The sequence below is a fragment of the Brassica napus genome, chromosome C1 (genome assembly GCF_020379485.1).
Source record: "Brassica napus cultivar Da-Ae chromosome C1, Da-Ae, whole genome shotgun sequence".
Lineage (NCBI taxonomy): Eukaryota > Viridiplantae > Streptophyta > Magnoliopsida > Brassicales > Brassicaceae > Brassica > Brassica napus.
In genome coordinates this window covers 17,186,921-17,258,645 of record NC_063444.1, presented here as the reverse complement: position 1 = coordinate 17,258,645, position 71,725 = coordinate 17,186,921, and the positions used below count along the sequence as shown (strand labels likewise).

Genomic DNA, 71,725 nt, shown 5'->3' with positions numbered 1-71,725 from the left:
TATTGGAATGTCGTCGAAAAGTCGTCGGAAAATTCTGACGAGCCATGTTTCATCGGAATTCCGTCGGAAATGGCCGACGGAATTCCGACGACTTCAATTTTTTGGTTTTCGTTTCAGAAATTGGTCGGAAATCCGTCACAAACGTCCGACGACATTGAAGTCCGTCGGAACCTCCGTCGGAATTCGGCGTGTTTTCTTGTAGTGAATGTGAAGTAATGTATTATGAATACTAGGAGCATAGCCCCCGCGCAAGCGCGGGGCCGGGTACCTTATTGATGCGTTGTATAATTTTGTGCACGATGAGACAACTTCTGAGTCACATATCATGATTACGTTGATATAAGAATGACCGGTGAATTCAAATATGTTGATATTTTCATATCTTATCTTCGTAATGAATTGATCGACCATTAGCGTTATTAGTGGTTTTATATTGAAAAGCTAAGATTTACGAAGTTGGTTAGTATTTACTTAAGTACTTGTTAGTATATATATAAAATTGTGTAATGAAAAAGATATAGAATTTGGATTTAAAATTTTAACAATTTATACGAACAATAAATTAATTTTTGTTCTTATATTACCCAAAATTAATTTCAAAAATATAGAATTGTAATAAACTCTTTTTAAAATAAATTTAGAAAATTATATAGTTGCAAAATTATTTATTTTTTTGAATTTTTATTCGACTTTAAAAAAAATTATTTGTGGTGGAAAAAAATTAAAATAGATGGATCAACAAATTGAATTTGGTATAGTTTTATAGCCCAATATAATAATTAAGTAAAAATTAGATTTTAAAATGTTTGGGCTTTAAAAGAACTGAGCCTTGAATATAAAGTTTTGTCTGATTCTGAGTAAATTGTTAGGTCGTCAACTCCTATTTTTTTCGTTGTCGGGAAAGTCGATACAATTTCTTCGCTTGCTGTCGGTATTTAACGTTTTAAGTTTGTGAGAATGAAAAATGAAAATAGTTTTTAAGCGTGATTGATGAGAGATTTGCTTACATCAACCTTCCACCCTCACAGACAATTCTGGTCCTTAGCTTTTATTTACTCTTATTACATAACAAACCCGGATTAGAAACTGGCATCGTGTATAGGCAAATGGATGGTTGGATTCTGGTGGTAGCATGATAGGATCCGTCTTGGTTGTAGTTGTAAGCAGTTAGGTTTTAATAACTACTTATTTTGTTCCATTATATTTTGATTTAACATTTGTTCTTAGTTTAAATGATTTTATTTTATGTATAGGATATTATTTTTTGTTAATTTTTACCAAGATTGCATTAGGTGTGAAAATAGTTTATTACAAAGTGATCAAATCATATAAATCTATTTCTCCTAGGATTAAAACAATAAGAAGAATCAAAGGGACTTACACATCCCAAGATAAAACACTTTATTACGGTATTTATGCATACCTCTGAATCTCTCTCTTTAGTCTAGCAATCAATCATCTAAGTAGTATGATCCTGCAAGCTTTTGCTCTCTGTCCTTGGTGGACTCTAACTTGTTGATCCTTGGCCTGAAGTTACCAGCATCCGGATGAATATTGTTTTCCCAGTACCGTTCTCCCCAAGCATAACAATAATCTGAGAGGCTGTCACTACAAGAAAACAACAAGGATACTGAGGAAAAAAATCGTCGGAATTTCGTCGGAATAAAGTTATTCCGACGACATACCGACGAAACAAGTCCTCGGAAATAATTCTTCGGAATTTTTTCTTTCCTCGGAAATCCCTCGGACTTTTCCGACGGAATTCCGAGGAAACAAATTTCCGAGGAAATTCCGAGGATCACTAGTTTGTCGGAGATCTCCTCGGAATATACCGAGGGAGAACTTCGTCGGGATATTTCCTCGGAAGTTCATCGATCGATGCGTTTTTGGACATATATTCATCGATCGATCCGTTTATAAAAAAACGTTCGGAATATACCGAGGGACATGTTCCTCTGAATATTCCGAGGAACATGTCGCTCGGTATATTCCGAGGAAAGGTGTCCCTCGGTATATTCCGAACGTTTTTTATAAACAGATCGATCGATGGATATATGTCAAAAAACGCATCGATCGATCGAGTAAAAAATATAATTAATTTCCTCGAAATGTAAAAAATATTAATTTTTTTTTAAAATAAAATTTTTGAAATTTAAATTCGAAAATATAAATTTAAAATTAAAATTTAAATCATATTAATTAATATTCAAAATTTCACAAATAAAAATAAAACATTCCTAGTTTTTGGAAAAAAAAAGTACGGGTCTGGCACGTCCGGGAACACCTCGTTCGGGTACATCCTCTGCATCATCTCCATCATTTGCTGGTTCAGCCTCCTCTGTGCCTCATAACCCGCCTGTTGAGCCGCCATTTGGGTCTCCAACAAAGATATGCGATCATCCTTGTCCTTCAACTGAGCAGTAAGTACTTCTGGATCAACAAAGGGCGGTGGTGCAGAAGAAGGAGGAACCGACCGGGTGCGACGACCCAAACCAACCAAACGTCCCAAATAATTTAATCACAAAAAAAGATTTATAGATATTAAAAATATTTAATAAATATATAAAAATAGTTCTAATAAACGAAAAATAGTTTTAATAAATAAAAAATAGTTTAATAATTACAAAAAATAGTTTTAATAATATATATATATATATATATTAAAAATATTTTTAAATCCCAAATAATAGTTTTTAATCATAAAAAAAGTTTTATAGATATTAAAAATGTTTTGTAAAATCCAAAAAATCGAATTTATATACAAAAAAGATTTTGTAAAATCCAAAAAATAGAATTTATATAGAAAAATCGTTTTGTAAAATACAAAAATCGATTTTATATACAAAAATCAATTTTATAAATGCAGAAAAAATAAAAAAATTCTAAATCAATTCAAATAAACAAATTATTCAACAAAATCACAATTCTAAACCTATTATATAACCAAATCACAATCCTAACCAATCACCCTAGCAAAAATCTATCAAAACTACACAAAAACCTAACAAATAGAACCTAAGAGAGTGGGATAGGGTCCTTACATGATTTGTGTAAGAGAAGAGGGAGATCGCCGGAGATATCGTCGGATTTCAGGGGGAAATCGCCGGAGAGAAGAGAGGAGTCGCGCAGAGGAAGAAGAGAGAAATGGGGAAGAAGAAGGGGCTCGTGGTTATAAAACCTAGGGTCCGACGGACATTATCTGTTGGAATTCCGTCGGAATTCTAATTTCAATTTTCGCGAAATATTTGCCCGGTAAAATAAAAATATTCCGAGAAAATTCCGACGGATAGTAAAATATCTGTCGGAATTTCCTCGGAATATTCTGAGGAAATACCGAGGAACTAGTGTTTGGGGTTTCAAAACATCAATTTTTTGCCGTATTTCATTTCTTATACAATTGTAATGCATACCATTGAGGATTCTTTGTATAGATGAGCATAAACCATGAAATAACAAATTTCAAAACTAATTTAAAGTATTCTCTTTACCGTTCATTAAAAGGTATAAGTGTTTCTCTTATGTTGTGGGATTTCGTTCATACAATCGGAAAAGTGTTAATTATACGGTAAGGAACAAATTTTTGACTTCATAATGAACGTAAGACACTTAATAAGGGTTATATAGGTGTTATTCAAACCGGAAAACGTTGTTTTCGGTTTAAAAACCCTATTTCCTCGGATTATTCCGAGGGAATTCCGAGGAAACCCTTTTCTTCCTCGGAATTCCGTCGGAATATTCCAAGGAAATTCCGAGGAACTAGTGTTTGGGGTTTCAATACGTCAATTTTTTTAAAACGGATCGATCGATGGATATATGTACCAAAACGAATCGATCGATAGAGTATATCAGGTGTTCCTCGGAATATTCCGAGGCTTTTCCGAGGAAACAGGGTTTGGGGTAACAATGTGATCGATCGAGAACAAAATCTCGTACGTTTTTTTATAAACGGATCGATTGATGTATATATATCCAAAAACGCATTGATCGATCACTAAGATGGACCAAAGCGTAACAATGTGATCGATCGATCGATTAGATTATCCCATTGATCGATCGAGAATCTCAAGCGTTCCTCGGAATGTCCTCGGAAAATCTTGTAAGTTTTTTTATAAACGGATCGATCGATGGATATATGTCCGAAAATGCATCGATCGATCACTAAGATGGACCAAAGCGTAACAATGTGATCGATCAATTAGATTATCCCATCGATGGATCGAACAAAATCTCGGGAGCCTTTTTTTAAACGTATCGATCGATCTGTAATTGTACAAAAACGCATCGATCGATGCGTGTGCGGGAAACAAAATTATAAGGCAAAACCCGAACTTTTTGGATCAAAACCTCAGAACTCTCATCCCCTCCGATTTCCCCTATAATTCGACCCTCCCCCTTTTTCTCTCTCTATAATCATCCGATTTGAACAATTTTGGGCTAGTTCGTCGGAATTTCCTCGGAATTTTGTAAAATCCCCCAACGGCATTCCAACGGCTATAATATTTCCTCGGAATTCATCGGTTTTTTCCGAGGAACACATTTTTCGTCGGAATTTCCTCGGAATATTCCGACGGATTGATATTTTCTCGGAATTCCGTCGGTATATTCCGAGGAAATTCTGAGGAAACCAAATTCCGAGGAAATTCCGAGGAAATTCTGAGGAAACCAAATTCCGAGGATTTCATTTTCCGTCGGAATGTCCGTCAGAATACCGTTGTTTTCTTGTAGTGTGTGAACTCTCCTTCCATTACATCCAGCGTGAAGTTTCCAAGTTTCTTACTCATGTTAGGGTACTTGTATCTTGCATAGGACTTGACTTTCCCTTCGCTCTCTTGTGGTTTATCTGTCAGAAATCTTTACAAAAAACAACACTAACCGTAAGTCACAAAATCTCTTGACAAGAACCCATTAGTAAAGCCTTACCTTAAAGTTCAGAGACTCGTCTCTGAAACGCAAGTTTTCAGTGGGGACAAAACCGGCTAAGAACACATTGATTCCTTCTCGAACAGAGAAGGGGAGAGTCACGACACCATAAGCTGTCGGCTTTCCGTACAGACATCAAACGATATCCGACAAGTAGTCAAGTACACTGAGGTCATGCTCCACCACAATCAAGTAGCCGCAAAGAACAACCTCATATTGTATTCAAGAACCAAAGAGATCATAGAACCAAACTTGTCATGTTTTAGGAGGGAACATATAACTTCAGCAGCTCTGAGCCTGTGCCTCACATCTAAGAAATTAAAAGGTTTATTAAACACATATATATCTGGCTTCTTGAGGCAAACTGCAGCAATCGAAAAACGTTGTAGCTCTCCACCAGATACTTGGGTTGCTTCACGGTCCAAGACGTGGTGGTTCAAATCCATAGCATCACAAATCTCTGACATCATTCCTCTTTCGTCTAGCTTCTCAAGAACCATCCCAAGCGTACCTTTAGCACTTTTTTCATAGCATCCACATGTTGTGGCTTCATAGCACTATAGCAATCTGCACATAAGGAGATGATCAAACTTGCTTAAAGGACTACTTCCTTAGAAACAAATATTATCTGAGATTTATGAGGCCTTAAATATTTTTAGTTTAATCTTACATAATATTTTGACAATTTGGAGTCTATGTGACTTATGTATAATAGCTATTTAAAAAAAATAGAGGTTAAAACAAATGTTATTTAAAACTTAGAGGTCAAGGCAAATATTTCATCTGACTGTGCCCAGAACCGGACCTAATTGGCTCTACTCTCTACCATACCTTTAGTTTCTCTTCTACAAGACGGATGAAATAACTTTGAAGTTCTGATCCACGGAAGCGAGCCAAATTTCATGCCAATCAGGAGGATTCTGCACAATATGTAGCAGAAAGTATAAGTTATATCATATAACTTATATGATATAAGAGACATGTTCTATGCCCAAGAAGAAATGTTTAATTTACATTGTATCTGCCAAGGTTTGGTTTGATTTTTCCTGCCCAAGATTTGGAGAGCTGTAGATTTCCCAATACAATTTGTTCCAATCAAACCTAGGACTTTTCCCGGTCTTGGCACTGGAACCCTACAAAATCAAGATATATATATATATATATATATATATATATATATATATATTTCAGAGCCTTAAAAAACAAACCGTCAAACAGATTCCATAAGGCATTAGCTAACCTATGTAGTTTAAAACCATTGGAATTATAGCAGTGGATTGTATCTTTCTCCAAGTCTTTTGGAAGGTTGATGATCTGAATAGCTTGAAATGGGGATTCTGTGATTTCACATCAGAAAATCTCACTTAGTTAGTGTAAGGGTGACACATGCATCGTAAGAATATATATAGACTACGTAGTACGTACCTTCAAGAGATAGCACATTCTATACAAAGCTCCTCAGACAAGAAAGCAGTGTTGGAAGCAGGAGTCACCTCAATACAAAGTTTCCCTAGCGAGATGCACACAACAGGTCATTTTATGCACAGTCAAGTTTCATACTGAAGTCAGGAACGACATGAAAGGAGCCTTTGCCCGATAATGAGACGAAGAAACGTAACAGTCTTGACGACAGAACAGCTCTTCCTGCACTCTTGGCGGCATTAATCTAATAGATTTTTTATCGAGCTACGTAAAAGTGTTACAAAACTTCCTTTTCGAGTTTGAGGGCCATGAAAGCTTCTTGAGGTACATCAACTCTACCTATGGCTTTCATTCTCTTCTTATCTGCCGCATGTTTTACACCATTCGCATCAAATTTTCATAGAAAAATAGAAGTAAAAAGCCATTTATCCCTTCGGCTTACTTTACAACACTGGTGACATTGTGATTAACACATTAGTTGCAGGCTTGCAGCGGAGAGATGCGGGAGATCTGTTTAGTTTTTTTGCTGCAGCGAGTGCAAGACATATAGTACCAGCCATTTTGGCTTTTTGGCTCAAGGACTCAACAATCCGAGCCTTGCAAATAAAATAAGCTTCATGTGTGTTCACCAAGAGAAAAGATGTACCATTTAATATTATAATTTAAAGGTGAAACAGATTTAAACTTTGTTGGAAGCCTATTAGGAACCTGGTCATTGAAGTTGGAGAGAAAGTTATTGAGATCTCCAATCGAGCTCCTTTCTTTTGCGTCCACGACCTCCTTTCTTCTCGAGCTCGGGTTTTTGGGTCTCACCTTCTATCCCATTCGAGCAAAGCACATTAACTCAATTAAGAAAAAATCACGTTCTTTAACCACCAACAAAAAAAAGGCAAAAAAGAGATTTATTTTGAGTAGAGTTAGGTCTGAGTCAAAAGCTCATCCAGTTTAGTAAACTGGGTATCATTCAGATCAGGAGCTTCACCGGATGCAGGCAGTGAAAAGTAATACCCATTTACATAGCAAAATAAATAGAAGAAAACGCCGTGAAACTCTTAACAATCTAGAACACGTGAAACCTGGAACAAACATCTTCATTGAGAACGGAAGTCAGATCGGCAGAAACATCTTCCTCAGTTTCCCCGTCGCTGTCCATTACAGAAGCCATAAGAATCGAAAATGAAAATCGAAAAGAACTCCAGTCCCGATGAAGGGTTCCAGTGTTTGACTTAAGGTATAAATCGAAAATGAACCATTAATGATGAACACATCAAAGATTGCAAGATGAAGAGGTAGAGGAAGATTCACTGCTCCATGGAAACTGAAAAAGTTACTTTCCAATTCTCAGAGAAGACTGAAGCTATTGAAATTCTAAAATTATATTGAAAAGATAAAAAAAACAGAAAAGACTTTAGTGATAGTTATTTCTTGTTAATTATTGGGCCACAGATATTCTACAAATGAAACAACATAAGAACTCATTTCACAAATCATACACACGACAACTAAATCATAAAACACAAACAAATTTTTTTTGTGGGACCCACAAATGCTGAGGTGGATAGCAGACTAAACTGTCTCGTTATAATATAGATTGTTTTTTATATATTGAAGCTAAACCGTAAGTGAGGATATCTAGAGTGGCGTAAAAAATTGTAGTAGTGAGATGAGCGAGAAAGTGCTCTCAAGTAACCCCTTGTGGGCTGTAGTCTAGTTTCATCGAGGAGTGTTTTTATGTTGACTTTTTCGATCAAGCAAGTGGGTTCTCACACGTTTTCTAAAAACAAAAGTTCAGTACTTCTTATTTTATTAGTATACTTTGCTTCTCAGCCTTAACTTCTCGTGTTTCTCACCTGCTTCCCAAGAACATTCAAGGCTAGTTGGTGAGCATTCAATTTGAATCTGAGATCTAGAAAGGTTTAAATCGAAATCAAAATGTCGGTTGCAATGGATAGAGCATTGATGGCTCTGTCGCTCGAAGATGAACAAGAAGAAGAGCCCCCTTTCACCATGCCGGAACTTCCAGGTTTCAGCTCGGCGGAAAAGAACTCTCTGAGCATCATGGGTAGACTTCTCAATCCCGAATGCCAAAAAATGTCGGGATTAATTCTCACTATGCCTAGGAAATGGCAAAAAGAGGGGAGAGTAAGAGGTGTAGCGCTCTCCCAAGAAAAATTCCAGTTCATCTTTCAACATGAACATGACCTCCAAGACGTCCTGGAGAAAGGTGTCCAGACATACAATGAATGGGCGCTGGTGATGGAAAGATGGGTTGAGAACCCACCTGAAGACTACCTCCAGTACATTCCTCTATGGGTTAGGATAAGCAAGATTCCGGTGAACTACTACACGACTCCGGCTCTCATGACGCTCGGTGAAATGATAGGAGAGGTCAAAGTACTCGCCTTCGATCCCATGAAACCCATAACTCAAGACTTCATACGGGTTCAGGTGAGATTCAACGTGGCTAAACCCCTAAAAATGGTGAGAGTCTTGGATATGGGAGGGGCGCAACTCACAAAATCCACTTCGACTATGAAAAACTCCAGAAACGTTGCTTCCACTGCAAGCGACTCAACCATGAGCAACAAGTCTGCCCTTTCCTGATCAAGAAGCGCCAAGATGCAGCCAAGATAAGAAGAGCAAACAGACTAGAGGTCATAAACTCAGCTTCCAAAACCCTAACCCAAGCTGACCCTCTTTTCGGAGTGCTAGAAGAAGAACAAGTCAGAACGGACCCTCTCACAGGAAGACCCAAAATTGCAAAAGAAGTTTTTGAGGAGATGCGAAGATTCCTGACCACAGAGACTGGTGAAGACCTTTCTATCAAGATTGACAAAGTCAAGAGAACTGTGAAGGAGGCAGAAAGTAGCCCGATCTCTCAGAAAACTATTCTGAGGCTGGAAGCGCCACCCATAATAACACAAGAACTCAACAAAGGCAAAGGTCCAGTTTTCGACTATGGAAACGTGGACCTTGACCGTACCCAATGGGATCTGAATGTAAATACAAACAAGTTGATGGCTGCCTCAATGAGAGCTCACTCTTTCTCAGTGCTGTCAAAGAAAACTCCACCCGCTGGTACCTTAGCTCCTTCATATGACTCAGAAGGAAGCTTCTATGCCTCTCAATCGGACTGTCCAACGGTGTTTCGGGCTGGTTCTTCGGAACCTTACCTTACCGGGACAGGAAGAAAGAAGGCTAGAGTACGAAGGAGACCTCCAAGAGCCCAAAGACAGACCAACCAGCTAGCCCTGACTCCTGCAAAGGAACTTGCTAGCAACCTGCACAGAGAAGGAAAGGAGGAAATAGGCTCAAGGAAAAGGAAGAAGACAGATCAAGGAGTAGAGGCATGCTCGCTGAACAAGCTACAATGCCTGCCGGTGATCCCAAATGAGGGATCGCCCACTCCTTAATGAGCATGGTGAGCTGGAATTGCCAAGGCTTGGGGCGGCCTCAAGGCTTGACAATTCAACGACTGCGGGAGATGCGTCAAAACCTTTTCCCGGAGATCCTTTTTTTAATGGAAACAAAAAATTGTCGGAATGCTTTAGTTGATTTGCAAGTTTGGTTGGGCTATGACAACGTTTTCACCGTTGATCTAGTTGGATTGAGTGGGGGTCTAGCTCTTTTTTGGAAAAAAAATGTTTCTATGGATGTAAAATTTTCGGATAAAAATGCTATAGACTGTCTGGTTAAGTATGGGGACTTCACCTTTTTTTGTCTTGTATTTACGGTGAACCTTCTGATCATGGTCGTGAGATAGTCTGGGAGAGACTAACCAGATGGGGCTGTACGAGAAAAGATCCCTGGTGCCTAATAGGGGATTTTAACGAAATCTTATCTAATGAAGAGAAGTCTGGTGGTCCCAAGAGGTCTGAAGATTCTTTCAAACCCTTTGCGGATATGCTGCTTTGTTGCGAGATGGAAGAATTTACCGGCAGAGGTGATAGATTTACATGGGGAGGATGGAGATGGAAAAAGTGGATTCAATGCTGCTTGGATAGGAGTTTCGGAAATAAAAATTGGTCTTCTCTGTTCCCGGGTTCTAACCAAACCTTCCTGGAAAAGAGAGGGTCAGACCATAGACCGGTTCTTCTCAGATTTTACGCCTCGCAGGAACCTTTTAAAGGCCAATTCCGTTTTGACAAGAGATTCCTTCAGCATCCTGAAGTGTTATAAGAGATTGAGAAAGCGTGGGAGGGAAGGAATCTCAACATTGGGAAAAAAATTGAAAAATGTCGAACTGTCTTGAGCCGCTGGAAGAGGAAAAAGATATTCAATGCGAAAGACAAAATCTCATTACTTCAACAGAGACTAGAATGGTTTCAGTCAAGAAGTTTCCCTTGTCGTTTCATGATAAATGTGGTCCAAAAAGATCTGCTCCTTGCGTACAAAGAAGAAGAATCCCACTGGAGACAGAAGAGGCGCGACAAATGGTTAGTTTTTGGAGACAAAAGCTCCAAGTTTTTTCACGGTTCAGTCAAAACCAGAAGATCCAAGAATTACATTTCAAAACTCAAGGATAAACACAATCAGGAGCAGCGATCTGAAGGAGCAAAGGCAGAAGTAGCAATAGAATATTTCTCGGAATTATTCAAAACCTCCAACCCGAGATCCTATGATCCAGCATTTGAAAGCTTTCCCCCCAAAGTCACAACTTCTATGAGTAGACTTTTAACCAAAAGTGTATCCAAAGAGGAAGTAAAGGAGGCCATCTTTTCCATCAAAGGAGACAGCGCTCCGGGACCGGACGGCATGACGGGGACTTTCTTTCAAAAGTATTGGGACATCATCGGAACTCAAATCACAAGAGAAATTCAGGAAGTTTTCGAGTCAGGTATCATGCCTAAAGACTGGAATTTCACATATCTCTGCTTGCTACCAAAGATTTCGAACCCGGAGAACATGTCAGACCTCAGACCGATCAGCCTTTGCTCAGTCCTTTACAAGACGGTGTCCAAGATTTTGGTTAAAAGAGTGCAACCTTTCCTCAAGTCCCAGGTCTCTATTAACCAATCAGCCTTTGTGAGTGAACGAAATATCTTCGACAACATCATCATAGCTCACGAGGCTGTACATGCCTTGAAAGTGCACCCCACCATATCCAACGACTCCATGGCTGTGAAGACCGATATGTCGAAGGCTTTCGATCGCGTCAAATGGAATTACCTTCAAAGCTTAATGAAAGCACTCGGGTTTGATCAGAAATGGATCAAGATGATCATGATGTGCGTCAATTCTGTCACCTTCGCGGTTCTCGTGAACGATCACCCCTTTGGCCTGATCAAACCACAAAGGGGTCTCAGACAGGGAGACCCCCTATCACCGTTCCTCTTTGTTATTTGTACGGAGGGTCTGACACACTTGCTAAACGTGGTGGAAAGGAATGATTTGTTTAAGGGGTTGCAATTTTCTCGACAAGGGCCTGCTATCCACCACCTGTTGTTCGCGGACGACAGCCTCTTCTTGTGCAAGGCTTCTCAGGAACAAGCATTGGCCCTTCAGAGAATTTTGAAGTTCTACGGTGATGCCACGGGACAGAACATAAACCTTCAAAAGTCTTCCATTTCCTTTGGAGATAATGTACCAGAAACAGAGAAATTGGTGATTCAAAACACCTTGGGGATCACCAAACAGGGCGGAGCAAGTAAGTATTTAGGATTGCCAGAGTGTTTCTCAGGCTCGAAAGTAGATCTTCTAACCTACATAAAAGAGCAAACACAAGGCAAACTAGAAGGATGGTATCTTCAACACCTCTCACAAGGAGGTAAGGAAGTCCTCTTGAAATCATCAGCAGGAGGAATCCCAGTCTTCCCAATGTCCTGTTTCCGTTTGCCAAAAACGATCATCATGAAGCTCAACAGTTTGATGGCTAACTTTTGGTGGGGAGCAGATTCGCACAAAACCAAGGTTCATTGGGTCTCATGGGAAAAATGTGTCTCCCCAAGCAGCTAGGCGGGATGGGATTCAAGGACTTAGAATGCTTCAATCAAGCATTACTAGCGAAGCAAGCATGAAAAATCTTACACAAACCGCAATGTCTACTAGCCCGTGTCCTTAAAAGCAGATACTTCAATGATGGAGAGTTCCTATCAGCGGCTCTGGGGGAGAGACCATCATACGCGTGGAGGAGCTTGCTGTTTGGAAGAGATCTGTTGCAAAAAGGACTGCTGCGCAGAGTGGGAAATGGAGAGAACACGCGAGTTTGGCTTCACAAATGGGTTGCTGATCCAGTGGAGGGAATGAGAGCTCCATGGATAAAAAACTTAACCGTCGACGTCAACTAAATGGCAAGCTCACTCATTGATCCGGTAACAAAAAGGTGGAATGTACTGCGTCTCTCGGAGATTTTCGTTCCGGGTGATGTACAGCTCTTGTTGCAGAATCAACCGGTAGCAGGTAGACCAGACTTCTTCTCCTGGAAATTCAATAAAAGCGGTCTATTTACGGTTAAGTCGGCATATTGGCTTGCTTCAAAAGAAAAAACAGAGACTAATTTACCCGAAATCAGCATGATGCCCTCACTTAATGTGTTGAAAGAAAGAACGTGGAAGCTACAAACGGTTCCAAAAATAAAAGTCTTCATCTGGAAATCGATTAGTGATGCTCTCCCCACAGCTGACTTGATCACCAAGAGAGGAATGAAGATTGACAAGAGATGTCAAACCTGTGGAGCAGAAGAGGAATCAATAAATCACTTGCTTTTTGATTGTAGCTTTGCAAGGCTGGTCTGGGCCAACTCAAATATTCCTCACCCGCGAGGAGGTTATGACCCAGACTCTGTATATGCAAACTTCAACTCCTTGCTCGCCTTGAACGATAACAGGAGGGTGGACGCTGATCGGAAAAGAAAGTGGCCCTGGATTTTATGGCACCTCTGGAAAAGGAGGAATGAAGTTAACTTCCGAGGTAGATGCCTCAGTGCGATTGACCTAGTCCAAAAAGCAACGCAAGACGCGGATGAGTGGTTTGCAGCTCAGACGGTGGAGGAAGAATGGCAAAGAAAAGAAAATCCAATCAAGATAACCACTAAAAAAAATTGGACTCCTCCAGAACAGGGTTGGAATAAGTGCAATATAGGAGTTGAGTATGATAGATCAAATGGTCTTGTCGGAGGAGGATGGGTTTTAAGAAACGTGAGAGGTGTAGTCTTATGCCATAGTAGAAGAGCATTTTCTGGTTGCAGGAACAAGGAAGAAGCAAAGTTGACTGTCGTCTTGTGGGCTATAGAAAGCATGAGAAGCCAAAGACAGACAAGAGTAACCTTTGCAGGAGATTTTAGTGAACTCTTTGGAGCAGCAATGCGACCTGAAGCTTGGCCTTCCTTCCTATTTCAAAGCGGGTGCATTGGAAGGGAATTAGAAGGGATAGAAGAATGGAAGTTGGAGGTGGTCACTAGAGAAGCCAATAGAGGTGCATATTTCATTGCTCAAATTGTTACCAAGCTTGGATTGGTAAATTCGTACGTAGCCAGAGGACATCCGGATTGGCTATTCGAACTCTTTGTTAATGAAAGCAGAAACCTCTAATTAGTTGTCTAGTTGCGTTGTCTCTCTTGATCCTTTTTGTTTATAGGATCTTTTGGAGTTTTTTTTTTTTTGAGATGGTGGCCTTCTTGACCTGTCTGGTGGTTTGTATGTCTGAATTATTATGGTTGTTCAACCATATATTATTAATGAATCTTCCTTGACGGAAAAAAAAAAAAAAAAAAACCGTAAGTGAGGTTGTTGAATTTTCGGAGCGTGTCAATGTGTCATACAGAGACATGCATGTTCAAAAACTCATCACATTCATGCTACACAACATGGTTCATTTAAAGCCCTTAATGGTGTTGGAGTGCTGATAGGATTTAGCTAGACATGGGCAACAACAATGGATAACGATCGCCACTATCGTATGAACAAAATCTTTAACGTCCCATTCTCATGATATTACAATAAAAATAAAAATTGTGTTAACCCTTCATCCTTTGACCATCTTCCAAGACGAAGTTTTCTTCTTACCTACGTTTATATCTGCATGAGAAAGAAAAAAACTCATCTTAATATTTACCTTAAAATTTCATGATTTTGAATATAAGAATTGGCTATTAAAAGTAACGTTTTACTTACCGGCCTTTGCTCTTGAAAGAGTTCTTCGACTTCCCCTTAGGTTTTGCTGCAGCCGCGGCGCCGCCTCTACCTTCTTTCTTCTCGCTCGTATCGCTCTTGAAAAGATCTTTCATCCCTTCATTTCGAGGCTGTGTTGTTCTTGGTTTACTCCGGTTTAGGTTTTGTTTCTTGTTTGGAGTTGGTCTCTCCATCTTATCGGAATCAATTGCTCTCTGTTTTGCCTTTACCGCCTTTGCTCGCCTGTAACCAAGATCCACTAGTGTCAGTCCTTTCTTATCCGGTTCTTGCTTCTTCTTCTTGTCTTTCCCCTGAAAACAAACACGTTTAAAAATCAACACAATGTTTCATCATATTACAGTGTCACTGAAATACTTACTCTCGATCTTCCTCGTTTTTGGTCTTCACCATCTTCTTCTTCGTCGTCCTCATCTCCTTCGTTATCCTCTAGCATCTCTCTGGCAGCTTCAAGCTTTCTACGTTTTTTCCTCGGGAGATTCTTCTGCACTTGCATCATCAAGAGACTTGTAAGTTCTCTAGTAAGAAGAAGACAATGAGAATACCAACACTAAACAAGAAATGATAAAGGGACCTCGCGTTCGCGTTTTCTCTTCTCCTTCATCTTGAGGTCCTCTGCTGTATCAGCACTAATTAGTTCGTTTCCAGAAGGGTTCCCCGCAGAATCCTGTTCAGACAGAGTGATTCCGACAACAATCACCTCAGAAAATATTCACTTTAACGTTTAGATGAAAGAGAACGCAGTAATAAAAAAAGGACACCTTCTCAGCTTTGGCCACGAGCTTCTTCTCCTTCTCAGTCATGAACCAAGTCCTTTTTGGCCGCGCATATATTTCATCTCTATGCTCAATCATGTTCTCTGCCTGCAGAAATAAAACCATAACCACCACCAATGAGAAATCAAGTCAATAAAAAGTTCAAGGACCCAAAGCTGCATGCATACCTTTGCAAATTCCAATTCAGCTTTCCTTAGAGCTCTCTCTTCCCTGCAACCGAGTAAAACACCTCAAAACCAGGACTAAACAGATCAATGAATAACGTAATACTTTGATGGATGTGAAATGAAACCTCTCTTCTCGAATAACAGTAGAGTATTGATCTTCCATTTCATCGATTATCTGAGACCACTTGACTACTGACTGCTCTGGAATGATTCGGCTTTTCAACTTTGAACCAACCTTCTTTGCCTTGTAACCCAAGAAACAAAAAATATCAGTTTAACTGACAAAACTAAAGCAATAATGACAATGTGCAATAGTAACATTCGCTTACAATGACTTTCAAAAGGGATCGGTCATTGTCAGTCACAAACGTTACAGCGTAACCTTCCCTTCCAGCCCTAGCTGTTCTACCAACTCTGTGAACATAACTGCAACATCAAAAGGAACAAAAATATTATCCTCACATCAGTTAAGAATATAAAGCTGATGACACCTTTAAATATTTTAATTTGATTATAAATTGTATTTTTTTTTTGTCAAACAATTATAAATTGTATTTTACCTGTCTATTTCCCGAGGACATGCATAGTTTATAACTGTTTGGACACCAATAATGTCAAGCCCCTGGATTGATCAAACAAAAGTGTTCAAGAAGTAAAAATAACAGAGCAATGTGGGATCATCTGGAAAGTATGGCATCTGTTTCTTATACTTACTCGAGCAGCCACATCTGTAGCAATGAGAAAATCAACTTCTTGCTTTCTGAAAAGTTCCAAAGACTGCAAAACGATACGATTTAAGTCTGCTCTTGCAAATAACGAAACAGAGGGATAAGCTGATGAGTCCAAGTTTCTTACATCAAGACGTTGTGCTTGTGTTAGGTTTCCATGAAGCTCAGCTGCTTTGAGGCCAGTGAGTCCAAATAGAATTTTCAGTCTATGTGCAGCCTGTTTTGTTCCACTGGCACAAGAAGAAAAAAAAAACAAATATCTAAGTGAAATGCAAAAAAAAAAAAAAAAAAAAGAGTAAATACTTAAACTATTAAAGGCATCACATTTCTAGTGAAGTCTCTAACCTAAAGATGATGACTTTTGATTTAAAAGTTCTTGTGCATAATGAAAGAAGAACAGCTTCCTGATTTGCCTCACGCGTCCTGCGTACTCTCACCACCCTACAGTTACCAGATAACGAGTTAGGCATAAAAGATATATACTCAAAATTATAATCTAACTATTAAGGAGGCTGGAAATGATAAAGTAGAAGCTGACATACTCTTCAGTCAGGCCTGGAGGCCTTCTAGCAGATGGATCGGCTGAGAGACGCAACGGTTTGTTCAAGGAGAGTTTGACAAGCTCTTTAACCTCTTCAGTCATAGTCGCTGAGAAGAGCATTGTTTGCCTTCTCTTGGGACATAAGCGAACCTGCAATGAAAAGCTTAACATAAACTTCTCCTGCCAAGTTTAATTATTTAATGCTCAATTCTGCGGACTAGAAACTAGCAACGGCGAGACGAATTCACTAGAGCTCAGTATCATTATATGTACACAGGAACCAAACATATCAACAAGCATCAGAATGTAATGAAAAAAGGATAGATACCAGCTCTTGTATTTCAGTGGCAAACCCAGTCTGTAGGAGGCGATCTGCCTCATCGAGAATTAAAACCGAAAGATGATCCAAATCCACAGACATAGAATTGCGCAAATGATCTATCATACGTCCAGGAGTCGCCACAACAATATCTGGCATTGACCTCAGAACCACCTCTTGCTCCTAACACAAGAAACACGAAAGATTTAGCAAAGCATGCTACCATTCCATTGTAAGAGACGTTTCTAAGAGAGGAATTAAACATTAGAGACAGATAAGATCCATACCCTCACAGAAAGCCCTCCTACAATCAATCCACATTTGATATCAGTATACTGCGCAAGCTTCTGAATCATACTGTGAATCCTGTTAACACATTCCAAAAATACAAAACAGCTTTTCAGGAAACAGGAATCAAAAGATGGTAAAGGTTTGCTATCGTTGCGGACTTACTGTACAGCCAACTCCCGGGTTGGAGTGAGAATAAGAACTCTAGTAGCAAAGACCCGTTTGGGACGGTGCAGCAACCTCTCAAGAGTAGGTAAAGCGAATGCAGCAGTCTACTATTATACAAAGAGAAATTAAAATCAGAATAACCAAAACACCACACTTCTTAACAGAACCCTGGAACTATTAGTGGCTCACCTTCCCTGATCCAGTGATGGCACTGGCACAAAGATCACGCCCCATCATTGCTAAAGGGATACACGCTGCCTGCAATTTGCAACACTAGCGGTTCAGATCAAAACTCGAGATAGTAACTGAGTGAAACTCAGTGGGTGGATAGAATCGAACCTGAATAGGTGTAGGTTTCTTGTATCCAAGAGTTTTACAAGCTTGAATCAACGGACGAGGGAGATTGAGCTTTATGAACGAATCAGCATGAAACGAAACTCCATCCACAGTTGAGAAAAACGGCTTGGTTGCAGCATCGTCTGCTTTGAGCTCAGCTGTGTCTTCCTCTTCCTTCACAAGTTAAAGTTCACACCTTTAGTTTCCAAGTTCGAAATTTGAGATTAAAAGTTAGAATCTTTACTTGTTTGCCGTGTTGAGCATCGGAGACATCTTCTTCCTCCTCCTCTGTGGAGATGGGAAGTGGACGATGCTTCATGGCTTTGGAGATCTTCTCATCGATAGAGGTTGTGTGACGGCGGGCGTCCCACGGAGACTCTGCGTCAGTGCTTCTTTTACCTCCTCTAGGCTTCTCACCTTCTTCGCCATCTTCGTCTTCTTCAGCTTCTGCTTGACCTTTACGTTCTTCTGCTTTGTCTTCCCCGCTACTGTTTTCTTCGTGGTTGAGGAACTCGAGCTCTTCGTCGCTGTCTGCGTCGTAGAAGAAGGCCCCGGACATTGCTAGGGTTTATGAGGTTTTCGAAGAGACGAGCGCCTGAATATAACGAAGACTTAAATAGGTTTGGGTAATAAACCGTTCGATTTTTAAATCTTAGAAACCGGTCTGGTTCGACTTTAAACCATCAAAAACAGGATAACTTCTTTTTCTTGTGTTCCATTTAAAATTTTGAGTAATTTATCTTCGTATGGGCTGATGATATTCCATAACTAGTATAACTTTTTTTTTAATTTAAAGATTTTGGATAGGTCGTTAAATTTATACAAACTTTTTATTATTATTATCATAATTTTTTTGGATCTTAAGTCCATAATCTTTCACAAAACTAATAATTTTTAACTTAAAATTAGGGATTAACCCGGACTACGCCCGGGATTTTTATTTTTTTCTAATTTAAGTTGTTAAATTATTTATATTTAGGTTATGATATATATTTATATAAATGTTAAAATGCATGTCATAATTAAAATTTATTTTCAAATTTTAACACGTTAAATTAACATAATTTTTACTATTTAAATATTTTTTTGTAATTTTGTTGGCTATCTAGTTATCATATTTAGCAAAACTATATGTTGAGTGTTGGAATAAATGTTTTAGATATTTAATTAAACTGCAGAGTATTTTCGGATCGACCACATGCTCAACAATCGATCGACCTGTAAAAAGATGGTCGATCTCCTTGGCCAGGTAAGTACAATTTTAGCAAAATATCTTTGATTTTCAAATATTAAGTATATAACTATTCTTTTGAATATTTTTTTTTTAATTGTATTTTTTTATTAAATTATTGTATTATAATGTTTATGTGAATATTTTTTGTGATGTTTGAATTTGTGATGTTAGTATACTTAACCTAGATGATATTGATGTTTAACAATTTATTTTTTTCTGGAAATAGAAAATAATGATATATCAAAACGTATCTAATACTTGTTAAATGATACTATAATGTAAATTACATCCATTATTTGAAAATAACCATTTGTTTTTTTTATTTTTTTTAAATCAGAAATTATTTTTATTTAAAAAAATTATTCATATATAATATAATAGTTTAAGTTTGGAAGATTAATCTATATATATAAATTATGTATATTTAAAAAAAATAATAATTTAAGATATTATATATTGAGTAACTGAATAAAAGCTGAATTTCTTATCTTGAAAATGAAATATAAATATTTTTGTCTTCATGTTATACTCACCAATCTAGCATTGATATTTATAACTCAGTATGTTTTAAAAAAACTTAGTTTTAAGTAATAAATGAATTTAATAAATTAAATTTTTCACCTATAATGTTCTGTAAACTATATTTGAAAACTCTCTAAAATTATATTTTAAGCATAATATTACTATTATTTAATTTAATTTATTTTATGCATAATATATGCTAAACCGACTTAAATTATATTTACAATAGGACCATCCTAAACCGGTTAATAAACCAAAAACAATACTAAACCAACATGAACCAATACCTGATTCGGCGAGGAAAGAAGTGTTTCGTGATAAACGCTTGAATGGTTATTAACTGTAATGGTTTGATCATGAAAGAGTTAGTATGAATATTAACGATAAAATTATGGATTAGATTAATTTAAATTTGTAAGAATACCTTTGAGTCTATGAAAAGCAATTCAATTCCCATGAATAAGTTTGGCTTTTGGAAGTTACGGGTTTCCCAAAAGTGAATCCACCTAACAAAAAGTTCGTTGTTATAAAAAATCTCCTTCAAGGTCATTAAAGGTTTTTGGGACGGCAAGAGTTGATGGTGAAACTATTTTTTTGCTCGAGTGCTTTGAAGTTTTCCTTGATAGTGTGAGGTTGATGTTGATGGAATAATGAATTTTATAGGGGCTTTCTTGATGTAAAACTATACATTTTTTTTTGTTTAATGTGGTATTTCCATTTTTATATAATTTACTACCATTTTAAGATAGATGTATATTTTAAGATAGATGTTTAAATCATAATGTACTTTTTCCATTTTTTAAAATGTTTATTTCCATTTCTTATATTTTTTATTTACGTAATATCTATATTTTATATTTTAAAATAGATATTTAAATCTTAATGTACTTTTTCCATTTTATTAAATTGTGTATTTACTTATATTATATATTTTACATTTTAAGATAGATGTTTAATGCTTATTGAACTTTTTCCATTTTTAAAAAAAAATTGTTTATTTAATTATTATTATATATATAATTCATATATTATATATTTATATTATTTACTTATTATTTATTTTCCTGTATATGTATTTCCCTTTCTTGTACTTTTTATTTACTTAATATCTCTATTTTATATTTTAAGATAGATGTTTAAATCTTAATGTACATTTTTGATTTTCTTTAAATTGTATATTTCCATTTGTTATACTTTCTATTTACGTAATATCTATATTTTAAATTTTAAGATATATTTATAAATCTTAATGTAATTTTCCATTTTTAAATTGAGTATTTACTTATATTATATATTTACTTATTACTTATTTTTCTTTATATTGTGTATTTCTATTTCTTATACTTTCTATTTACAAATAATTTTATATTTTAAGATAGATTTACATTTTAAGATAGATGTTTAAATACTAATGTACTTTTTCTATTTTTTTAAATTGTGTATTTCCTTTTCTTATACTTTCTATTTGCGTAGTATCTATATTTTACATTTTAAGATAGATGTTTAAATATTAATATACTTTTTCCATTGTTTTTAAGTTGTGTATTTCTTTTTTTTTTATACTTTCTATTTACTTAATATCTATATTTTACATTTTAAGATAGATGTTTAATATTTAATGTACTATTTCCATATTTTAAAAATTGTGCATTTACTTATTATTGTATATATAATTCATATATTTATATATTTATATATATTTATAATATTTACTTATTATTTATTTTTCTATATATTGAGTATTTCTCTTTCTTATACTTTATATTTAGTTAATATATATATTTTATATTTTAAGATAGATGTTTAAATCTTAATGTTTTTTTTATTTTTAATGTATAACGGCAATGTTTAATAGAAGAACTTGGATAAATAGTCAAATAGTTATATTTATGTTTTTTTTTTATAAAATGGTGATGTTACATTATGGAGATAAGCCTTTTTTTAGTGAAAAATGGTAATCTTACATATGTTAAATATAGTTTTTCCATTTTTTCTTATGTTGTATGTTTATATATTATTGTTATTTTTAAATGTAAAATGATAATCTTACATATGTTTAATGTAGTATTTCCTTTTTTTATGTTGTATGTTTGCATATTATTTATTATTTTCGAAATCATATATAATGTTTTTTTTTTACAAAATAGTAATGTTACATTATGGAAATAAGCCGTCTTTTTTTTAGTGAAAAATAGTAATCTTACATATGTTTAATGTAGTTTTTCCATTTTTTATGTTGTATGTTTACATATTATTTTTTAAAAATAAAAATGTAAAATGGTAATCTTACATATGTTTAATGTAGTGTTTCCATTTTTTATGATGTATGTTTACATATATTTATTATTTTTGAAATTATATATAATGTTTTTTGTTTTTTTTTATAAAACGGTAATGTTACATTATGGAGATAAGCCGTCTTTTCTTTAAGTGAAAAATGGTAATTTTTTTTTTTTGATGACTCTGGTGTCCGGATGACCCGTAGGACTCCGACTAGCGCCCAAAGACCGTCCGGTGAACCCCCGTAGGAGCCGCCGGAGCCCGCCGAGGGTCATCCAGAGGTGCTGGCCAGCCACATGTAATTGGACCAGTGGCTGCGCTCGTGTGAAGTGTCCGTATTGGGCCCGAAGGCCCTCAAGAGCAACATCTCCCAATGGTAATTTTACATATGTTTAACATAGTTTTTCCATTTTTTATGCTGTATGTTTACATATTATTTAGGGAGAATTGCCAAGTGTGACTCAAAACTTGGAGTCAAACCCAAAAGAATACCCCAACTTGGGTCAAAGGCAAAAGTAACCTAAAAGGCTATTGAAATTACAACTATCCCCTTGTGACCAAACAAGAAAACGGAATTTTTTTTACGTTTCTACCCCTCGCAAGTCGTCTGTTTAGACGACTTGAAAATAAGTCGTCCAGACGACTTAACTGAAAGTCGTCTGGACAGTTAGTCTTAAACATAATTTAAAAATTTTGTAAAAAATATTTTGATAAGTGAAAAATGGAAATTATGTAATTAACATATGTCTTAGGAGGTATAAATTAAGATATAACAAATTTCAATTGTTTTCAGCATAGATGAGTGAAAGTAGTGAGTCATGATATTCTTAAGTTTATGTTTCATCAACATATGTTGTAGTATTGTATGTGTTCTTAGGGTTAGATTTTGGAAAGCATTAAAACCGTTTTTGAAAATTTTTAAAATTACTTATGCGTGTTCATTTCTGTGTATAGTAAACACTATTTAAGTATAATTTGATTTTATAACGTGGTTAGTTAGTTAATCTAGTCATTTTAGTTTAGGGGTTCATTTTAGGGTCTAGGACGACTTAATATTTTGTCGTCTGAAAACAGACGACTAAATATTAAGTCGTCTGTTGTACATTATCAGCCAGAATAAGTCGTCTAAACCGGACCAAACCTTAAAGTTTACCAATGTACTTTTAAAGCTAACCGGATTATTTACCCAATATATAAGGTGATTTTTTTTTTTTTGTTTCATTTTTCGCGAAATTCAGAAACCCTAACAGTTCTCTCTCAAAGGCGATTTCGAATTCCCACGATTTCCGAACAAACCATCGTTCTCAACGTCGGCTATCTATCTCACCGTTGTCGCCGCAGCTTCTTCTAACCCTAGCGCCGCCGATTCCTCTAAACCCTAGCGCCGCCGATTCCTCTAAACCCTAGCGCCGCCGCTTCCACTATTTCCGAACAAACCGTCGCCCTCGCCACCGTGGTCACCAACGTTCTCACCGCCGCTTCCTCTAAACACTAGCGCCGCCGCTTCTTCTAAACCCTAGCGCCGCCGCTTCTTCTCTGTAAACCTTAGCGCCGTTTCTCTGTAAACCCTAACGCCGCTAAGTCATCAATCTCGAGGAAAAGATGAACATAAAACGTTGTCTCTATCAATTTACTCATTCTCACCGTTTCACGTTTATTTTTTCAGATCTATAACCGCAATGACGAGTACTCCAACTCCTTCTGCGACTGGAAGACTTGTAAGTAATTTAAGTCGTCTGGAAAGTCTTCCAACTGGACGACTTAGTAGATGACTTAAATATAAGTCGTCCATTTGGAAGACTTTCCAGACGACTTAATTATAAGTCGTCTACTAAGTCGTCTGGACTTATATTGTTGTCTTTGATTATTTTGCAGACAAAAAGGATGGATATTCCAGAACTCCCCCGTAGGTTATACACATCAGGGGAAGAGCCAGAAGCCCACAATAGCATTTCGTATCATACGGATAACAGCAAGTTGCATACTGCTCTTAGGAAAGCTCTTACTGATGACGAATTTGAAGAGCTCAAGGAGTCGAGTTTGGGAGTTTTCATCAAGTTCAAGGAGCAGGGATTTGGTTGGGCTTCAAGGCTGGTTCACTACATGCTCAGTTTCAAGCTGGACATTAAGAAGAAGTATGAGATGTGGTCTCTCGTTGGTCCAGAACCTTTGAGGTTTTCACTGTTAGAGTTTGAAAACCTCACTGGTCTAAACTGCGAGTACATCGAGGACCTTGAGACACCAAAATGTGACGTTACCCCAGAGATGGTTTCTTTCTGGGGGATGCTGGGAGTTCATCTGGAAGCTGGGCCAACTACTGATCAGATAATAGCAGCACTGAAGAGATGCGGGGATTGGTCCAGGGAAGATCGCAAGCGGCTCGCGTACCTCTCCATCTTCACTGGATTCATTGAAGGGAGAAAGTTTTCAACCGCTACACGATCTACTCTGGCAAGGCTAGTGATGGATTTAGAACGGTTTGAGAATTATCCATGGGGGAGAGTCGCGTTTAAGGTGCTGATGGACTCTTTGTGGAACAAAGAAATTGCTGGCTGTTACACCGTGGATGGGTTTATACAAGTTCTTCAGGTCTGGACGTACACAGCTATGCCGGAATTGGGTGCTAGTATTGGTGGTCCCAGAGCAGACAGTCCGTCTCCACCGATACTGGCTTACGAGGGCAGCAGAGGCCGCAGATCAATGAAAGCTGCTATCTTGAGTCAGGTATTTACTTCAATCCAAAAGACTGCGCAGACGACTTATTATAAGTCGTCTGGAAGGTCGTCCAGCTGGACGACTTATCGGACGACTTAATTAAGTCGTCTGGAAAGTCTTCCATCTGGACGACTTATTAGACGACTTATTATAAGTCGTCTGGAAGGTCTTCCAGCTGGACGACTTAGTAGACGACTTATAATTAAGTCGTCTATTTAGTATTTTTTTTCAAATATCTAACTCGATTCTTCTATTTACTGCAGACCCGCGTGATCAACTTTGTTGAGAAGGACATTAGTGAAATGTGGCCAAAATGGGACTCTGAGGTTGAGGACCTGCCCGCGGAGAACATCATTAAAGTCATGTATGAGCGGAGACCGTGGAAGTGGACCATGGATTGCTGGGAAGTCACTGGTACTAAGGTCAATACAAAACCTAAGGTTGTGACTCCATCGAAGAAGGCCAAAGAGATGGTTGTGTTGGAGGAGGAGGAGGAGGAGGAGGAAGACAATCCAAGACCTCGGAAGAAAGCTCGTAAAGAGGCTCCTAAAGTGGCTAGTGAAGAGGCTAGAGAAGAGGCTAGAGAAGAGGCTAGAGGGGTGACCAGAGAGGAGTTGGAAATTATGTTCAAGGGCGTAGCTGACTGCATGAAAAAAGGGTTTAATAAGTGCATGAGGGAGTTTAGGAAGTTGTCCGATAGATTGGAAGCTGTGGAGAAGAAGGTTGGTGTCACCAATCAGGCTACCCCTCCACCTCTAACCAATCAGGCTACCCCTCAAGATAAACAGCCTACCCCTCTTGCCAAAGAAACCGGGGGTAGAAACAAACAGGCTACCCCTCATGCCAATGAAACCGTGGTTAGTAACCAGCCTCCTCCTCATCAAACCAAACAGCAGCCTCCTCCTCCTCAAAAGAAACAGCAGCAGCCTCCTCCTCCTCAAAAGAAACAGCCTCCTCCTCAAAAGAAACAGCCTCCTCAAATCAAAGAGGTTAGTATCAAATCCAGGGTTAACTAGTTGTCCAGACGACTGTAAAAGTTGTCTGGACGACTAGTTGACCCTGGACGACTTAAACGTAAGTTGTCTGGACGACTAGTTGACCACGGAAGACTTAATTTTAAGTCGTCCAGGGTCAACTAGTCGTCCAGACAACTTTTATTTAAGTCGTCCAGAGTTAACTTGTGTGCAACTTTTATTGCAGAGATGGTTGCCGGAGGATACAGCAACCGAGGCGAACTCGGTAAATAAGATCTTGCCGGAGGATAAAGCTTCCACCGAGCCAAGCGATCCAGTTTCAGAACCGAGCCTGGTTGTATTGGACAAGCGTGCAAAGAGTAAACGAGCGAAGAAACCTGCTCCCACTGTGAGATCTCCTTATACGGCAGAGAAAAAAAAGATAAAGTGGCAGCCTATAATCCATTTCCGCCAGTAAACAAAGATAAGTTGAAGGAACTCGCTGATTGGTTGAAAACTGATCCGTAAGTGATTGCTTTACCCATAATAGCTTGATTTAGTCGTCCAAAACTGATTGCTTTTTTGTTTGCAGTCATTATTTAACTAAGACCGAGGACAAACCACGTACATCACCAACAAGGTGGTACCACTTCCTCCGGACAGCCAGAGGATGGCTGGAAGACTGCGTAAGTCTTCTGCACACGATTTAAGTCGTCTACAAAGTCGTCCAAGTAGACTACTTTCCAGACGACTTAAAGATAAATCGTCTGGAAAGTCGTCTACTTGGACGACCACGTAGACGACTTATATTTAAGTCGTCTGGTAACTTCTAACTTGTTATATTTAATATGCAGCATATAGATGCTTGGATTAATGTGCTAAGGCAGAGGTATCAGGAGAACCCACAAGCTTTCAGGAGCGAGCGAATGTGCTTCCTGGATCACAACTTTTCCCAGTCTTGGAGAGAGCAGTATCAGCTCTTCAAAACATCGGAACCTGATCACAAAGGTTTAGGAAGAGTTCTACCTGGTGGGGCGTCGAATTTTTATGACGGATCAATACCTTCATTTTGCCAATCAAACAAGAAGTGGGGGGAGGACATTGATGATATCTATGCGCCAGTGAACTTGGACGACAAGCATTGGGTTGCTATTTGGATATCGATCCCTAAGAGGCACATAGTCGTCTGGGACAGCATACCTTCATCTAGTGTACCAGACGCATGGGATGCGATAATGGAGCCTTTTCTCCAGATGGTCCCTTATCTGCTTGTTGAGTGCGCAGCCACCGACGAAATACGGGTCAAATACGGGTTGGAGCCATACACATATGAGAGACCGCTGAAAGGTGTACCCACGGCCAACAATGGTGATTGTGGCGTGTACGCTGTAAAGTACATTGAATGTCATGCTCTTGGGGTCTCCTTTGACCCTAAAGACTTTGCTAGGTGCAACGCGAAGAAAATGAGGGATAATATGGCGGTGGATATATGGAAGGAGCTTGTTGATCAGCATCTGAAAGAAAATGTGGATGGTGATAAGTTCGTGGGCATGTATGATTAGCATTTGAACATGATTTTTTAACAAGCGAAGTATTTGTATTTTAGCTTGTCTTTGTATAGATTTGTAAATATATAAGTTGTCTGGAAGAAATAAGTCGTCTGGAAGGTTTTCCAACTGGACGACTTACAAATAAGTCGTCTAGAAGGTTTGGACGACTTATTATAAGTCGTCTGGAAGGTTTTCAAACTGGACGACTTACAAATAAGTCGTCTAGAAGGTTTGGACGACTTATTATAAGTCGTCTGGAAGGTTTTCCAACTGGACGACTTACAAATAAGTCGTCTAGAAGGTTTGGACGACTTATTATAAGTCGTCTGGAAGGTTTTCCAACTGGACGACTTACAAATAAGTCGTCTAGAAGGTTTGGACGACTTGAAGGGATAGTAGAAGGTAGTCTAAAAATAAAATACACTTGAAGGGATAGTAGAAGGTCGTCTAAAAATAAAATACACTGGACGACTTAGTAGAAGGTCGTCTAAAAATAAAATACACTGGACGACTTAGTAGAAGGTCGTCTAAAAATAAAATACACTGGACGACTAAAAATTTAGTCGTCTGGACGGGTAATCAAGACTGGACGACTTAAATTTAGGTCGTCTGGACAACTAGTCAACTGGTTGTGTACATTGTGGTTTCGTATGGCCAGTTTCCTTGCAGTTTGAGCATCTCCGTGCCCTGTGTTTCTTCCTGGGTTTGTGTCCTCTCATCCTAGATAGCTCCAACCAAGATTGCCATCTTGATTTCTTCGGTCTCCCCCGACCACGCTTTAGTTCTGGAGGAAAGCATTCTCGTTCCTCAATATGTTGTGACACGATAGGATATATATTCTCTGAGTATCCTGCATACAGATAATTCTTTGAGTACAGTGGACATACAAGTGTGGAGATATGCAAACCAGCATGTATTCCAGCAGCTATAGCATGAGAGCAAGGTATTTTCTCCACTCCATAGACACCACAATCACACTTTGCATGTTCCAAATCAACCACACAGTCCATTTTGCCACCTTTGACAAAGAAATGCCATCCATCAATTGGTTCGACCGTCATCGTACCCGCTATCTCTTCTCGAACAGCAAGCAAGTATTCAACACCCCCGCTATGTTCAGTTGTGAGACTCAAAGCATCTTGTCTCCTTTTCCAATACCATTTTCCTAACTTCTGCCTTATGAACTCCAGCAGGAACGTAATCGGAAATCCTCTTGCTCGCTTCAGTGCGGAATTAATAGATTCAGCAATGTTGCTTGTTTTTATGTTGAACCTGTTCCCCTTACAATAAACCCTTGACCATAGCCTGACGTCGGCTTTCTCCAAATACGTTGCAAGTTCCGGGTTTGCACTCCGTATCTCAGCCATGTACCGGTCAAAATCGTAAACCGTGTGAGCATAAGCAGCCCCTTTCACCAAGTACATGAGATGTTTCCCTTTAAACTTTTTGACAATGTTATCTTGAAGGTGATAATAACATATTCCTCGGGTTGCCCAAGGAAACACCTTATCACACGCACTTTTAATGGCCTTGTGCCGGTCGGAGACTATCACCAGAGGCTTGTCATGAGATATACAACTAGCCAATTTTGTGAAAAACCATTCCCAAGAAGGTATATCTTCCTCATCCACGATCCCAAAAGCCAATGGGAATATCTGAAAATTGCCATCTTGTGCGGCTGCAACTAACATAGTTCCTCCATACTTTCCACTTAGGTGAGTTCCATCCACCACAATGACCCTTCTCTGATACTTAAAACCTTTGATAGAAGCTCCAAAAGAGAGAAATAGATACTTAAATCTTTTCATAGAATCAAGTTCTATCGCCGTGATAGAATCAGGATTTGCAATGGAGATTTGCTCGAGATATGATGCCAGACGCGAATACCCTTCTTCTGCTGATCCTCTCACCAATCTTTGTGCATATAACAGTGCTCTGTATGAAGTGGTGTAATCAAGCGCCATGCCAAACATGTTCCTCATTGCATCAGTGATATGCTGCGGAGTTATCCCATCAATGATTCCAACACGATCAATGAAAAGACTACCTACATACTTCGGAGTACAGTGTCTCCGCTGAGCGATTCGGTCTCCCGCTGAGCATAAATGTTTTTCCACATACTTTGTTACCCAAAACGTGTTTGTCCCATGTTTGACACTCGCTCTGACCTTCCATCCACAATAGCTAACCGGACATGTTGCCACAACGAGAGTTTTCGTTGATTTGTATAATCTGAAAGAAAACTTACCCCTCACTGCTGCCAACCGCAGCTCTGAAAGCAGTGCACCCTTGCTAACAAAACTCTGGTTGACATAGATACTGGTACCATTCGATTTTCCTCCTTCAATAGCATTTGTCTTAGCATATGTCTTTTGGATTTCTTCAAAACAAATATTATCATCATCTTCCTCGTCCTCATCTGGAACCTTTCCATAAAGACTGTAATCCCCACCATTCTGATCCGTTTCACCAACAATAGAATTATCAGCATCCTCCTCCCCATTTTCCTCCTCCCCATCTTGATTTTCATCTTCAACAAACTCATTATCACCAACATCTTCAAAACATTCATCAGCTTCATCATCATCACCAACATCTTCTTCCCATTCACCAGCTTCATCATTATCACCAACATCTTTTTCCCATTCACCAGCTTCATCAATATCCCTTTTCTCTGAAACCGTTTCGACCTTGCTGCGGCTTGATACACAAAGACATACTCTATGGGTTTTGAGTATCTCCAGCAAGTTTCGAACTTGTCTATCACTTGTAACATGAATGGGAAGACTGCCTGGAGCCATCATCATTTCTGCTGGTAATGAGTAGCTAATCTCCACACTCACTGTTCTCATGTCCAGGTTATAATCTTCTTGAGCCATTGCAACAAGTTCAGCATGTGTTGAATCTTCATTCAATAAAAACAATCTTGCTCCTTTGAGATCATCAACCACAAAATCCCAACGGAAATCTCTCAACAACCATTCTCCATACACTGCATGTAACTGAAAAATCATCTGCAAATATTCAAAATAAAACACATTAGTAAACATAGAGAAAATGAAGAAGTTCAATAAACATTGCCGCAGACGACTTAGCATTAAGTCGTCCAGAAGACTTAAAGGTAAGTCGTCTAAAGAGGTCACTTTTGCAATTGAAAATTAAAAGGGACGACTTAATTCTAAGTCGTCCGGCTTTGTTTGTTAAAAAAAAACTTCAGACGACTTATATATAAGTCGTCTACGAGAAACGGGCTAGTTTTGCATTTGACCGAATCGTGTCAGATCTTTGACTATTTCTGGACGACTTATAATTCAGTCGTCTCTGGGAAAGTTAAAATTTCAATATTTTATGAAAACTTGACGACTTACGTGTAAGTCGTCCTAGGTTAGTTTTGTAATTGAAAAATAAAACTTGAAATTTAACTTTCTCCAGACGACTTAGATGAAAGTCGTCCAGCTAAACGACTTAATTTAAGGTCGTCCGGGATAAGCAAGGTTTGACCAGAAAATTGGAAAAAATTCTGGACGACTTTGCTTTCCCCGGACGACTTTAAATTAAGTCTTCTGGAGGGACGACTTTATATTAAGTCGTCTGGTTAAAGTTAAATTATGAAGTTTTATTTTTCAATTACAAAACTAACCTAGGACGACTTACACGTAAGTCGTCAAGTTTTCATAAAATATTGAAATTTTAACTTTCCCAGAGACGACTGAATTATAAGTCGTCCAGAAATAGTCAAAGATCTGACACGATTCGGTCAAATGCAAAACTAGCCCGTTTCTCGTAGACGACGTATATATAAGTCGTCTGGAGTGTTTTTTTTTAACAAACAAAGCTGGACGACTTAATTTAAGTCGTCCGTTTGACCAGAAGACTCATCAGTAAGTCTTCTACATACAGATGACTTACTAGTAAGTCTTCTACGCGAACAGATCTTGAAAAAAAATTCAAATTCGTACCTTAAACTAGGTGAGATGACTTCGTTTGCACACAGGGTCTTCTCCAACCACCCAGAACCTCAAACGAAAGCAACCGTAAGTCAAAACGAAAGAAATATGGCTCTGTCAACCATAGCCCATATTTTGAATCAAAAGCTTGAGTTTTTTGGATGAATATAGAGAGAAAGTGAAAGAAATGTTGTTTTTAGTTCATAACAATTGAAACAGAGAGAGTGTAAAGAGATTTACGTGCATTAAAGGGCATTAAAAGCTCCAAACAGTTCGTACAAGGTTGTTGCCACTATTCATTGCAGTGGCAATATTGTAAATACTTGAAGAAGATGAGGTTGAGACAGTAAAGAAGCCATTTTCGAAAAAAAAAAAAAAAAATGTTAATGGCATTTTCGTAGATAAACTGCAGGTGTGGGGTTAAAATCTCAAAAAAAAAGGAGTCAAAAGAAAAGGTTAGTTTTCTGTTTGACTCCAAGTTTTGAGTCACTTTTGCAAAAAGCCCTATTATTTATAAAATAATATGTTTAAATCTTAATATTTTTTCATTTTTAATGTAAAACGGCAATGTTTAATAGAAGAACTTGGACAAATAGTCAAATAGTTATATTTATGTTTTTTTTTATAAAATGGTAATGTTACATTATGGAGATAAACCTTTTTTTTAGTGAAAAATGGTAATCTTGCATATGTTTAATATAGTTTTTCCATTCTTTTTATGTTGTATGTTTATATATTATTGTTATTTTTAAATGTAAAATGATAATCTTACATATGTTTAATGTAGTATTTCCTTTTTTTATGTTGTATGTTTACATATTATTTATTATTTTCGAAATTATATATAATGTTTTTTTTTACAAAATAGTAATGTTACTTTATGGAAATAAGCCGTCTTTTTTTAGTGAAAAATGGTAATCTTACATATGTTTAATGTAGTTTTTCCATTTTTTATGTTGTATGTTTACATATTATTTTTTAAAAATAAAAATGTAAAATGGTAATCTTACATATGTTTAATGTAGTATTTCCATTTTTTATGTTGTATGTTTACATATATTTATTATTTTCGAAATTATATATAATGTTTTTTGTTTTTTTTTATAAAACGGTAATGTTACATTATGGAGATAAGCCGTCTTTTTTTAAGTGAAAAATGGTAATTTTACATACGTTTAATGTAGTTTTTCCATTTTTTATGCTGTATGTTTACATATTATTTATAATTTTCGAAAATTAGTAATATTAAAATGTAAAACTATATTTTATGCCACGTATCATCTTTCGGGAGAAGTTTTTTTGCTGATGTGGACGCTCTATGGAGCCTCAAAAGGTTCATTTTATTAGATTGTTGTTGTATGTTTACATATTATTTTTTAAAAATAAAAATGTAAAATGGTAATCTTACATATGTTTAATGTAGTATTTCTATTTTTTATGTTCTATGTTTACATATATTTATTATTTTTGAAATTATATATAATGTTTTTTGTTTTTTTTTATAAAACGGTAATGTTACATTATGGAGATAAGCCGTCTTTTTTTAAGTGAAAATGGTAATTTTACATATGTTTAATGTAGTTTTTCCATTTTTTATGCTGTATGTTTACATATTATTTATAATTTTCGAAAATTAGTAATATTAAAATGTAAAACTATATTTTATGACACGTGTCATCTTTCGGAAAAAAATTTTCCGCTGATGTGGACGCTCTATGGAGCCTCGAAAGGTTCCTTTAATTAGTATAGATTGTTGTACGTTTACATATTATTTTTTTTTTTTATTTTTTTTTAAAAAGGTAATGTTACATTATGGAGATAAATAGTCTTTTTTTTAAGTGAAAAATGGTAATTTTACATACGTTTAATGTAGTTTTTCCATTTTTTATGCTGTATGTTTACATATTATTTATAATTTTCGAAAATTAGTAATATTAAAATGTAAAACTATATTTTATGCCACATGTCATTTTTTGGGAGAATTTGTTTTTGCTGATGTAGACGCTCTAAGAAGGTTTTTTTAGTGAAAAATGGTAATCTTACATATGTTTAATGTTGTTTTTCTATTTTTTATGTTGTATGTTTACATATATTTATTATTTTCGAAATTATATATAATGTTTTTTGTTTTTTTTTATGAAACGGTAATGTTACATTATGGAGATAAGCCGTCTTTTTTTTTAAGTGAAAAATGGTAATCTTACATATGTTTAATGTAGTTTTTCCATTTTTTATGCTGTATGTTTACATATTATTTATAATTTTTGAAAATTAGTAATATTAAAATGTAAAACTATATTTTATGCCACGTGTCATCTTTCGGGAGAATTTTTTTTTGCTGATGTGGACGCTCTAAGGAGTATCAAAAGGTCTCTTTTATTAGTATAGATAGTATAGATTTTAAAATTTGTGCATTTACTTATTCTTATATATATAATTCATATATTTATATATTTATAATATTAACTTATTATTTATTTTTCTATATATTGAGTATTTATCTTTCTCATACTTTATATTTAGTTAATATCTATATTTTATATTTTAAGATAGATGTCTAAATCTTAGTGTATTTTTCCATTTTTAATGTAAAACGGCAATGTTTAATAGAAGTACTTAGACAAATAGTCAAATAGTTATATATAATGTTTTTTTTTTTTTATGAAACGGTAATGTTACATTATGGAAATAAGCCGTATTTTTTTTAAGTGAAAAATAGTAATCTTATATATGTTTAATGTAATTTTTCCATTTTTTTATGCTGTATGTTTACATATTATTTATAATTTTCGAAAATTATTAATATTAAAATGTAAAACTATATTTTATGTCGCGTGTCATCTTTCGGGAGAATTTGTTTTTGCTGATGTGGACGCTCTAAGGAGCCTCAAAGGGTCTCTTTTATTAGTATAGATAGTATAGATTTTAAAATTTGTGCATTTACTTATTATTGTATATATAATTCATATATTTATATATTTATAATATTAACTTATTATTTATTTTTCTATATATTGAGTATTTATCTTTCTCATACTTTATATTTAGTTAATATCTATATTTTATATTTTAAGATAGATGTTTAAATCTTAATATATTTTTCCATTTTTAATGTAAAACGGCAATGTTTAATAGAAGTACTTGGACAAATAGTCAAATAGTTACATTTATGTTTTTTTATTTTTTTATAAATTGGTAATGTTATATTATGGAGATAAGCCATTTGTTTAGTGAAAAATGGTAATTTTACATATGTTTAATGTTGTTTTTCTATTTTTTATGTTGTATGTTTACATATTACTTTTTTAAAAATAAAAATGTAAAATGGTAATCTTACATATGTTTAATGTATTATTTCTATTTTTTATGTTGTATGTTTACATATATTTATTATTTTTGAAATTATATATAATGTTTTTTGTTTTTTTTTATGAAACGGTAATGTTACATTATGGAGATAAGCCGTCGTTTTTTTTAAGTGAAAAATAGTAATCTTACATATGTTTAATGTAGTTTTTCCATTTTTTATGCTGTATGTTTACATATTATCTATAATTTTCAAAAATTAGTAATATTAAAATGTAAAACTAAATTTTATGCCACGTGTCATCTTTCGGGAGAATTTGTTTTTGCTGATGTAGACGCTCTAAGGAGGTTTTTTTAGTGAAAAATGGTAATCTTACATATGTTTAATGTTGTTTTTCTATTTTTTATGTTGTATGTTTTCATATTATTTTTTAAAAAATAAAAATGTAAAATGGTAATCTTGCATATGTTTAATGTAGTATTTCTATTTTTTATGTTGTATGTTTACATATATTTATTATTTTCGAAATTATATATAATGTTTTTTGTTTTTTTTATGAAACGTTAATGCTACATTATGAAGATAAGCCGTCTTTTTTTTAAAGTGAAATATGGTAATCTTACATATGTTTAATGTAGTTTTTTCATTTTTTATGCTGTATGTTTACATGTTATTTATAATTTTTGAAAATTAGTAATATTAAAATGTAAAACATATTTTATGCCACGTGTCATCTTTCGGGAAAATTTGTTTTTGCTGATGTGGACGCTCTAAGGAGCCTCAAAAGATCCCTTTTATTAGTATAGATTTTTTATGAAACGTTAATGTTACATTATGAAGATAAGCCGTCTTTTTTTTTAAGTGAAATATGGTAATCTTACATATGTTTAATGTAGTTTTTTCATTTTTTATGCTGTATGTTTACATGTTATTTATAATTTTCAAAAATTAGTAATATTAAAATGTAAAACATATTTTATGTCACGTGTCATCTTTCGGGAGAATTTGTTTTTGCTGATGTGGACGCTCTAAGGAGCCTCAAAGATCCCTTTTATTAGTATAGATTTTAGGATAGTTTGTTAAATTTATACAAAGCTTTTTTCTTTTATTATCATAATTTTTTAAAAAAAGAATATGAAGAAAAATGTTATTCTAACTATGTTAAAGTTATGGAAATTCCTACACCATTGGAAGAATTGATTTTAGGTTCAAAATCTTTCATAAAATTAATCAACACATCTTATCAAATCTAAACTATTAACGTAGAAGTACAAATAGTAATTACCCCTTAGAGTTGCACAAAAATTACATCCCTATGCCTCTGCCATCAAACTCTGTCGTTTTACTTTTTTTTTTTTTTTCTTGAAACATTTTTGTCTTTTCGTCTTTCTTACCCACCCATAACATTGTTTTGGGCTTACAAATTGTTAATGGCCCATATCAATGCTAAAATTAGTATTTTACTAACCGAACACAAAAAATCAATAACCAAATGTTTCAAAATCTGCTAACCCGTTGCAAACCAATCGATTGAACATATATTTACAAAATGTATTTCATATCAAAACGTATCTACACCATTATATTTACGTTTTCTATTATATATGCATGATATAAACAGAGAATAATATTCTTTATGACTATGCATACCAACATTTAGTATATTAATTTTATAATAAAGGTACGGTTTGGTTGTTCTATGATTTAGATTTTGGTTCCCAAAGTCAAATATTTATTATTGTTTATCAATTTGGTATATTTTGTATATGCGTATAATATTCTCCTTAAATATCATATTAGCTAAGATTTTGCATATAAAATCGTACCTAATTAAACTTCTTTCCTTCCATACTACAAAATATTCCAAAAATGACTCCTAAATTTACGATTATTAAAAAACAAATCAACAAAGAATATTGTTTCCTAATTGTACGCAGTCAGCATTTAAAAAAGGGATCAAATAACTAACGCAATCACGTAATTATCTTTCAAAAAACTTGCCAACCAAGTAATGCTTATCTCTGAAGATCAAATATTCTCTTTTCGCTATTAGATAAAAAATAATGAATGTACATTAAATAATTTTACAAAGATTTTGCCATTGATTCTATGTTTAAATAATAACTACCAAAATTTATCATATAATTATTACGAATTAACCTAACGGGATCTCATTTGCTATCACAACTATATATATCTCATCATCTATTCTCCAAATCATATCAAAGAAAACACAAACCGCAACATGTCTAAGATGACGACATTAGGAACATATTGCCAGAAGGCGGACGGCACCGAGAAAGAGATCTACAGAAGAAAGGGAACTAAAAAGTTGTACAAAGAAACATATTTCTGTTTCTTTTCCCGGAAAAAAATATGGGCTTCGATTAATGTTTAAAGCCCACTAATTTTTAATAAAAATAAATTGTCTATTTCAATTCATCAAAATGGGCTTTGTAAATATAATAATGCAGATCAATACTTTTTGTCAATGTTTTTTGGTCTAATTTTACATATCCTTTCATTTTTGCTGTTAATATTTTTTTTTTTTTGAAAATCAATCAAATGTAATTTTTTAAAATTATTTATCACACAAATTTTATAGTATAATTTAATAAAACACACCTAATATAAACAAAATGCTCCAATATTTTACACTTAATTGTTTAATTTACCAAGTAAAAGTAAAAAAAAAAAGTACAATTGAAAAAAAATACAACTAATAGTTTAAAATTCGACACCAAGCAAAATTGAACAAGATACACTATATATCAGAACTCAATAACCTATGAAACATTAACTTACAAGTCTACAACTAACAAAAATATATAATTATGCAAAATATACACCCGTGCGGGCGCACGGATCAAAACCTAGTTTAATTTATATCTGAAATACAAAAAAAAAACTGAATTTTTTTACACCATTACTAAACCACCAATACTTTGGTAATATATAAATTGTTAAAATAAGTTTGTATGATTCGTTCATACTTTGCCAAAAATATTAAGCAATATTCTGCTCTTACACTATTTCAGCAATTAATTATTTTTTTATTTAAGAGAAAACAAGTAAATATGGAGATAAATTATATGTATTTAATTAGCTGATTGAAAATAAAGATCTACTTGGAACAAAAATATAACTGATCAACCTCATCTATGCAGCGTCATTACCAATGGGACACCGATGATGTTAAACATCTTCATCTTTCAATTTTTGAGATAATGATGTACATTAACCCAAAGTAATTAATAAACCAAAGAATAATAATCCTATAGACCATGGAAAACATAATTTTCCACTATATCCATCCCTTTCCCCTATACCTTTTTATATTTATACAATTTGCTATTTCAGACTATATTTTCCTGAAAACCTATAGGAACAGAATCAGCACAACCAGCAGAACATAACCGGTGAAATTCCCCGACAAGAATCTCCCTGATACAGAGCCGTTTTGTAGAGAATCTTCCGACTGCGTCAGTGAATCCAACCGTAATCTTGGATTCGCCCCATACAACTTCAGTATACCCGCCACGTCATCAACCGTAAGGTCAACTTTCTTTGTCCTCGGCCGGACACTCGGATACATAACCGCCGACTCCTGCGAGCTATGTCCTAACCCCAGCAAGTGACCAATCTCGTGAGTCGCCACCGACTCCAAATCAACCGCCACCGTCGATCCTTTACCCTTGAAGTCATCGTCAACGACCCATGTCTCCGCCGCGTCAAGGTGAAGCCTCCCGTTCTCCGGCGCAAAGGCGTGAGCTAAGGTTCCGAGAACACCGTCAAACGGCTGCCCGTCACCGTGATCGCCGGAGAAAAATCCGATCTTTAAATCCGCCGAGGAGTAATCATCAGTCTCCTCGAAAGTCACCGGAATCACGCTCGCCCACTGACCAAAAGATCGTCGGAAAGCTTTTTTAACGTCGTCGGAGTTCAAGTAATCGAGTTTGTGTATTTCCGAGAAGGCGTATGTTAGCGTGTCGCGGTTCCACTTAGGCTTACCGCCGAAATACGTATAACGCGCCGTAGTGTACACGCCGGTGTCGATCATGTGTGTATCGCTAACGCCGCAACGCGGTGACGACATGAGAGTGACGGTACTCGTGTCGAATCTTCCGGTTATCGGTAAACCGAGGTTTTGTTGGTACAGAGATATCGCGGATTCAAGATGACCATCGAACACGTCGGAGAAGTCCGTCGCGTCGTCTTTTACGTAGCCGAAACGGTGGAGGTATCTTTTGAGTTCTGATACGCCGCTGACGTGGCTGCCTACCTGGACATCTACAAGACGTGCGAAATTATGCCACGTGGCGTTGCTGACGTCTATTGTTTGAGTTGCTTTAGCTGTGGATACCTCCGGTATGTTTCTGGCAGAACAGAACAAGAAACAGAACGTGATTAACACAGCATAGAGTGCTATGTTTCTATTGATTAGGTTATGAGACATGGGTTCTAACGAAACCCACGGAGAGATATTGTCTGCGTGAGATATAAAGATTCTGAATCTATTTAAAAGTTGATTTAAATATGAAGTAGTATGGAGGTAGAGGTAAGATCGATTCAGAAGAAAAGTGAAAGAGAGACAGAAAAGTGGGAAAGAGTTATATAGATTCTGACGTAAGGGTACAATTTCGTCTTACTACTTGGAAGTTGGTTGGTCAGGTCAACTGAATCCTGTCCGGTTTAGGTATTAACTAGATTTGAAGTTCATTGATTCCTTGTTCTAATAGGACAATGAATACCCCGTTATATGGATTTTTTAACTTAAAATCCCTCGACTAATTGTTTTGGATAAAAACCCTCTAGAGTTAAGTATTTAACAAAAAAATCTTCAAACTAGTTTTAGTTTTATCTAATGAATTAAATTCTATCATGTAATAATTACCATTACTGTTGGTAAATCTTTAGTTTAGGGATTTATACATTAAGTAAATATAATTGAGGGGTTTTACCATTTAAAAAAATCAAAATAATCCAAAATGTTATAATATTATCTAAAAATTAGTAACTTATATTTTCAAAATTAGTATTTTTAATTTTTTTTTTGTAAATATATGAGTTTGATGTGTTTTTAACATCAACATTATATATGTATAAATCAAAAATGTAAAAATCCAGAAAATATAATAAATATATAAATTAGCTTTAAACTTATGATACACATTTAAATTTCTAAGTAAAATATGTTATAATTCCACCAACAAAAGATTTGTATCTTTTTAATTACGACACATAAGATCTATATTTAAAAGGTGCCATGGAAAAGTAAGAAAAATAATATAAGCCATAGAAAAGTAAAAAAAAATAATATAATTATATGAAGACATGCAAGAGATAGTTTTGGCTACGAAAATACTAAAAGAAAATACAAAACAGTGATCTTTAACTCTTCTTTTTTTTTTTTTTTTTTTTTTTTTGTAACTGATCTTTAACTCTTCTTCTGTTCGTTTAAACCTTTTTGTTTCTTATCTTTTTACATGATGAGGTCAAATTAAGTGAGTGAATATTTTATTAGTCTTGCCCACTTTTTGAATTATCTGGAATTTTATAATATTTTTGAACTTTAATTATTGTTTCAATTTGTTCCTCATAAGAGGAAAATATTTTTTCGTAGGTTTTCATATATGAGGAAAAGAAAGAAATTTAGTGGGACCCATGTATTCATAAATTGACAAAAAGTTCAACTTAATTGATACCAATTTTGTGGAACAAAAAAATTCACCGCCATTTTTTTCTTCAAAATTGGTAATTGAATCGAAGCCAAAGATTAAAAATGTAATAAACAAGAAAATATAATTTATAAAATTATATTATATTTAATAAAAATGTAATAATAAATCTGTAGATAATTTTTATTATATTTTCTGAAGTTTTACATTTTTAATTTATACATATATAATGTTGATGTTAAAAACACATCAAACTCATATATTTACAAAAAGATTTAAAAATGATAATTTTCAAAATTTAACTTACTAGTTTTTAGATAATATTAAAAAATTTCGATTTTTTATTTTATATTTTTAAGAGTAAAACCCATCAACTATGTTTATTTATGTAGAATCTCCTAAACTAAAGATTTACCGGTAGTATTGGTAATTATGACATGTTAGAGTTTAATTCATTAAATAAAGTTAGTTTGAGAGTTTTTTTCTTAAATACTTAGTTTATGGGTTTTTATCCAAAACAAACTTAGTTAAGGAATTTTAACGTTAAAAATCCATTTAATATATATATATATACCACAAATTAACTAACTTTAGATATACATCCATGCTATTTGTGACCAGTTAAACAATCGGTGCGACCGTCTCGGTTCAAACCCGTGTCTTCCCCGTATATTAGTAGTTAAGGGGTCCAAATTTTTTTTATAAATGATATGTTTTTAAAATGTTAATAAATAAGATTGAAAAGAGGCCCAAAAATATTTTAAATTTGTATATATCTATTTACATCACAAAATATTACTATTAAAAATTTTAAAATAAAAATATTCAAAATATTGAAGAAAAAATAAATCTTAAAAGGTAAAAAATAAATTACCCTAGGGTCCCTAACAATGTTAAGCCAGCCATATTTGTGACACATCTCTGTAATATTATTTGAGAAGTCAGTTTCCTACATGTTGCGCTCACGTTAATTCTTACGATGGTTATTTACAGAGGTATCCTTAATGAACTTAAAATATTGAATTTAAATTATTTTTTTTTAGTTTCCATTTTACTTTTTCCAAATAACATATGTAATAAAAAGGAAACATTTATAAAGTTTAAAAACAAATTTAAAAACGAAAATATGTGTATATATAAAACAAATACTTTCAAAGTAATAAAAATACTTTCTTCATATCTATATTTTCTTAGATGAAAACAAAAATATATTTTTATATGATGTGATTTCATAAAAAAATTTCACAAAGATAATCTTTATATTAAAAATAAATATTATTCCTTTTAATACATACTTTATACAATACAAAATAAATATATTTTCAAAGTAATATAAATATTTTCTTTATATCTATCTATTTTCTTAGATGATTACATAAAATAATTAATAACATAAACTGATTTATGTTTAATTGACTAAAAATAGCTTAGAATTATTATTCAATATTTTTCCTATTTGTTCTTTTTTTGGTAACATAGATCATTTTTGGAGAGTCAATCTAAAGATGGATGACCACCAATTTGCATGGATATTCTGATATATTTGGAAAGGCCGAAATAATAAAGTGTTTAGTAATCTGGATATTGATCCAAGGGAAACACTTCAATTAGCAGAATTGGAATCATCACTTTGGGTTGAAGCACATGTAGTTACTGATCAGCAGAGGGAGCGACAGGTACGGCCCAGACCCACATTAGAAACTCCAGGATGATGGTGTTTTATAAATGGTTCGTGGAAAGATAAAGAACTCTTTTCGGGACAGGGATGGTATAGTACATTACCGGGCTTTGAGGCCTTATTAGGAGCAAGGAATGTAAGGGCATGTCTTTCACCTCTTCACTCGGAGGTGGAGGCTTTGATTTGGGCAATGAAATGTATGAAGAATTTACGACAGTTTCAGGTTACTTTTGCAACGGATTGTTCTCAATTGGTGAAGATGGTTTCAGAACCAGAAGAATTGCCAGCATTTGAAAGTTATTTGGAAGATATCAAGATTTTACGGAGAAGCTTCCTCAACTCAGATATTGTACATGTACCTCGGACGGAGAACCTACGGGCGGATAGCTTAGCACGCAGTGCTAGGAAACAACTGTATTCCGTCGTTCACATGGATGCGGAGTTACTGATCTGATTTACAGAGTCAATATGAGTCTGTGAATGTCTTGTTGTCAAAAAAAAAAACTTATAATTATTATTATTGAAATTTTTTTTTTTCATAATCTTTAGCTAACTATAATATCTTACAATTACATCAAAAACACCCATAAATTATATTTTACTTATATAATATGATTTCACAAAAACAATCACAATTTTAGGGATGATTTTTAAGGGATATTAAAAATGGAACCTAAATTTTTTTTAATGATAAGCATATTTTGATCATATAATTTAAAATATTTTTAAATAGCATATACTTTTAATGATGTACATATATTATACTTTATCATTATTAAAAAATATTTTTTCCTAATATTTTGTTTCTTTTTAATTTTATGTTTTCTTTATGTTTGTGGAACTTAATATACCCATAATCAAAACACCCAAGCAAATCTGAATTCTCATTTTTAAAATTATTTAATATAATTTCAGTTTACCTTTCAATAAATCTAAGGCATACAATTATTTACAAGTTATAAATATTTTAATTATTGTAAAATCTATATACTGACAACATGAGTAACTCGACTAATCCAACTTATATCCAAATCAATGATCTAACTACAATAAGAAAATATAATTTTATAATAAGAATCTATTTATTTTTATACATATAAATTACATGATGACTGAAAACCTATTAATAAATAAAATTATATATGCATGAGACTTCAAAACATCATCGTTATTTTTTCGTTATTTTCATTTATGTAATTTTTAATAAACACTTCAAATTATTTTTTATTTAATTCTAACGAAAATATATATTACGTTATACATAATCTTACGGTAATATATTTACATATCTAATAAAATAACCAATCTAAATGCAAATACGAATTTAATCAAAATTAACTACATTAGAATAAAATATTTTAGTTGAATTCGAGGAAATATATAGATGCAATCCAATATACCCAAGTGATAAACAAATCGATTGTTGACCCAAAAACCAACCAAACGACTAGATATAACTTATCCAATATCATACATATAATTAAAATAATATATTATTATTAATATAAATTATACATATAATTTAAAAATTGAATTAAAACCAAAATTAAATATCAATTGATTATAACATATTAATATTATAAAGATTTATATTCGTGCATGAGTACAGGAGAATCACCTAGTATATTGTATTTGAGAATCATATTCATATTCTGCAATATTTATACTACAGTATTTCTCGTACATATGTAGAGTCAACCCTTAGATCCGGCGGATCGAGATCCAACCGAATAATCTCTGAGGACTTGTTCCTAGACGCCGTACAAATCAGGTTGTTTGCAAGGGAAATTAGATATTCATGTTGTCTGCACACTTATGGTAGTTTGGATATGAGGTTTCGGACCCGAGTCCTTAAGGAACTTTCCGAGCCTCTTTCGTCACCCACCACATCCGCATGCAGGATTAATCCTTAGATTTTGTTTAAATATAAAAAATTTAATATAAATCTTAACTACGTTTTTAATTATTTTTAAGTCATAATAGTTATGTACATAGCTTTTAAAAGTCTTTTAAGCTAACTTTTGGTTAGCTTTTAAAAGCTTTTTTTTTTTTTGGTAAAATAGCTTTTTAAAGTTGGGAAGTCAAAATTAATGTTTCAACATCCAATCGCATAGACGATATGTGATCAATGTTAAACATCGCGCTAACTGGATGGCAAAAAACAATTAGAATATAGATTATGAGTTGAGAGTTTAAAATATCAGAAAATTATAATAATTGTGTATGTGTTAACTGAATTATGAAGTCACAAAAGGTATAAATTAGTGAATTGACATGTCTACATAAAGTTGATCAACAACAAAAGAAAAGTATGCGCACGCTATTAATGGATTAACATTCGTGATTAAAATGAGCTAATTAAGCAATGAGTTTGAGTAGATGATTGGGACTGGGTTCGTTGGAGTATGGTTGAGGTGAACATTGAGTTTGTTGATCAGAATTAGGTAAATTTTAATTTCATATGTATATATCCATCCGATCCTTATTTAACGATTATTGAAGAATCAAGGCCTTAAGGATTGTTATAGTTGAGATATATGGTTATTGGGAAAGTTTGCATGAAGAACATATCCACGGGGATCAGTAAGAGGGTAACGTGTGAAGATAGGGAGGGTGAACCAATAAGGATAAACTACTTTATCAATTAGCTTCATTTATTTAAATCAATTTTGAGATTAGTCCTATCGTATTCAACTCTCACTATCCAGAAAACGTCAGGAGTTTTATACCTTTTTTTTTTGTTAACAAATAAGTTGTAGCCTTGTAGGCTATAACTAGCTCGACGTAATTTCAAAGTGTTTGTAAACATATAGTTTTTATTAACCTAGAGGTATCTTAAATCTATGAAAAGATCCAAAGTAATCTCTAAAAAGAAGTGCAGTCCATGAATGAACACTCTTTCTGGATATCTAAATGAAATCTAAAACGTAGTCTCATATCCACGTGGCCACAAGATGTAATCTAGTAGAATGCATTCAAACCTGAGTTGCTTAGTTCCACAAAATCTGCATACCACTAAACCACCACCTTATGGTTAGCATATCTTTAGCTACTTACAAGTAATCGTGCAAACACTTACTAATGAAAAGATTGCTGCATTAAGATAGGTTACAAAGATTCAAAATTAACATACACAATTGCTAAATTTAAGTCCAAGCCTAGGTTACAGAGATTACAAAATTAACGTGCACATTTTGGTTAACATAACTTCTAAGTGTTTGTAAGCATTTTTTTTTCATTAATATGGAGATATTACGAGTTTATGGAAAAGTTCAAACTATTCTTAAAAAGAAGTGTAGTTTATTGATAGACATTTTCCCCTGGTATTCAAATGAAACTTAAAGCATTGTCTCATATCCACATGGCAACAAAATGAAATCTAGTAGGGTGCTTTCGAATCCGAGTTATTTAGCTCTCCAAAATCTGTCTACCACTAAACCACTACCTCTTAATTAGTATATCGTTTGTTATGTACAAGTAATCATGCACCTTTTAATCGCAGACTGTTTCTAACACTTACTAATGAAAAGATTGTTGCATTAAAATATGTTGCAAAGATTCAAAATTAACATACACAATTACAAAATTTAAGTCCAAGCATAGGAAGTACAAAACTATGTTAAACAATTTTAAAAAGTATGTGTTAAACAATATAATTTGGATAACATGTCTTAAAACTTTTAAAAATCTTAGCGTAAATATTTTATTTTTGTCATAGATTAATTTAACAAAATAATGAAGTACAAAAGCCAGCAGGATCACTGTCCCTCCATAGCCAAGAGCCGGCAAGGACCTAAATCCCTCCAGAATCATAAATCAGAAGGAACAAACTCTTTCTGAAACTAGGGCTCCGACTAGTGACATGTAGTATTAGAGTTGAATTACAGTATGATTTGTAGTCGATGTAACTTGCAGTAAAAAGTATGTGGTAAAAACGGTAAGTTTATGTGGTAAGTTTTGCAGTAAAAATAAAAATTATCATTTTATTAAAATTTATGATTGATAACATTTTTGATGTACAGTATGAGTTATGAATAAAATAATTGAATATATAAACAGATAAATAGATATAAACAGATAAATAGTAAATTTTTTATTAAGCTATTTTTTTAAATAAATAAAAATAAAAATAAAAATAAAATTTATTTTAAATAAGTATAAAAAGTTTGAAAAATAATTTTCAGTATCTATTATTTTCTAAGTATTATAATAACTACTAATAATATTTATTTTAATATCAAGAATAAGTTAAATTTGTTTTTGTTTCTATGGTTATGTTAAAATAATTAAAATACTATAACTTCATATCATTTTCAATTTAACATATCAATTATAAAATTTACCTTACGACGTGTAGTTCCACCGTCGTCTTCAGCACCAGCACCAACATCATCAATATTTTCATTATTAGACATCTTCATCCAAAAGAATAAACAAAAATTAATAAACATAAAAAAGAAAATATGTTTTGCACGTAAAGAAGATGAAGATGGAAAAGCTCAACTTTAGCTTATTGATTTCTTCATTTTTTTTAAACAGAAAAATCAATTAAATTTGTAACTCAATTCCTAAAACATGAGATTTTGGTTGATGTAGGTTTATGTTTTGAGTTAGCAATTTTATAAAAGGTCTAAATCAAAGTTGTAACTCAACTACAACACATCTTAAATCAAACTTAAAATCAAAAAAAAAAAAATTTAATGCATAATTGGTAACATTTTTGAGTTACAAGCTTAACTCAAACTTAATCAACCTTACCACATGTCACCAATCAAACCCTAGATCAATGGGAAAAAAACACTTAAATTAAACAACCAAATAAACATTTCGGCAAAGGACTAATCCTAACTGCAAAGAGATAATGATTGAAAATACTCAAATTTGAACAAAAGGACGAGCCTAACTAAGGTGAACTCAACACCAATCATCAGAACTTGAAGGAAAGAACGGGACCGTCTTCAAACACGAATAGAAACATACCTAATACTCTGAGGCGGGCCTGAAGTACCTCCTATACATAAAACCATAATCCAAATTGGTGAAGACTTCAGACAACATTTAGCATAACACCGCGGCACTACCTACAACAACTTCAACGGTATCATAACATCCTAATCACCATGGAATTGTACCGAACACCACTTGTACACCCCGTCACAAATGAAAACAGCTACTACTTCACCAAGACCACGACCAGTGGTAAAAGATTTCTTCAAAATTTATCATCATGACCAGCGAGAATAAGAAGAGGTAGGCAAGGAATTTCTGAAATCATCACACGAACTGACCACACGACCCGAAAAGAGACCGTATCTAAATTTGGATTCAACTTTGTGCAACCAAAACCGAACGCAGTGGTCACTAAAGAACTAAAATGGAGGAAGAAACTACATGAACAAAAAGGATATATATTTTGTGTACTCTTAATACACACAACCAAAAACTGAAAATCGCCTGAGGCCCATAGGAAACCGCACTCACCCACAATCCCACTCAGATTCCAAGACTCAAATCTAAGGAAAAAGCACGACAGGATAAACACTTACCAGTTACCACAAACCAAAGACCAAGTTAGCCAAAAATCAGAGGCAAGAGAATATATGAAAGGTCAACCTAAATATCGCATTTAATCGCTAATTTTCTTATGGTCTCTAGAGATTTCTAGTTTTGGTTGTGTTATTGTGATTACACAACCCAAAAAATTAGAGGCAATATAATTTATGTTGTCTTTAATTTCTTCATAAATTGTTTCTTCATTGTTTCTTAAGACATTTGACTATTTGTTATAAAAAAAATACATTTTGACTTTCCTTTGGTAGTGACTAGTGACAGTGTGTCACCAAAATTCTGACAAAACGAATTAGAACCCATGCTAATTAATTGATAGCTTAATTAATCATTGCATGCGCTACATAACGTGATCACATTAATTAAGCTGCATATCAGGACGTTGATCAGTGGTCCAGTCATGGAACTAAATAAAACCAGCTTGATATGCTAAAAAAGGCCAAGTTGGTGTGCATAAATCGGTTTAATATCTTAGTTTAAATTCGTCATATTTTCGTTTGGTTTGACTATCGTGTGATCATAACTTGCCGGTGGACTTGCGGCGGACACGTGGTTGATATTATATCACGTGACCCCATCACAACTACCTTTCAATTCGCTACTGATTTTACAGATTCTCATGTACATCTGTGCTTTCTTCGATCTTTTCTTCACTTGTGTTTCCAAAAAGACATGGAAGAAGAAACATTACTGAAGCCCTTTTTCAAAAAGAAAAAAAAAACTGTATATTCTTATAAGTGTTTTTTTGTTAACCGTTAAATTTCTTTAGATATTTATATATATAAAATAATCTTTTTTTGGATCAAAATGTATAAAAAAATCTTACTTAGAAATCTTAGACCTGAATATTCGTAACTGAGATTCTAGCTGAATCCAAACGGATCAAACCAAATAACTCAAATTTTCTATCAAACCCTTCGAATTTGAATGGATATCCAAAACCTAGAAATATGAGAAACAAATCTTAAAATTCAGATCCAAAAATATAAATTAGTATTTAAAATGAATATCCAAAACCTAAATAACTACTACAAATATTTAGTTTTATTTATTTTGATTTAATAAAAATAACTGAACTAGAAGTATTATTAAATAATTCTAAATCTAAAATAGATCTTATAAAGAGTTGTAATATATATACTTGAAATATTATTAACCAAATTGGAGGCTCACGGAACCCCTAATATTAAAAAAAAAAAAAAAAAGGATCCATGGAACATACTATTTTTAACAGAATGTGACGTCGAAGTAAAGTTGAGAGTAATTGTTGTAGTTGAAATAAACCAACAAGCCTTTAAAGCAAATCACAACTGTCAAGTGGCGTGGAAACCGGTTTAATACCAGAGTTAATTTTGGTTTTTACTGTAATTTGGTTATCGTGATTTGTGTAGCTAACAAGTGTAATTAGTTCAGGTGAATAAAATTAGGACAAAAAGGCTACGCCTGTTCTGTTCTGTCTCTTCTAGTTCTCCGTCTTCACCATTTCGAAAAATCTCAAACTATCAGAGAGAGAAAAAGAGAGATCCTTTCCCTTATATTTTCTTTGCACGCTTTCTCAAAACCCTCCGATCTGTTTAACCTCCGATTAGGGTACTCCACTAAATCCTCGATTTGTACCAGATTCAGTGGTTCCCCGAGAGTCTCCATCGCATCGGGGAGAGAGGGGGAATGGCATTTCGGTAAAATCAGTGATGAAACTGGTGGTGAGAAGTCATTTCAATCGATGAGCCTAGCTGAGGTGTGGAGGTCGAGCGCGAGGCTCGTAACGACGAACTCGCCTCAGCTCAACGGCGGCGGCGGAAACAAGAGCGCGTTATGGAAGTGGCGATCTTTCTCGGGCCAGCCCAAGAGAACGGTAATGTGGACATGGGTTTGTGGGTTCATGCTTTTCACCTTAGGGGTCATCTCACTCTTCACCGGTCATGTTGTCTCCCACCTCGAGTGGTACTCTCAGCAACTAAGCAAACGGAGCTTACTGGTACCCTTAGCGTTTCTTGCTTACACTGAGGTACTCACTGTTTTGTCCTAACTGCTTCTTGAAAATTTGGATTTTTTTTTTCCAGGATATGAGCCGTAGGGAACCAATTGATGTATGGAAGTCGAAATATTCAAAGTTCTTCTATGGATGCAGTGAAAGAGGAAGGAACTTCCCACGTAAGTGTCAGAAATGTGAAACTTTTTAGTGCTTTTCCGAATTGATTCTTGGATTCTAGTAGGAAAATTCTGAGACTTTATTGATCTACTAGCAAGTTTGGCTCTACCTACCCTCTTTTTTATATTGGTTTGCAAATGCTAATTTGGGCTTAATACTTCTTGTTTTCTTGTATCGTTGAAAATCTGTTGTGTAAGTTAAAGTTTCTTCTCACATTTGTTTTTACATCTTGGTTTGGGCATGCAGCTGCGGTCCAGGAGCACCGTTCTAATGGGTATTTGCTGATTGCGGCTAGTGGAGGTCTGAACCAGCAAAGAACAGGAGTAAGTGATAAAGAATAAATGTGTCAGGATATGCCCAATTGAGTATACATGCTCATTACAATTTTTTAGGAAACTAAGTGTTATTTTTATGAGCAGATAACAGATGCGGTGGTTGTTGCACGGATTCTTAATGCTACTTTAGTGGTACCTGAGTTGGATCACCATTCTTATTGGAAAGATGACAGGTAACTTTCTGCATGTTTTGGAAAATTCCTATGGGAGTGCATCATCTGAATCTGTTTGCAGCACAAACTTTTACTGAACAAGTTGCTTTGTTTTCTGTGCAGTGACTTTAATGATATTTTTGATGTTAACTGGTTCATCGCTTCCCTTACAAAAGACGTGACTATAGTAAAGAGAGTACCTGACAGAGTCATGAGGTCGATGGAGAAACCTCCTTATACCATGCGTGTGCCTCGAAAGTCTACTCCTGAGTATTATCTCGACCAAGTATTGCCAATTCTCTCCAGGAGACATGTAAGACTCTACTTCACCTAAGAATCAAATTGCACTATTATCTTCTGATGTCTATATCAAAGTTCTATGGTTCTGTTTTAATTTGTACTGTAGGAGCTTGTTCATAATTCTTGAAATCTTGCAGGTTCTACAATTGACAAAGTTCGACTACAGACTAGCAAATGATCTAGACGAAGACATGCAGAAGTTGCGCTGCAGGGTCAACTACCATGCCTTAAGATTCACAAAGCGAATACAATCAGTTGGAATGAAAGTGGTCAAGAGGATGAGAAAGATGGCCAAACGTTTTATTGCTGTCCACTTGAGGTATTATTTCTCTTGTTTTTTTTGCTTAAGCATGACGTCTGCATCTTCATGTCATTTACATCGGTAAACTGCAGGTTTGAGCCTGACATGCTAGCCTTTTCTGGTTGTGACTTCGGCGGAGGTGAAAAAGAGCGAGCTGAGCTTGCAGAAATACGAAAACGATGGGACACTTTACCTGTGAGTTCACAAATCTCTTTTACTTGTGTGTTAAGCTGTTTTCAAGTTGCAATATCTCACTAAACAATAATCACTGCAGGATCTGGACCCTCTGGAGGAAAGAAAGCGTGGGAAATGCCCTCTTACTCCTCACGAAGTGGGCTTAATGCTGCGCGCTCTCGGTTTCGCTAATGACACGTACATCTACGTTGCGTCTGGAGAGATATATGGTGGTGAGAAGACACTGAGTCCACTCAGAGAGCTGTTCCCAAACTTCTACACCAAGGAAATGCTTGCCAATGATGAGCTCAAGCCTTTGCTTCCCTTTTCTTCACGCCTTGCCGCCATTGACTACATTGTCAGCGACGAAAGTGATGTCTTTATCACTAACAATAATGGAAACATGGCCAAGATTCTTGCAGGCCGAAGGTAAACAAAGCCTTTCTACTTGTTTCCACTATTTGTCCCCATCAGACATGGGATTGATCACTTTGTGATTGCAGGAGGTACATGGGGCATAAGAGGACCATCAGGCCGAATGCAAAGAAGCTTAGTGCTTTGTTCATGGACCGTGAAAAGATGGAGTGGCACACTTTCGCCAAGAAAGTTAAATCTTGTCAGCGAGGCTTCATGGGTGATCCTGATGAGTTCAAGCCAGGACGCGGTGAGTTCCATGAGTACCCGCAGGCTTGCATTTGTCAGAGACCCTTTTCTTACGACAAAACATCGAAGGAAGATGAAGAAGATGACAACATACCAGAAGAGGTCCACAACAACAATATCACTAGACATGGACATTTGTCTTCAGCTGATAATGAGCGCGACGAAGTTTTCCCAGACTAGTATATATGGTTCCGCTGCATCATCAGTGCAGGTTACTGTAACCAGGTAGGTGAAACTTTGAAAGAGAATAGTAACAATACAACCATAAGAATCTACATGGTTTTATAACAAGTGTTGTTTTGTTTCAGCCATTGTAAGGAGACTGATCAACACATGTAGAGGAGAGTGGTATAGGAGCTTCACACTTAGCTACTTGCTGCTTCAAGTGTTTATAGTTACTTCTTTCTAATAGGCATACATAACACCCACCTCTCTCTTTGTTTCTTTCCGACTCTGAAACACCACCTAAACTATCTCCCCGTCCTGTATTTTATCATATTATATTACCTTAAATCTAGTTTCCTTTTTTTTTGGTCCTAAACAGATTGTTTTCGTTTTGTCCTGTTCCTTAGATTTCTCAAGTGTAAAATAAAGTTATTTCATCTGATTCTTTACATTTTTTGTTTGTATTTCATTTTGAAATCCAACACAAAAGAAAAAAGAAAAACAAAATTGGAACTAAATTTTTTTTGTCCCATCTCAAGAGTCAAGACCTATGTTACATGGAAACGGAAGCGGGTACGCGGAAACGGAAGCGTATGTAAGCGCAGAAACGAGATTTTTTGAAAAATTAGGAAGCGAGTACGTATTGGAAGCGTATATCCATATGTATGTATATATATGTATATATATATATATATATATTAAAATATAAGATTTTTTTTAAAACAATTAGGACTAAAAATTATGTGTTATAAATTTAAATAAATTATTTATTCATTTGTAATAATTTTGTAATGATTTCATATTAAAACTGTGAAAATAGACATAAATTAAGTTTTAAAAAAATTATTATATTAATTATTGTTAATGCTTCATAAATAATTGACACAATATATTTGAATATATGATATATGTTTAATAAAAACCTCAATACATAAAGATAATTTATCGTATTAATTTTAATATTTATATATTTATATCCTCTCTATTCATTACTATTAAAATTTTGATTTTACAGAAATTAATAACTACGATTATATTTTTATTGATATTCAACCTTGTATTTTTTTTTAAAGAACGGAAGCGTGATTCCAAAACGGAATCATAAACTTCCAACGTGTTTTTAAAAAGAATATTTTGGAAGCGTTTTGGAAGCGAGATTCCGTAAGCTTCCACAAGGTTCTGATTCCAATTCCGGTTCCGAAGCGGGAAGCGGACGTCCGATGAAGCTTCCGTGCAACGTAGGTCAAGACCCCCTATTTAACTAAACAATTATTGGAATTTACCAACAACGGCTCAATATATTATCAGGTTCAAATCTGTTCGTTAGACCCTCTCGTTGAGCCAGAGGTTTACACCTGGCCAAACAACACTCCAGAGTCCAGACTTCTAGTAGAACTACCACGCTATCCTCAAGCGTAATCACCAACACACTAAGCGTCTCACATCTCAACACGTGTTAAATTTAACACGTGGAATATTTCGGTTGGTGGTATCTCTTAATCACAGTTCCATCTCAGCATTTTCTTAATAAATCACCTTTAATAACTCTCTTTTCCGTTAATATATATGCACTCTCCTCTCCGTTTGGTTACTTTTCTTTCCTTCGAGTTTTCTCGAGAACCAGACGGGAAACTTTGAATCTCCAGATCGATTTTTCCCCGGAGAATGCGATCGGAGCTCGGAAACTGGTACGTATCTCTCATGCATTTCACACTAACGCTTTCATCGAACTTTCTTAGATTCAACTCGATGTACTATCTCTCTTCCTGCATTAGAAACTTCTACGAATGTTCCTGTTTGTTTACTGATAAACATTGCTCAATCTCAACGTTTCGTCTCCGATTCCATGTGCCTTAAGTAGTTTTTCACTCAGTTATGGCTGTGCTAGGCTTTTATGGAGCTGATTATATGAAGTTGAAATCAAGTTTTAATGTTGCGGATTGTTCTTGTCTTGTAGAGTAACTTCGGCTCTATTCTCGGTGTGTTCGTTAACGATCGGAGCATGGGGAAGATGTTTACAGTGTTAGTAGTGTTCTTCTCATTTCTCTCGTTACTCCCTCTTCCATCGGAATCAGCGGTTTCGAGTGTGGATCTAGGTTCGGAATGGGTAAAAGTCGCAGTAGTTAACCTGAAACGAGGACAGAGCCCAATCTCTGTAGCCATCAACGAGATGTCCAAGAGGAAATCCCCAGCTTTGGTAGCATTCCACTCTGGCGACAGATTACTAGGCGAGGAAGCTGCAGGGATCACTGCTCGTTACCCGAACAAAGTTTACTCACAGCTTAGGGACATGGTTGGGAAGCCTTTCAAACACGTCAAGGATTTTATCGATTCTGTCTACTTGCCGTTTGATATCGTGGAAGATTCTAGAGGTGCGGTTGGTATTAAGATTGATGATGGTGCAACTGTTTACTCGGTGGAGGAGTTGTTGGCTATGATCTTGGGGTATGGATCAGACTTGGCTGAGTTTCATGCGAAGGTTCCGGTTAAGGATATGGTTGTTTCGGTTCCGCCTTACTTTGGGCAGGCTGAGAGACGGGGTTTGATCCAGGCTTCTCAGTTGGCTGGGGTTAATGTCCTCTCACTCGTTCATGAGCATTCCGGTGCGGCTTTGCAGTATGGGATTGATAAGGATTTCTCTAATGGGTCGAGACATGTTATATTTTATGACATGGGTTCGAGTAGTACTTATGCAGCTCTTGTCTATTACTCAGCTTACAGTGAGAAGGAATTTGGCAAGACTGTTTCTGTCAATCAGTTTCAGGTTGGTCATTAATGCTCTTATTTTACATTGTATTTTGTGCCATAAGCTCTGCCTAGTCGTGGTAATTCTTTTAGTTTGGTTTTTGTTGCTTATTTGTTGTATATATTCATGTAAATGCAGGTCAAGGATGTAAGATGGGACTCGGGACTTGGAGGACAGAGTATGGAGATGCGCTTGGTAGAGTACTTTGCAGATGAGTTTAATAAACAGCTCGGTAATGGAGTTGATGTCAGGAAGTTCCCTAAAGCAATGGCTAAACTGAAAAAACAAGTCAAACGTACGAAGGAAATTCTGAGTGCAAACACTGCCGCTCCAATATCTGTTGAGTCTCTCCATGATGATCGTGACTTCAGGTATACAAGTCTATAATGTTTTTTTTTTTTGCATTTTCCCAGGTCACGTAACCTTCTCTGAAAAGTGTTGAAATGATTTCACATGCTTGAGTTTGGATCGTGATTGTTCTATTGTGAATGCGCGTGTGGAATTTGAACTTACGTCTTCTTGCAGGAGCACGATTTCCCGTGAGAAGTTTGAGGAACTATGCAAAGATCTTTGGGAGAGATCTCTTACACCTTTAAAAGATGTGCTCAAGCATTCAGGTTTGAAGATTGATGATATATATGCAGTGGAGCTAATAGGAGGAGCTACTAGAGTCCCCAAACTACAGGTAAATATTCATGTACTTGAAGCTAATCAATTCGGCTACTTCATCCAAAATTGTCCTTTTGATTTGATATTTTTTTTATGTTACAGAGCACGATCCAGGAATTTATTGGGAAGCAAGATTTAGACAAGCATTTGGATGCTGATGAGGCTATTGTCCTTGGGTCAGCACTATATGCTGCTAACTTGAGCGATGGAATCAAATTGAAACGTAGGCTAGGTATAGTTGATGGTTCCCCCTATGGTTTCTTAGTTGAGTTGGAAGGTCCAAATGTCAAGAAAGATGAGAGCACAAAGCAACAACTCGTACCACGGATGAAAAAGCTACCGAGCAAGGTACTTCATTACATTCAAAATCTTTAGAAGCTTAAAAAATGTTTGTCTGTCTTGTAATAATACTGTGTACCTGATTCTCTCACAGATGTTCAGATCCTTTGTCCTTGACAAAGATTTTGATGTGTCACTTGCATATGATTCGGAGGATATCCTACCCCCAGGAATTACCTCCCCTGTGTTTGCACAGTATTCTGTATCTGGCTTTGCGGTTGCAACTGAGAAGTAAGAGCTTATGACTTGCTTTTCGTTTAAAGAAAACAATCTTTTTCCAGTAAATGTAACGTTTTTGATCTGGACAGGTACTCTTCCCGCAATTTATCAGCACCTATCAAGGCAAATTTGCATTTCTCTTTAAGTAGAAGTGGGATTCTCAGTCTAGATCGGGGAGACGCTGTCATTGAAATCACAGAATGGGTAGAAGTTCCTAAGAAGAACGTGACTGTTGATAATAACACAACCTCAACAACAGGGAATGCCTCTACTGGAGCTCCCTCTGACGAGAATTTACAAGAAAACAAAGAAGAGCTACAAGCTGATGCTGAAAACAGCAGTGCTTCAAATACAACCACAGAAGAACCAGCTGTGGTTGACTTGGGCACAGAAAAAAAACTGAAGAAGCGAACATTCAGGGTTCCTCTGAAGGTGTGTATTCTGGCTTTACTGTTTCCAAGCTTCTTTTGTGTGTGTCAATATCACTAACCAATTTTATGTGAACATTTGACTTTTAGGTAGTTGAGAAAACTGTTGGACCTGGAGCACCTTTTACGAAAGAGTCTCTTGATGCAGCTAAGATAAAATTAGAAGCCTTAGACAAGAAAGATAGGGAAAGAAGAAGAACAGCCGAGTTGAAAAACAACCTTGAATCTTATGTTTATGCTACCAAAGAGAAGGTACAAATCACTATCTCTCGTCTACTTTATTGTTCTTTTATTGCTAAAATCGTCGCTTTCCTTATTCCTATTATGTTGTTTAGTTAATAACATTCTTCTCAAAACTCAAAGCTTTGGTTTTATTTTTGTCATTGTCCAGCTAGAAACACCCGAATTTGAAAAGGTTTCCACCCAAGAAGAGCGCAAGGCTTTCGTTGAGAAGCTTGATGAGGCATGCATCAATTTTCTATTGAACTATGTATGCCATTGGGTTCTAACGACGAATATAAGCGTTTGACGGTGAAGAGTGTATTGTGTGCTTTCAGGTGCAAGATTGGCTTTACATGGATGGAGAAGATGCTAATGCCACTGAGTTTCTGGACCGGCTTGACTCACTAAAAGCCATAGGCAGTCCCATATCTTTGCGGTTTCTTCCCTGCCGATATTTTGATAGAACCTGAGCTCCCTGAAAGTGTTCTCACAAACCATTTGTTAATATATATGTACAGGTCAGAGGAGCTTACAGCACGACCAGTAGCAGTTGAATACGCTCAAAAATACCTAACCGAAGTGAAAGAGGTACATTTTGCACTTTTCAGTTTTCTCATTGATAAAAAAAGGAAACAATCCGGCTGAGTTTCAACCACATTTGCAGATCATAAAAGAGTGGGAGACGAACAAAACTTGGCTTCCGAGAGGAAAAATCGACGAGGTTGTTTAGCTCATCCTTAAGTCAAAAACACACACACACACACAGCTCTCTTTAGAAACATGTTGGCGAGCACTGCTAAAACTGCGTTTATTTTTTCTTTTTCTTATTAAGGTGTCAAAGGAAGCAGAGAAAGTAAAAAGCTGGTTGGAGAAGAATGAAGCTGAGCAGAAAAAGTGAGTGTTGCTTCATTTTATCTTTCTTTTCAACGTCTTAAAAAATTAGAGAGAGAGAGAGAGAGAGAGAGAGAGTTAATTATCACAAAACTCTTGTCACAGGAGTGCTCTGTGGAGCAAGCCAGTATTCACCTCAGATGAAGTGTACGCCAAAGTATTTACTCTGCAAGACAAGGTAACACAGAAGAGATTTGATAGATAATTATAAAAAGGAATTTTCATTTAATTTGGGTAATATATATAAAATATAGGTGACGAAGGTTAATAGGATACCAAAGCCAAAGCCAAAGCCAAAGATAGAGAAAGCAACCAAGAAGGAGAACACATCCAAGGAGGAGGAACAATCAAAGTCCCCAGACTCCACCAGTTCTTCTGAATCTGAATCAGCCAATGAAGAAGAAGGGAGCCACGAGGAGCTTTGATTAACATATTTTTACATCTAATAACAGACTTTTATTTTGTGTGTGTTTTAAGTGTCAAAAAATAGGAAAGGTTAGTAAAGCCAAGCTGGGATGAGCAAATATGATTTTATTCCTTTCTCATCTTCTTCACATTAGAAAAGAAATATTAATGTTCAGTTTTGGTCTCTTTCTTTCATTTGAACTTTAATATAGTGGAATTTCACATTTTTATGTTTGCGTCATAAAATGTCAAGAACCATAGAAAAGAATGCACATATCATTTATCTTCCCCAACTCACACGAGTACACGACACAGCTGAAAATCCAAATAGGATCGTTACGTTAATAGTGGTATCATCCACAAAGCTAAAACACTGAATAGCAAGCAGTCACAAAGAAAGAGAGCAACTTTAGCTACTAGAGCTCTCTACAATCTACATTAGTTGTTTCCTTACGGGTTGAGACTTGATGGGACTAACGTCGATATTTGATCCCATCAGCGTCGGCTGCTACACATTTGGTAAAATCCGGTGAATAAGCTTGTACTGCCATAACCACTTTTCTCGTCGTGGTACCGTCAGTCATGCCATCCACATTAACTTTCTTTACATCAAAAAGGTCACATGGTCACATAAGCACATGATTTCACCAGTAAAGGTAATCACAGTTTCATTCTGAATAACCAATCATATATATCCACGTGTTCAGTACGCAATCGTACTAAACGGACAATACTCTTCCCGGCTTCTGATCTCCTTCGTTTGTCTCCTCTAGTCTCCTCAACGTCGGCAGCGGCACTCCAATACATTTAAGATATTATAAACTAATATTGAAGATAACTTCATGAAATAATTATATAATAGTATTAGTCATTATTATCATAAATAATTGACTATTGTCAGTCAATTATAATTTTATTAAAATTATTTACTAAGACAAAATTTACATTTAAAATAAATTATATTTAACTTTTTTTTTTTTTTGTCGTCAAAAAAATAAATTATATTTAACAGTACAATTAATTCATATATTCTAATAAAAATTCTATAAATAATATTAAAAATCTTACAATAATACTATTACAGAAAAAACTATGAACTTTTATTTATATAGAAATTTAAACACCTAGATAAAATATATCTCCTTAAACTATGTTTCAATCGATAGTATGAATGACCTACCTTCTGAAACTGTCACCAGCTAAGAGCATGATTATTGTAGGGTTCTTAGAGTGGAGTTTTTAACGGAATATAAGAACTCATCTCTTAACTTTTAACTAAAAAAGCTAAGAACCGACTCTTAAATAAGAGTTTTAAGAGCCGGTTCTTAACTTTTTTAGTTAAAAGTTAAGAGACGGGTTCTTATATTCCGCTAAGAACCTACCTTAAGAACTTCCCAATAATCATGCTCTAAGATTTTTATCTTTGAAACAATTTCTTGTTATTTTTGGTACACATACATTTCTTATAATATAGTGAATTATAAAGTATGTCAAAACAGGTCTGTTTCAGTAGTATGTACAGGACTGAGTATGTATCACGTATATTTCATTAAAATATGAAGTCCCCTTTAATAAAATAGTACATGTGCCAAATACAAGTCTATTTAAGAGATTGAACAAAACTAATATGCTAATTATGCTTTCAACAACTTTTTGAAATTTGCCATTGAAATGGAAATTTATAGCAAGTTAATACTTATCGAACGTAAGTTTGTACAGGTGGTATCACCTTTTGAGTTATCCAAAACTAATATGCTAGTCTAATAGTTTATGAATAAGTAGCAAGTAGCAACTAGCAACTTATGGATTAATGCAAACCCCATTATATAATTTTTTTATGGTTAACATTTGTTTGTGGAGACAAAACAAAAAGAATAGTTGGGGAAAGATTAGATACAAACAATAGAAACTAAAGAAGAGCGTCGGTGTGAATGTGATAATTAAAAACGCGTGACGAACAGAAGAAGCAGAGAAAAGACACATACCATAATAAACACATTGAAATCAGGTGGAGGATGTCGTTCAAGCTGTGTGGTACACTTGACACTACAGCTCACGTACACCCAATCAATTTATTTTCAATTCAACCAAACAAATTCAATGCAACACATTTTGAAACAATATTTTGGGTCAGCATGTTATTTCTATATCCTTAGAATTAATATTTATAATTTTTCTTAACTAGAAAATCAATTTCAAAATGTATCTGAACTTTTGATACATATATATAAACAGAAACATATATTGTATTTTAGTCAGTCTACATTGAATATAATTCAAAGAAATTTTAACAACGGAACTAAGATATTTAACATACCAGTTAATTTTATTTAACCTTCTCTAGTTTAATAAATTGCATCGTTAGTTTATTTGTAACATTCAAACTAAACAAACTAACAATGCTAACACAGAGAAAATGTCTTTACTAATTTAGGGACACATGCATGCACGTACATACATGTATTAGAACTTGGTCTGCTGAAGCATTAACTTTATGTTATACTCTTACGGTAGGTAAATCAGACACCTAATCTCAATTCAAAATTTCATTTCATTTGAATTAGATTGGCATCTACCGAAAATTTCGGCTTGTTAGCTATTCAAGGATGAACTTATGAGTTATGATACCTTTTCTCAGAGCTTTGGTCAATTGCAAAATCAATGTAATCCTAAGAAAAACAAAAGCAAAATTGTAATTATAGTATGGTATATAAAGTGTGGTGGGACTTGCAAAAGTTTCAATCAGTAAGGTTCCGTTTATATCAATGCACCGCCATAATGTGAGAGTGAAAATGACTTTGCACCAAACAAAAAAAAAGATTAATTCCCCTTCCTGCAAGCTTTTGATATTAACAAAAACAACTTGCAAGCTTTTGATATTCTTTCGGCCTTTTTGTGCATCTTCTTTTTCTCTTTGGGACAGTGACTTCAATTACTTTACAAAAGCGTATTTCATTAAAGTTTGCGTTTCGTACTTTCATTTACAAATTATTTTTCAAAAAATTTGAAGTGATCATATGTAAAATAGTGTAGTAGATCATCATGCCAAAACGTTGAGATGCATACGTCGTTTTGACTCAACCAGTAATCTCAAACTAGTAAAGAGAGTTTCCTTTTTTATGCTTGATACGAGCTAATATTTGTATTAACACTGTAGCAAAAGCAAAAAAAAATTGTTAAGTTGATTAATCACACAAGCTACATGAAGTATACTATCATTATTGAATTCTTTTTAATTCAGTTGACTAAGAAAAGAGAAACTATATAACATATGCTGGGACCAGATAACACCATCTCAATGCATTATTGGAGTCTTGTTAGCTCTCATTAAATAAAATTTTTTTGCAGGTTATCTACCAATCCCAAAGCGACAAACGACTTATCTCATTTGGAAATTGGACAAAGTAAAGATAAAAGAAAAGGACTATATGAAGATGATATAACCATTGTCAAAAAAACTTAAGTCGAAAAAAATACTATACTATCGAAGTATCAACCAAAAATCCTTGACCACGATCTAAAATATGGTATGATATACGTATAAGAAAACGGATATCCACCAACTGATTTTAGTAGTCTAAGTTCATATCTCTTTTTCTATTAGAAGGATAGAAAAGAGAATAGTACTATGCGAAAGCAAAGTAATCATTGCCAATATAACTTTTAAAACATAGATTTTAAGTATCAACATAAAAAACAAAATCTTAAGAATCAAACAACAAAATTATGACGTTTAACAGAAAGCAAGATCATGAGCGCCATGAAAATCGGTACGTACAGAAAACCCTTTAGATATTGTCCTGTTAGTTTGAGCTAAAAAAAAAGAGGAGTGGATGTTCATGAGTACGTAGCGTCAAAGCATACAATCAATGAAGTGACTGAGATACTTACGAATTGATACTGTCGAGTGTATCAAACGTTGATTTTAAACTAAAATGTTAATTTAAGTTTGTAAAAATTGTTGATTTGATTATCCAAAAATAACTTTTCATCATAAGTACTCTTCGATTAGATGATTTATATGTGTCCATAAATTCTAATTGCTTAAGCTACATTGTTTTTTTTTAAACCATATCTTCAGCTACATTGTTGTCTATACTTGATACCTCAATCTTTTCTGCAGATCTGACATCTGTGCAATATTATCCCATATACTTCCATGTGCAAGTCTTACATATCGATGTGATGTTTAACTAATCATAAAATAATTATTTATGATTCAGTATCCATATCAAATTATCAATCGCTACAATCCGTAATTGGCAACTTCTTAACAGGTGAATCAAAAAAAAAATTTCTTAACAGGTTAATTGTGCATGTATAATTGTATATTATATATTATATATTATATGTTAATATCAGACTCCACTAGCTATAACCAAAAACCACCTTGATAGTTAATTAAAAATGGGGCTTTTTGCAAAAGTGACTCAAAACTTGGAGTCAAACAGACTACTTTTTTTTTTGAGATTTTAACCCCACACCTGCACTTTATCTACGAAAATGCCATTAACATTTTTTTTTTTTTTTTTCGAAAATGGCTTCTTTACTGTCTCAACCTCATCTTCTTCAAGTATTTACAATACTGCCACTGCAATGAATAGTGGCAACAACCTTGTACGAACTGTTTGGAGCTTTTAATGCCCTTTAATGCACGTAAATCTCTTTACACTCTCTCTGTTTCAATTGTTATGAACTAAAAACAACATTTCTTTCACTTTCTCTCTATATTCATCCAAAAAACTCAAGCTTTTGATTCAAAATATGGGCTATGGTTGCAGAGCCATATTTCTTTCGTTTTGACTTACGGTTGCTTTCGTTTGAGGTTCTGGGTGGTTGGAGAAGACCCTGTGTGCAAACGAAGTCATCTCACCTAGTTTAAGGTACGAATTTGAATTTTTTTTCAAGATCTGTTCGCGTAGAAGACTTACTAGTAAGTCATCTGTATGTAGAAGACTTACTGATGAGTCTTCTGGTCAAACGGACGACTTAAATTAAGTCGTCCAGCTTTGTTTGTTAAAAAAAAACACTTCAGACGACTTATATATACGTCGTCTACGAGAAACGGGCTAGTTTTGCATTTGACCGAATCGTGTCAGATCTTTGACTATTTCTGGACGACTTATAATTCAGTCGTCTCTGGGAAAGTTAAAATTTCAATATTTTATGAAAACTTGACGACTTACGTGTAAGTCGTCCTAGGTTAGTTTTGTAATTGAAAAATAAAACTTCATAATTTAACTTTAACCAGACGACTTAATATAAAGTCGTCCCTCCAGAAGACTTAATTTAAAGTCGTCCGGGGAAAGCAAAGTCGTCCAGAATTTTTCCCAATTTTCTGGTCAAACCTTGCTTATCCCGGACGACCTTAAATTAAGTCGTTTAGCTGGACGACTTTCATCTAAGTCGTCTGGAGAAAGTTAAATTTCAAGTTTTATTTTTCAATTACAAAACTAACCTAGGACGACTTACACGTAAGTCGTCAAGTTTTCATAAAATATTGAAATTTTAACTTTCCCAGAGACGACTGAATTATAAGTCGTCCAGAAATAGTCAAAGATCTGACACGATTCGGTCAAATGCAAAACTAGCCCGTTTCTCGTAGACGACTTATATATAAGTCGTCTGAAGTTTTTTTTTTAACAAACAAAGCCGGACGACTTAGAATTAAGTCGTCCCTTTTAATTTTCAATTGCAAAAGTGACCTCTTTAGACGACTTACCTTTAAGTCTTCTGGACGACTTAATGCTAAGTCGTCTGCGGCAATGTTTATTGAACTTCTTCATTTCCCTTTTCTCTATGTTTACTAATGTGTTTTATTTTGAATATTTGCAGATGATTTTTCAGTTACATGCAGTGTATGGAGAATGGTTGTTGAGAGATTTCCGTTGGGATTTTGTGGTTGATGATCTCAAAGGAGGAAGATTGTTTTTATTGAATGAAGATTCAACACATGCTGAACTTGTTGCAATGGCTCAAGAAGATTATAACCTGGACATGAGAACAGTGAGTGTGGAGATTAGCTACTCATTACCAGCAGAAATGATGATGGCTCCAGGCAGTCTTCCCATTCATGTTACAAGTGATAGACAAGTTCGAAACTTGCTGGAGATACTCAAAACCCATAGAGTATGTCTTTGTGTATCAAGCCGCAGCAAGGTCGAAACGGTTTCAGAGAAAAGGGATATTGATGAAGCTGGTGAATGGGAAAAAGATGTTGGTGATAATGATGAAGCTGGTGAATGGGAAGAAGATGTTGGTGATAATGATGAAGCTGGTGAATGGGAAGAAGATGGGGAGGAGGAAAATGGGGAGGAGGATGCTGATAATTCTATTGTTGGTGAAACGGATCAGAATGGTGGGGATTACAGTCTTTATGGAAAGGTTCCAGATGAGGACGAGGAAGATGATGATAATATTTGTTTTGAAGAAATCCAAAAGACATATGCTAAGACAAATGCTATTGAAGGAGGAAAATCGAATGGTACCAGTATCTATGTCAACCAGAGTTTTGTTAGCAAGGGTGCTCTGCTTTCAGAGCTGCGGTTGGCAGCAGTGAGGGGTAAGTTTTCTTTCAAATTATACAAATCAACGAAAACTCTCGTTGTGGCAACATGTCCGGTTAGCTATTGTGGATGGAAGGTCAGAGCGAGTGTCAAACATGGGACAAACACGTTTTGGGTAACAAAGTATGTGGAAAAACATTTATGCTCAGCGGGAGACCGAATCGCTCAGCGGAGACACTGTACTCCGAAGTATGTAGGTAGTCTTTTCATTGATCGTGTTGGAATCATTGATGGGATAACTCCGCAGCATATCACTGATGCAATGAGGAACATGTTTGGCATGGCGCTTGATTACACCACTTCATACAGAGCACTGTTATATGCACAAAGATTGGTGAGAGGATCAGCAGAAGAAGGGTATTCGCGTCTGGCATCATATCTCGAGCAAATCTCCATTGCAAATCCTGATTCTATCACGGCGATAGAACTTGATTCTATGAAAAGATTTAAGTATCTATTTCTCTCTTTTGGAGCTTCTATCAAAGGTTTTAAGTATCAGAGAAGGGTCATTGTGGTGGATGGAACTCACCTAAGTGGAAAGTATGGAGGAACTATGTTAGTTGCAGCCGCACAAGATGGCAATTTTCAGATATTCCCATTGGCTTTTGGGATCGTGGATGAGGAAGATATACCTTCTTGGGAATGGTTTTTCACAAAATTGGCTAGTTGTATATCTCATGACAAGCCTCTGGTGATAGTCTCCGACCGGCACAAGGCCATTAAAAGTGCGTGTGATAAGGTGTTTCCTTGGGCAACCCGAGGAATATGTTATTATCACCTTCAAGATAACATTGTCAAAAAGTTTAAAGGGAAACATCTCATGTACTTGGTGAAAGGGGCTGCTTATGCTCACACGGTTTACGATTTTGACCGGTACATGGCTGAGATACGGAGTGCAAACCCGGAACTTGCAACGTATTTGGAGAAAGCCGACGTCAGGCTATGGTCAAGGGTTTATTGTAAGGGGAACAGGTTCAACATAAAAACAAGCAACATTGCTGAATCTATTAATTCCGCACTGAAGCGAGCAAGAGGATTTCCGATTACGTTCCTGCTGGAGTTCATAAGGCAGAAGTTAGGAAAATGGTATTGGAAAAGGAGACAAGATGCTTTGAGTCTCACAACTGAACATAGCGGGGGTGTTGAATACTTGCTTGCTGTTCGAGAAGAGATAGCGGGTACGATGACGGTCGAACCAATTGATGGATGGCATTTCTTTGTCAAAGGTGGCAAAATGGACTGTGTGGTTGATTTGGAACATGCAAAGTGTGATTGTGGTGTCTATGGAGTGGAGAAAATACCTTGCTCTCATGCTATAGCTGCTGGAATACATGCTGGTTTGCATATCTCCACACTTGTATGTCCACTGTACTCAAAGAATTATCTGTATGCAGGATACTCAGAGAATATATATCCTATCGTGTCACAACATATTGAGGAACGAGAATGCTTTCCTCCAGAACTAAAGCGTGGTCGGGGGAGACCGAAGAAATCAAGATGGCAATCTTGGTTGGAGCTATCTAGGATGAGAGGACACAAACCCAGGAAGAAACACAGGGCACGGAGATGCTCAAACTGCAAGGAAACTGGCCATACGAAACCACAATGTACACAAAATTTTTAAGTCGTCCAGTCTTGATTACCCGTCCAGACGACTAAATTTTTAGTCGTCCAGTGTATTTTATTTTTAGACGACCTTCTACTAAGTCGTCCAGTGTATTTTATTTTTAGACGACCTTCTACTAAGTCGTCCAGTGTATTTTATTTTTAGACGACCTTCTACTATCCCTTCAAGTGTATTTTATTTTTAGACTACCTTCTACTATCCCTTCAAGTCGTCCAAACCTTCTAGACGACTTATTTGTAAGTCGTCCAGTTGGAAAACCTTCCAGACGACTTATAATAAGTCGTCCAAACCTTCTAGACGACTTATTTGTAAGTCGTCCAGTTGGAAAACCTTCCAGACGACTTATTTCTTCCAGACAACTTATATATTTACAAGTTCAAATACAAACACTAATCTTCCAGACAACTTATATATTTACAACTTATATATTTACAAGTTCAACTTATATATTCAAATACAAAGACAAGTTCAAATACAAACACTAATCTAATCATACAAGCCCACGAACTTATCACCATCCACATTTTCTTTTAGATGCTGATCAACAAGCTCCTTCCATATATCCACCGCCATATTATCCCTCATTTTCTTTGCGTTGCACCTAGCAAAGTCTTTAGGGTCAAAGGAGACACCGAGAGCATGACATTCAATGTACTTTACAGTGTACACGCCACAATCACCATTGTTGGCCGTGGGTACACCTTTCAGCGGTCTCTCATATGTGTATGGCTCCAACCCGTATTTGACCCGTATTTCGTCGGTGGCTGCGCACTCAACAAGCAGATAAGGGACCATCTGGAGAAAAGGCTCCATTATCGCATCCCATGCGTCTGGTACACTAGATGAAGGTATGCTGTCCCAGACGACTATGTGCCTCTTAGGGATCGATATCCAAATAGCAACCCAATGCTTGTCGTCCAAGTTCACTGGCGCATAGATATCATCAATGTCCTCCCCCCACTTCTTGTTTGATTGGCAAAATGAAGGTATTGATCCGTCATAAAAATACGACGCCCCACCAGGTAGAACTCTTCCTAAACCTTTGTGATCAGGTTCCGATGTTTTGAAGAGGTGATACTGCTCTCTCCAAGACTGGGAAAAGTTGTGATCCAGGAAGCACATTCGCTCGCTCCTGAAAGCTTGTGGGTTCTCCTGATACCTCTGCCTTAGCACATTAATCCAAGCATCTATATGCTGCATATTAAATATAACAAGTTAGAAGTTACCAGACGACTTAAATATAAGTCGTCTACGTGGTCGTCCAAGTAGACGACTTTCCAGACGATTTATCTTTAAGTCGTCTGGAAAGTAGTCTACTTGGACGACTTTGTAGACGACTTAAATCGTGTGCAGAAGACTTACGCAGTCTTCCAGCCATCCTCTGGCTGTCCGGAGGAAGTGGTACCACCTTGTTGGTGATGTACGTGGTTTGTCCTCGGTCTTAGTTAAATAATGACTGCAAACAAAAAAGCAATCAGTTTTGGACGACTAAATCAAGCTATTATGGGTAAAGCAATCACTTACGGATCAGTTTTCAACCAATCAGCGAGTTCCTTCAACCGATCTTTGTTTACTGGCGGAAATGGATTATAGGCTGCCACTTTATCTTTTTTTTTCTCTGCCGTATAAGGAGATCTCACAGTGGGAGCAGGTTTCTTCGCTCGTTTACTCTTTGCACGCTTGTCCAATACAACCAGGCTCGGTTCTGAAACTGGATCGCTTGGCTCGGTGGAAGCGAGGCTCGGTTGTTGATCGGTGGAAGCGAGGCTCGGTTGGTGATCGGTGGAAGTGACAGCAACAATCTCTTTGGAGGTCTTATTTACCGAGTTCGCCTCGGTTGCTGTATCCTCCGGCAACCATCTCTGCAATAAAAGTTGCACACAAGTTAACTCTGGACGACTTAAACAAAAGTTGTCTGGACGACTAGTTGGACCTGGACGACTTAAAATTAAGTCTTCCGTGGTCAACTAGTCGTCCAGACAACTTACGTTTAAGTCGTCCAGGGTCAACTAGTCGTCCAGACAACTTTTACAGTCGTCTGGACAACTAGTTAACCCTGGATTTGATACTAACCTCTTTGATTTGAGGAGGCTGTTTCTTTTGAGGAGGAGGCTGTTTCTTTTGAGGAGGAGGCTGTTTCTTTTGAGGAGGAGGAGGCTGCTGCTGTTTCTTTTGAGGAGGAGGAGGCTGCTGTTTGGTTTGATGAGGAGGAGGCTGGTTACTAACCACGGTTTCATTGGCATGAGGGGTAGCCTGTTTGTTTCTACCCCCGGTTTCTTTGGCAAGAGGGGTAGGTTGTTTATCTTGAGGGGTAGCCTGTTTGTTTCTACCCCCGGTTTCTTTGGCAAGAGGGGTAGGCTGTTTATCTTGAGGGGTAGCCTGATTGGTGACACCAACCTTCTTCTCCACAGCTTCCAATCTATCGGACAACTTCCTAAACTCCCTCATGCACTTATTAAACCCTTTTTTCATGCAGTCAGCTACGCCCTTGAACATAATTTCCAACTCCTCTCTGGTCACCCCTCTAGCCTCTTCTCTAGCCTCTTCACTAGCCACTTTAGGAGCCTCTTTACGAGCTTTCTTCCGAGGTCTTGGATTGTCTTCCTCCTCCTCCTCCTCCTCCTCCTCCAACACAACCATCTCTTTGGCCTTCTTTGATGGAGTCACAACCTTAGGTTTTGTATTGACCTTAGTACCAGTGACTTCCCAGCAATCCATGGTCCACTTCCACGGTCTCCGCTCATACATGACTTTAATGATGTTCTCCGCGGGCAGGTCCTCAACCTCAGAGTCCCATTTTGGCCACATTTCACTAATGTCCTTCTCAACAAAGTTGATCACGCGGGTCTGCAGTAAATAGAAGAATCGAGTTAGATATTTGAAAAAAAATACTAAATAGACGACTTAATTATAAGTCGTCTACTAAGTCGTCCAGCTGGAAGACCTTCCAGACGACTTATAATAAGTCGTCTAATAAGTCGTCCAGATGGAAGACTTTCCAGACGACTTAATTAAGTCGTCCGATAAGTCGTCCAGCTGGACGACCTTCCAGACGACTTATAATAAGTCGTCTGCGCAGTCTTTTGGATTGAAGTAAATACCTGACTCAAGATAGCAGCTTTCATTGATCTGCGGCCTCTGCTGCCCTCGTAAGCCAGTATCGGTGGAGACGGACTGTCTGCTCTGGGACCACCAATACTAGCACCCAATTCCGGCATAGCTGTGTACGTCCAGACCTGAAGAACTTGTATAAACCCATCCACGGTGTAACAGCCAGCAATTTCTTTGTTCCACAAAGAGTCCATCAGCACCTTAAATGCGACTCTCCCCCATGGATAATTCTCAAACCGTTCTAAATCCATCACTAGCCTTGCCAGAGTAGATCGTGTAGCGGTTGAAAACTTTCTCCCTTCAATGAATCCAGTGAAGATGGAGAGGTACGCGAGCCGCTTGCGATCTTCCCTGGACCAATCCCCGCATCTCTGCAGTGCTGCTATTATCTGATCAGTAGTTGGCCCAGCTTCCAGATGAACTCCCAGCATCCCCCAGAAAGAAACCATCTCTGGGGTAACGTCACATTTTGGTGTCTCAAGGTCCTCGATGTACTCGCAGTTTAGACCAGTGAGGTTTTCAAACTCTAACAGTGAAAACCTCAAAGGTTCTGGACCAACGAGAGACCACATCTCATACTTCTTCTTAATGTCCAGCTTGAAACTGAGCATGTAGTGAACCAGCCTTGAAGCCCAACCAAATCCCTGCTCCTTGAACTTGATGAAAACTCCCAAACTCGACTCCTTGAGCTCTTCAAATTCGTCATCAGTAAGAGCTTTCCTAAGAGCAGTATGCAACTTGCTGTTATCCGTATGATACGAAATGCTATTGTGGGCTTCTGGTTCTTCCCCTGATGTGTATAACCTACGGGGGAGTTCTGGAATATCCATCCTTTTTGTCTGCAAAATAATCAAAGACAACAATATAAGTCCAGACGACTTAGTAGACGACTTATAATTAAGTCGTCTGGAAAGTCTTCCAAATGGACGACTTATATTTAAGTCATCTACTAAGTCGTCCAGTTGGAAGACTTTCCAGACGACTTAAATTACTTACAAGTCTTCCAGTCGCAGAAGGAGTTGGAGTACTCGTCATTGCGGTTATAGATCTGAAAAAATAAACGTGAAACGGTGAGAATGAGTAAATTGATAGAGACAACGTTTTATGTTCATCTTTTCCTCGAGATTGATGACTTAGCGGCGTTAGGGTTTACAGAGAAACGGCGCTAAGGTTTACAGAGAAGAAGCGGCGGCGCTAGGGTTTAGAAGAAGCGGCGGCGCTAGTGTTTAGAACGTTGGTGACCACGGTGGCGAGGGCGACGGTTTGTTCGGAAATAGTGGAAGCGGCGGCGCTAGGGTTTAGAGGAATCGGCGGCGCTAGGGTTTAGAGGAATCGGCGGCGCTAGGGTTAGAAGAAGCTGCGGCGACAACGGTGAGAATGAAGTGAGATAGATAGCCGATGTTGAGAACGATGGTTTGTTCGGAAATCGTGGGAATTCGAAATCGCCTTTGAGAGAGAACTGTTAGGGTTTCTGAATATCGCGAAAAATGAAACAAAAAAAAAAATCACCTTATATATTGGGTAAATAATCCGGTTAGCTTTAAAATTACATTGGTAAACTTTAAGGTTTGGTCCGGTTTAGACGACTTATTCTGGCTGATAATGTACAACAGACGACTTAATATTTAGTCGTCTGTTTTCAGACGACAAAATATTAAGTCGTCCTAGACCCTAAAATGAACCCCTAAACTAAAATGACTAGATTAACTAACTAACCACGTTATAAAATCAAATTATACTTAAATAGTGTTTACTATACACAGAAATGAACACGCATAAGTAATTTTAAAAATTTTCAAAAACGGTTTTAATGCTTTCCAAAATCTAACCCTAAGAACACATACAATACTACAACATATGTTGATGAAACATAAACTTAAGAATATCATGACTCACTACTTTCACTCATCTATGCTGAAAACAATTGAAATTTGTTATATCTTAATTTATACCTCCTAAGACATATGTTAATTACATAATTCCCATTTTTCACTTATCAAAATATTTTTTACAAAATTTTTAAATTATGTTTAAGACTAACTGTCCAGACGACTTTAAGTTAAGTCGTCTGGACGACTTATTTTCAAGTCGTCTAAACAGACGACTTGCGAGGGGTAGAAACGTAAAAAGAATTCCGTTTTTTTGTTTGGTCACAAGGGGATAGTTGTAATTTCAATAGCCTTTTAGGTTATTTTTGCCTTTGACCCAAGTTGGGGTATTGTTTTGGGTTTGACTCCAAGTTTTGAGTCACACTTGGCAATTCTCAAAATGATATAACGTAAACAAAAATCCAAAATCTATATTTCTATAAAATAATCGGAGATGAATCAAAACCGATTGATACTATATATACTTAAATTAACCAAACTTTACTAAAATAGCACTTAGTTAACTACATAAAGCTATATTGAAAAGCTATAATATTATATTATTTTTTATTTTATTTTTTGTAAATAATATCTGTGTCCAAAATTAAACCAAACTTGAATTAAAATCATATCAATTAACTATATTAAAGAACTAATATAAATTTTGATTCTAATATAATATTTTTGGGAAAACTCTCTCAAAAAGCATTTTATACAAGTTTGTCACCAAAATAGTCTGTTTTATTTTTGCGATTTTCAATATTAATTTTTTTTTATTTTTAAAATTTGAAATCCCACCGTCAAAACTTTATCCCTTACTCTAAACTGTAAGTTTAGATTAGTTAATCTTAGATTATAAATGTATATTTACCTTTTAATAAAATTTCTTTTGATCATTTTTTTTTTGAAGACTATTTTGTGAAAATAAACTAAAAAGACTATCTTAAATTTTTTTTAATAAAAAATACGTAAAATTCGATATCCAATCGTCTAACTTTAGTTTCCATTTATAAAATATTTTTTACTGGAGGGTGAATGGCTTATGGCAATTTAAAATTTGCCCTAACCCCTTCATTTTTTATATTAGATTTAGTGTCAAAAAATATCAAAATAAAATAAATATATGAAAGATTGGAAACTCTGTTTTATTATTAGGCATGGGTTAATTA

General features: G+C 35.6%; 7 protein-coding genes across 7 annotated transcripts; 3 read left to right on the top strand and 4 right to left on the bottom strand.

Moving 5' to 3' along the window:
* Positions 1-5,108: 5,108 nt before the first annotated feature.
* Positions 5,109-5,420, bottom strand: LOC125579853 (ABC transporter E family member 1-like). The gene has a single exon (XM_048743732.1). The coding sequence runs from the start codon at positions 5,418-5,420 to the stop codon at positions 5,109-5,111; it is 312 nt and encodes a 103-aa protein (XP_048599689.1).
* Positions 5,421-8,274: 2,854 nt separating this feature from the next.
* Positions 8,275-9,755, top strand: LOC106350619. Its single transcript, XM_013790478.1, has 2 exons — positions 8,275-8,790; positions 8,889-9,755. Exons 1-2 carry the CDS (start codon positions 8,275-8,277, stop codon positions 9,753-9,755), a joined length of 1,383 nt encoding a protein of 460 aa, XP_013645932.1.
* Positions 9,756-14,351: 4,596 nt separating this feature from the next.
* Positions 14,352-18,681, bottom strand: LOC106350620 (DEAD-box ATP-dependent RNA helicase 28). Its single transcript, XM_048743731.1, is given in 19 exon segments — positions 14,352-14,357; positions 14,450-14,761; positions 14,830-14,952; positions 15,043-15,135; positions 15,230-15,331; positions 15,412-15,454; positions 15,537-15,655; positions 15,741-15,837; positions 15,972-16,033; positions 16,126-16,188; positions 16,267-16,369; positions 16,485-16,580; positions 16,682-16,830; positions 17,009-17,182; positions 17,287-17,365; positions 17,453-17,559; positions 17,645-17,713; positions 17,795-17,965; positions 18,036-18,681. Coding segments are annotated over 19 exon segments (2,283 nt in total). The 5' UTR covers positions 18,351-18,681.
* An 18,743-nt stretch (positions 18,682-37,424) lies between these two features.
* LOC106434988 (metalloendoproteinase 1-MMP) lies at positions 37,425-39,167 on the bottom strand. Its single transcript, XM_013875848.3, has one exon. The coding sequence runs from the start codon at positions 38,753-38,755 to the stop codon at positions 37,679-37,681; it is 1,077 nt and encodes a 358-aa protein (XP_013731302.2). The 5' UTR covers positions 38,756-39,167; the 3' UTR covers positions 37,425-37,678.
* Positions 39,168-48,666: 9,499 nt separating this feature from the next.
* Positions 48,667-51,916, top strand: LOC106434996 (O-fucosyltransferase 29). The gene is made up of 10 exons (XM_013875856.3): positions 48,667-49,201; positions 49,287-49,377; positions 49,622-49,698; positions 49,795-49,883; positions 49,986-50,175; positions 50,300-50,481; positions 50,556-50,658; positions 50,738-51,066; positions 51,141-51,525; positions 51,609-51,916. Exons 1-9 carry the CDS (start codon positions 48,947-48,949, stop codon positions 51,478-51,480), a joined length of 1,656 nt encoding a protein of 551 aa, XP_013731310.2. The 5' UTR covers positions 48,667-48,946; the 3' UTR covers positions 51,481-51,525; positions 51,609-51,916.
* A 1,102-nt stretch (positions 51,917-53,018) lies between these two features.
* LOC106434994 (heat shock 70 kDa protein 17-like) lies at positions 53,019-57,610 on the top strand. The gene is made up of 15 exons (XM_013875854.3): positions 53,019-53,153; positions 53,423-54,229; positions 54,350-54,582; positions 54,737-54,896; positions 54,983-55,228; positions 55,314-55,450; positions 55,528-55,870; positions 55,957-56,118; positions 56,258-56,329; positions 56,424-56,524; positions 56,607-56,676; positions 56,753-56,809; positions 56,921-56,982; positions 57,085-57,157; positions 57,234-57,610. Exons 2-15 carry the CDS (start codon positions 53,468-53,470, stop codon positions 57,402-57,404), a joined length of 2,649 nt encoding a protein of 882 aa, XP_013731308.2. The 5' UTR covers positions 53,019-53,153; positions 53,423-53,467; the 3' UTR covers positions 57,405-57,610.
* An 8,453-nt stretch (positions 57,611-66,063) lies between these two features.
* LOC125580931 lies at positions 66,064-69,518 on the bottom strand. The gene is made up of 6 exons (XM_048746231.1): positions 68,679-69,518; positions 68,098-68,424; positions 67,651-67,956; positions 67,102-67,439; positions 66,940-67,033; positions 66,064-66,771 (listed from the first exon to the last, which is right to left on the bottom strand). Exons 1-6 carry the CDS (start codon positions 69,516-69,518, stop codon positions 66,064-66,066), a joined length of 2,613 nt encoding a protein of 870 aa, XP_048602188.1.
* Between the last annotated feature and the right edge of the window lie 2,207 nt (positions 69,519-71,725).

Excerpts from the sequence above, each read along its gene's own strand:
- LOC125579853 (XM_048743732.1), bottom strand. The coding sequence starts at position 5,420 with ATGGTTCTTGAGAAGCTAGACGAAAGAGGAATGATGTCAGAGATTTGT.
- LOC106350619 (XM_013790478.1), top strand. The coding sequence starts at position 8,275 with ATGTCGGTTGCAATGGATAGAGCATTGATGGCTCTGTCGCTCGAAGAT. Across the intron at positions 8,791-8,888 it reads AAGACTTCATACGGGTTCAG|AAACGTTGCTTCCACTGCAA; the intron begins GTGAGATTCAAC and ends GAAAAACTCCAG.
- LOC106434988 (XM_013875848.3), bottom strand. The coding sequence starts at position 38,755 with ATGTCTCATAACCTAATCAATAGAAACATAGCACTCTATGCTGTGTTA.
- LOC106434996 (XM_013875856.3), top strand. The coding sequence starts at position 48,947 with ATGAGCCTAGCTGAGGTGTGGAGGTCGAGCGCGAGGCTCGTAACGACG. Across the intron at positions 49,202-49,286 it reads TAAGCAAACGGAGCTTACTG|GATATGAGCCGTAGGGAACC; the intron begins GTACCCTTAGCG and ends TTTTTTTTCCAG. Across the intron at positions 50,659-50,737 it reads AACGATGGGACACTTTACCT|GATCTGGACCCTCTGGAGGA; the intron begins GTGAGTTCACAA and ends TAATCACTGCAG.
- LOC106434994 (XM_013875854.3), top strand. The coding sequence starts at position 53,468 with ATGGGGAAGATGTTTACAGTGTTAGTAGTGTTCTTCTCATTTCTCTCG. Across the intron at positions 54,230-54,349 it reads TTTCTGTCAATCAGTTTCAG|GTCAAGGATGTAAGATGGGA; the intron begins GTTGGTCATTAA and ends ATGTAAATGCAG. Across the intron at positions 56,525-56,606 it reads GGCAGTCCCATATCTTTGCG|GTCAGAGGAGCTTACAGCAC; the intron begins GTTTCTTCCCTG and ends ATATATGTACAG.
- LOC125580931 (XM_048746231.1), bottom strand. The coding sequence starts at position 69,518 with ATGGATATTCCAGAACTCCCCCGTAGGTTATACACATCAGGGGAAGAA. Across the intron at positions 68,425-68,678 it reads AAGCTGCTATCTTGAGTCAG|ACCCGCGTGATCAACTTTGT; the intron begins GTATTTACTTCA and ends TATTTACTGCAG. Across the intron at positions 67,034-67,101 it reads GATTGGTTGAAAACTGATCC|TCATTATTTAACTAAGACCG; the intron begins GTAAGTGATTGC and ends TTTTGTTTGCAG.